This window comes from Pelobates fuscus, chromosome 11, assembly GCF_036172605.1.
Source record: "Pelobates fuscus isolate aPelFus1 chromosome 11, aPelFus1.pri, whole genome shotgun sequence".
NCBI lineage: Eukaryota > Metazoa > Chordata > Amphibia > Anura > Pelobatidae > Pelobates > Pelobates fuscus.
Window position 1 is genome coordinate 56,755,459 of NC_086327.1, and position 72,089 is coordinate 56,827,547.

Consider the following 72,089-nt stretch of genomic DNA (forward strand, 5'->3'; position numbering starts at 1 on the left):
GCTACAGAGAAACCAGATATGAGTGGCAACTGTCAAAGTACACTTGCAAGGGTCTGCAGGGCACACGCTGAAGGAAGGCCTGACACACCCACTTTAAGGACACTGACTGCTATTAGCTAACACTGGAAAACTTTTTTTCTTTGTAAAAGCACGCTGTATTGACACCAGATATGAGTGGCAACTGTCAAAGTACACTGGCAGGGGTCTGCAGGGCACACGCTGAAGGAAGGCCTGACACACCCGCTTTAAGGTCACTGACTGCTATTAGCTTACACTGGAAAACTTTTTTTCTTTGTAAAAGCACGCTACAGAGACACCAGATATGAGTGGCAACTGTCAAAGTACACTGGCAGGGGTCTGCAGGGCACACGCTGAAGGCCTGAAACATCCGCTTTAAGGACACTGACTGCTATTAGCTTACACTGGAAAACTTTTTTTCTTTTTAAAACACGCTACAGAGACACCAGATATGAGTGGCAACTGTCAAAGTACACTGGCAGGGGTCTGCAGGGCACACGCTGAAGGCCTGAAACACCCGCTTTAAGGACACTGACTGCTATTAGCTTACACTGGAAAACTTTTTTTTCTTTGCAAAAGCACGCTATAGATACACCAGATATGAGTGGCAACTGTCAAAGTACACTGGCAGGGGGCTGCAGGGCACACGCTGAAGGCCTGAAACACCCGCTTTAAGGACACTGACTGATATTAGCTTACACTGGAAAAAGTTTTTGCTTTGTAAAAGCACGCTACAGAGACACCAGATATGAGTGGCAACTGTCAAAGTACACTGGCAGGGGTCTGCAGGGCACACGCTGAAGGAAGGCCTGACACACCCGCTTTAAGGACACTGACTGCTATTAGCTAACACTGGAAAACTTTTTTCTTTGTAATATCACGCTACAGAGACACCAGATATGAGTGGCAACTGTCAAAGTACACTGGCAGGGGTCTGCAGGGCACACGCTGAAGGCCTGAAACACCGGCTTTAAGGACACTGACTGCTATTAGCTTACACTGGAAAACTTTTTTTCTTTGTAAAAGCACGCTACAGAGACACCAGATATGAGTGGCAACTGTCAAAGTACACTGGCCGGGGGCTGCAGGGCACACGCTGAAGGCCTGAAACACCCGCTTTAAGGACACTGACTGCTATTAGCTTACACTGGAAAACTTTTTTTCTTTGTAAAAGCACGCTACAGAGACACCAGATATGAGTGGCAACGTTCAAAGTACACTGGCAGGGGTCTGCAGGGCACACGCTGAAGGAAGGCCTGACACACCCGCTTTAAGGACACTGACTGCTATTAGCTTACACTGGAAAACTTTTTTTCTTTGTAAAAGCACGCTATAGAGACACCAGCTATGAGTGGCAACTGTCAAAGTACACTGGCAGGGGTCTGCAGGGCACACGCTGAAGGCCTGAAACACCCGCTTTAAGGACACTGACTGCTATTAGCTTACACTGGAAAACTTTTTTGCTTTGTAAAAGCACGCTACAAAGACACCAGATATGAGTGGCAACGTTCAAAGTACACTGGCAGGGGTCTGCAGAGCAGACGCTGAAGGAAGGCCTGACACACCCGCTTTAAGGACACTGACTGCTATTAGCTTACACTGGAAAACTTTTTTTTCTTTGTAAAAGCACGCTACAGAGACACCAGATATGAGTGCCAACTGTCAAAGTACACTGGCAGGGGTCTGCAGGGCACACGCTGAAGGCCTGAAACACCCGCTTTAAGGACACTGACTGCTATTAGCTTACACTGGAAAACTTTTTTGCTTTGTAAAAGCACGCTACAGAGACACCAGATATGAGTGGCAACTGTCAAAGTACACTGGCAGGGGTCTGCAGGGCACACGCTGAAGGCCTGAAACAGCCGCTTTAAGGACACTGACTGCTATTAGCTTACACTGGAAAACTTTTTTTCTTTGTAAAAGCACGCTATAGAGACACCAGCTATGAGTGGCAACTGTCAAAGTACACAGGCAGGGGGCTGCAGGGCACACGCTGAAGGCCTGAAACACCCGCTTTAAGGACACTGACTGCTATTAGCTTATACTGGAAAACTTATTTTCTTTGCAAAAGCACGCTATAGAGACACCAGATATGAGTGGCAACTGTCAAAGTACACTGGCAGGGGTCTGCAGGGCACACGCTGAAGACCTGAAACACCCGCTTTAAGGACACTGACTGCTATTAGCTTACACTGGAAAACTTTTTTTCTTTGTAAAACCACGCTATAGAGACAAAAGATATGAGTGGCAACTGTCAAAGTACACTGGCAGGGGTCTGCAGGGCACACGCTGAATGCCTGAAACACCCGCTTTAAGGAAACTGACTGCTATTAGCTTACACTGGAAAACTTTTTTTCTTTGTAAAAGCACGCTACAGAGACACCAGATATGAGTGGCAACGTTCAAAGTACACTGGCAGGGGTCTGCAGGGCACACGCTGAAGGAAGGCCTGACACACCCGCTTTAAGGACACTGACTGCTATTAGCTTACACTGGAAAACTTTTTTTCTTTGTAAAAGCACGCTATAGAGACACCAGCTATGAGTGGCAACTGTCAAAGTACACTGGCAGGGGTCTGCAGGGCACACGCTGAAGGCCTGAAACACCCGCTTTAAGGACACTGACTGCTATTAGCTTACACTGGAAAAAGTTTTTTCTTTGTAAAAGCACGCTACAGAGACACCAGATATGAGTGGCAACTGTCAAAGTACACTGGCAGGGGTCTGCAGGGCACACGCTGAAGGAAGGCCTGACACACCCGCTTTAAGGACACTGACTGCTATTAGCTAACACTGGAAAACTTTTTTCTTTGTAATATCACGCTACAGAGACACCAGATATGAGTGGCAACTGTCAAAGTACACTGGCAGGGGTCTGCAGGGCACACGCTGAAGGCCTGAAACACCGGCTTTAAGGACACTGACTGCTATTAGCTTACACTGGAAAACTTTTTTTCTTTGTAAAAGCACGCTACAGAGACACCAGATATGAGTGGCAACTGTCAAAGTACACTGGCCGGGGGCTGCAGGGCACACGCTGAAGGCCTGAAACACCCGCTTTAAGGACACTGACTGCTATTAGCTTACACTGGAAAACTTTTTTTCTTTGTAAAAGCACGCTACAGAGACACCAGATATGAGTGGCAACGTTCAAAGTACACTGGCAGGGGTCTGCAGGGCACACGCTGAAGGAAGGCCTGACACACCCGCTTTAAGGACACTGACTGCTATTAGCTTACACTGGAAAACTTTTTTTCTTTGTAAAAGCACGCTACAGAGACACCAGCTATGAGTGGCAACTGTCAAAGTACACTGGCAGGGGTCTGCAGGGCACACGCTGAAGGCCTGAAACACCCGCTTTAAGGACACTGACTGCTATTAGCTTACACTGGAAAACTTTTTTGCTTTGTAAAAGCACGCTACAAAGACACCAGATATGAGTGGCAACGTTCAAAGTACACTGGCAGGGGTCTGCAGAGCAGACGCTGAAGGAAGGCCTGACACACCCGCTTTAAGGACACTGACTGCTATTAGCTTACACTGGAAAACTTTTTTTTCTTCGTAAAAGCACGCTACAGAGACACCAGATATGAGTGCCAACTGTCAAAGTACACTGGCAGGGGTCTGCAGGGCACACGCTGAAGGCCTGAAACACCCGCTTTAAGGACACTGACTGCTATTAGCTTACACTGGAAAACTTTTTTGCTTTGTAAAAGCACGCTACAGAGACACCAGATATGAGTGGCAACTGTCAAAGTACACTGGCAGGGGTCTGCAGGGCACACACTGAAGGCCTGAAACAGCCGCTTTAAGGACACTGACTGCTATTAGCTTACACTGGAAAACTTTTTTTCTTTGTAAAAGCACGCTATAGAGACACCAGATATGAGTGGCAACTGTCAAAGTACACAGGCAGGGGGCTGCAGGGCACACGCTGAAGGCCTGAAACACCCGCTTTAAGGACACTGACTGCTATTAGCTTATACTGGAAAACTTATTTTCTTTGCAAAAGCACGCTATAGAGACACCAGATATGAGTGGCAACTGTCAAAGTACACTGGCAGGGGTCTGCAGGGCACACGCTGAAGACCTGAAACACCCGCTTTAAGGACACTGACTGCTATTAGCTTACACTGGAAAACTTTTTTTCTTTGTAAAACCACGCTATAGAGACAAAAGATATGAGTGGCAACTGTCAAAGTACACTGGCAGGGGTCTGCAGGGCACACGCTGAATGCCTGAAACACCCGCTTTAAGGAAACTGACTGCTATTAGCTTACACTGGAAAACTTTTTTTCTTTGTAAAAGCACGCTACAGAGACACCAGATATGAGTGGCAACGTTCAAAGTACACTGGCAGGGGTCTGCAGGGCACACGCTGAAGGAAGGCCTGACACACCCGCTTTAAGGACACTGACTGCTATTAGCTTACACTGGAAAACTTTTTTTCTTTGTAAAAGCACGCTATAGAGACACCAGCTATGAGTGGCAACTGTCAAAGTACACTGGCAGGGGTCTGCAGGGCACACGCTGAAGGCCTGAAACACCCGCTTTAAGGACACTGACTGCTATTAGCTTACACTGGAAAAAGTTTTTTCTTTGTAAAAGCACGCTACAGAGACACCAGATATGAGTGGCAACTGTCAAAGTACACTGGCAGGGGTCTGCAGGGCACACGCTGAAGGAAGGCCTGACACACCCGCTTTAAGGACACTGACTGCTATTAGCTAACACTGGAAAACTTTTTTCTTTGTAATATCACGCTACAGAGACACCAGATATGAGTGGCAACTGTCAAAGTACACTGGCAGGGGTCTGCAGGGCACACGCTGAAGGCCTGAAACACCGGCTTTAAGGACACTGACTGCTATTAGCTTACACTGGAAAACTTTTTTTCTTTGTAAAAGCACGCTACAGAGACACCAGATATGAGTGGCAACTGTCAAAGTACACTGGCCGGGGGCTGCAGGGCACACGCTGAAGGCCTGAAACACCCGCTTTAAGGACACTGACTGCTATTAGCTTACACTGGAAAACTTTTTTTCTTTGTAAAAGCACGCTACAGAGACACCAGATATGAGTGGCAACGTTCAAAGTACACTGGCAGGGGTCTGCAGGGCACACGCTGAAGGAAGGCCTGACACACCCGCTTTAAGGACACTGACTGCTATTAGCTTACACTGGAAAACTTTTTTTCTTTGTAAAAGCACGCTACAGAGACACCAGCTATGAGTGGCAACTGTCAAAGTACACTGGCAGGGGTCTGCAGGGCACACGCTGAAGGCCTGAAACACCCGCTTTAAGGACACTGACTGCTATTAGCTTACACTGGAAAACTTTTTTGCTTTGTAAAAGCACGCTACAAAGACACCAGATATGAGTGGCAACGTTCAAAGTACACTGGCAGGGGTCTGCAGAGCAGACGCTGAAGGAAGGCCTGACACACCCGCTTTAAGGACACTGACTGCTATTAGCTTACACTGGAAAACTTTTTTTTCTTCGTAAAAGCACGCTACAGAGACACCAGATATGAGTGCCAACTGTCAAAGTACACTGGCAGGGGTCTGCAGGGCACACGCTGAAGGCCTGAAACACCCGCTTTAAGGACACTGACTGCTATTAGCTTACACTGGAAAACTTTTTTGCTTTGTAAAAGCACGCTACAGAGACACCAGATATGAGTGGCAACTGTCAAAGTACACTGGCAGGGGTCTGCAGGGCACACACTGAAGGCCTGAAACAGCCGCTTTAAGGACACTGACTGCTATTAGCTTACACTGGAAAACTTTTTTTCTTTGTAAAAGCACGCTATAGAGACACCAGATATGAGTGGCAACTGTCAAAGTACACAGGCAGGGGGCTGCAGGGCACACGCTGAAGGCCTGAAACACCCGCTTTAAGGACACTGACTGCTATTAGCTTATACTGGAAAACTTATTTTCTTTGCAAAAGCACGCTATAGAGACACCAGATATGAGTGGCAACTGTCAAAGTACACTGGCAGGGGTCTGCAGGGCACACGCTGAAGACCTGAAACACCCGCTTTAAGGACACTGACTGCTATTAGCTTACACTGGAAAACTTTTTTTCTTTGTAAAACCACGCTATAGAGACAAAAGATATGAGTGGCAACTGTCAAAGTACACTGGCAGGGGTCTGCAGGGCACACGCTGAATGCCTGAAACACCCGCTTTAAGGAAACTGACTGCTATTAGCTTACACTGGAAAACTTTTTTTCTTTGTAAAAGCACGCTACAGAGACACCAGATATGAGTGGCAACGTTCAAAGTACACTGGCAGGGGTCTGCAGGGCACACGCTGAAGGAAGGCCTGACACACCCGCTTTAAGGACACTGACTGCTATTAGCTTACACTGGAAAACTTTTTTTCTTTGTAAAAGCACGCTATAGAGACACCAGCTATGAGTGGCAACTGTCAAAGTACACTGGCAGGGGTCTGCAGGGCACACGCTGAAGGCCTGAAACACCCGCTTTAAGGACACTGACTGCTATTAGCTTACACTGGAAAAAGTTTTTTCTTTGTAAAAGCACGCTACAGAGACACCAGATATGAGTGGCAACTGTCAAAGTACACTGGCAGGGGTCTGCAGGGCACACGCTGAAGGAAGGCCTGACACACCCGCTTTAAGGACACTGACTGCTATTAGCTAACACTGGAAAACTTTTTTCTTTGTAATATCACGCTACAGAGACACCAGATATGAGTGGCAACTGTCAAAGTACACTGGCAGGGGTCTGCAGGGCACACGCTGAAGGCCTGAAACACCGGCTTTAAGGACACTGACTGCTATTAGCTTACACTGGAAAACTTTTTTTCTTTGTAAAAGCACGCTACAGAGACACCAGATATGAGTGGCAACTGTCAAAGTACACTGGCCGGGGGCTGCAGGGCACACGCTGAAGGCCTGAAACACCCGCTTTAAGGACACTGACTGCTATTAGCTTACACTGGAAAACTTTTTTTCTTTGTAAAAGCACGCTACAGAGACACCAGATATGAGTGGCAACGTTCAAAGTACACTGGCAGGGGTCTGCAGGGCACACGCTGAAGGAAGGCCTGACACACCCGCTTTAAGGACACTGACTGCTATTAGCTTACACTGGAAAACTTTTTTTCTTTGTAAAAGCACGCTACAGAGACACCAGCTATGAGTGGCAACTGTCAAAGTACACTGGCAGGGGTCTGCAGGGCACACGCTGAAGGCCTGAAACACCCGCTTTAAGTACACTGACTGCTATTAGCTTACACTGGAAAACTTTTTTGCTTTGTAAAAGCACGCTACAAAGACACCAGATATGAGTGGCAACGTTCAAAGTACACTGGCAGGGGTCTGCAGAGCAGACGCTGAAGGAAGGCCTGACACACCCGCTTTAAGGACACTGACTGCTATTAGCTTACACTGGAAAACTTTTTTTTCTTCGTAAAAGCACGCTACAGAGACACCAGATATGAGTGCCAACTGTCAAAGTACACTGGCAGGGGTCTGCAGGGCACACGCTGAAGGCCTGAAACACCCGCTTTAAGGACACTGACTGCTATTAGCTTACACTGGAAAACTTTTTTGCTTAGTAAAAGCACGCTACAGAGACACCAGATATGAGTGGCAACTGTCAAAGTACACTGGCAGGGGTCTGCAGGGCACACACTGAAGGCCTGAAACAGCCGCTTTAAGGACACTGACTGCTATTAGCTTACACTGGAAAACTTTTTTTCTTTGTAAAAGCACGCTATAGAGACACCAGATATGAGTGGCAACTGTCAAAGTACACAGGCAGGGGGCTGCAGGGCACACGCTGAAGGCCTGAAACACCCGCTTTAAGGACACTGACTGCTATTAGCTTATACTGGAAAACTTATTTTCTTTGCAAAAGCACGCTATAGAGACACCAGATATGAGTGGCAACTGTCAAAGTACACTGGCAGGGGTCTGCAGGGCACACGCTGAAGACCTGAAACACCCGCTTTAAGGACACTGACTGCTATTAGCTTACACTGGAAAACTTTTTTTCTTTGTAAAACCACGCTATAGAGACAAAAGATATGAGTGGCAACTGTCAAAGTACACTGGCAGGGGTCTGCAGGGCACACGCTGAATGCCTGAAACACCCGCTTTAAGGAAACTGACTGCTATTAGCTTACACTGGAAAACTTTTTTTCTTTGTAAAAGCACGCTACAGAGACACCAGATATGAGTGGCAACGTTCAAAGTACACTGGCAGGGGTCTGCAGGGCACACGCTGAAGGAAGGCCTGACACACCCGCTTTAAGGACACTGACTGCTATTAGCTTACACTGGAAAACTTTTTTTCTTTGTAAAAGCACGCTATAGAGACACCAGCTATGAGTGGCAACTGTCAAAGTACACTGGCAGGGGTCTGCAGGGCACACGCTGAAGGCCTGAAACACCCGCTTTAAGGACACTGACTGCTATTAGCTTACACTGGAAAACGTTTTTGCTTTGTAAAAGCACGCTACAGAGACACCAGATATGAGTGGCAACTGTCAAAGTACACTGGCAGGGGTCTGCAGGGCACACGCTGAAGGAAGGCCTGACACACCCGCTTTAAGGACACTGACTGCTATTAGCTAACACTGGAAAACTTTTTTCTTTGTAATATCACGCTACAGAGACACCAGATATGAGTGGCAACTGTCAAAGTACACTGGCAGGGGTCTGCAGGGCACACGCTGAAGGCCTGAAACACCGGCTTTAAGGACACTGACTGCTATTAGCTTACACTGGAAAACTTTTTTTCTTTGTAAAAGCACGCTACAGAGACACCAGATATGAGTGGCAACTGTCAAAGTACACTGGCCGGGGGCTGCAGGGCACACGCTGAAGGCCTGAAACACCCGCTTTAAGGACACTGACTGCTATTAGCTTACACTGGAAAACGTTTTTTCTTTGTAAAAGCACGCTACAGAGACACCAGATATGAGTGGCAACGTTCAAAGTACACTGGCAGGGGTCTGCAGGGCACACGCTGAAGGAAGGCCTGACACACCCGCTTTAAGGACACTGACTGCTATTAGCTTACACTGGAAAACTTTTTTTCTTTGTAAAAGCACGCTATAGAGACACCAGCTATGAGTGGCAACTGTCAAAGTACACTGGCAGGGGTCTGCAGGGCACACGCTGAAGGCCTGAAACACCCGCTTTAAGGACACTGACTGCTATTAGCTTACACTGGAAAACTTTTTTGCTTTGTAAAAGCACGCTACAAAGACACCAGATATGAGTGGCAACGTTCAAAGTACACTGGCAGGGGTCTGCAGAGCAGACGCTGAAGGAAGGCCTGACACACCCGCTTTAAGGACACTGACTGCTATTAGCTTACACTGGAAAACTTTTTTTTCTTTGTAAAAGCACGCTACAGAGACACCAGATATGAGTGCCAACTGTCAAAGTACACTGGCAGGGGTCTGCAGGGCACACGCTGAAGGCCTGAAACACCCGCTTTAAGGACACTGACTGCTATTAGCTTACACTGGAAAACTTTTTTGCTTCGTAAAAGCACGCTACAGAGACACCAGATATGAGTGGCAACTGTCAAAGTACACTGGCAGGGGTCTGCAGGGCACACGCTGAAGGCCTGAAACAGCCGCTTTAAGGACACGGACTGCTATTAGCTTACACTGGAAAACTTTTTTTCTTTGTAAAAGCACGCTATAGAGACACCAGATATGAGTGGCAACTGTCAAAGTACACAGGCAGGGGGCTGCAGGGCACACGCTGAAGGCCTGAAACACCCGCTTTAAGGACACTGACTGCTATTAGCTTATACTGGAAAACTTATTTTCTTTGCAAAAGCACGCTATAGAGACACCAGATATGAGTGGCAACTGTCAAAGTACACTGGCAGGGGTCTGCAGGGCACACGCTGAAGACCTGAAACACCCGCTTTAAGGACACTGACTGCTATTAGCTTACACTGGAAAACTTTTTTTCTTTGTAAAACCACGCTATAGAGACAAAAGATATGAGTGGCAACTGTCAAAGTACACTGGCAGGGGTCTGCAGGGCACACGCTGAATGCCTGAAACACCCGCTTTAAGGAAACTGACTGCTATTAGTGTTGGGGTTAAAATCAGCTATATACGAAACTCTCTTAGTTAGATGGATATTTTGCTAGAGCCACACCCTCTGTGATAGACAGGATCCCGGGAATCAGTCAAGAAGACAAGAGATGTGTTCTATAACCAATTCAAAGTTTATTATACAGTCATATGCATTTATACCCCACTCTCATGTCGGTGGGGGCCATGAGCATTAGTGACATAATTTGTTTTTCACAAGTTATAAACAGCTGTTTCTAGTTATAATCTTTCGCAATATAACGCAATACATATTTGATTAAAACCAGATATTTACAAAATACCGATATCTTGGACAATTAACAAGAACATTTCGAAATCAGTACTTTTCCCGTAACTAGGATTTTATATAAATCCTATTTCCGAGAATATGAGATAAAATGCCAAACTTAATCTTGGTTCAAATTAACCCTTATATGAACAGCTAGGATAGATATCAAAATGGATATTTGCACCTACAATTCCCCTCTTAGATCATATCATGATCTATCTTACGGTAAATATCCATGAGAGGCCTGCGGCAGAGAAACAAGAGGAGGTATATTCAGACGTGCTAATCATGTCTGCGGGACTTTTATTATTTCTTCACCTCGATTTCCCCCATTTGCTCTGTGCCATAGGTTTACCCTTAAAGAGGAGTTCTAGCTGTTGATTTCAGCTTTTTCAATTATCTGTTGAACACATCTTTTAAGTGTACATCATGTTATCTGTATCTTGAGTCTTGGGTCAATATAGGCAAAGTGTATTTGTGAAGGCAAAGTGTTATTCCCAACAACGGGAACATTATTATTATTACAATTCAAAATGTAAGCTCGTATAGTCAAAACGGGAATAAGATCCATCCCCTCTTTGGACCAGGGTCTTGGATTACCATTCCACCCCGTGGTCTGGGGACAGGTCAAAAAACCCAGTGGCAAAAACTCATATTTGAGGAAAAAAGCACATCTGGGGAAACTCTAAGTGAGGGCCATCCCCTCACGTTGACAGCATTAGTGACTTATAAAACCCTGCATTTGTAAGTAAATAGCTGGGTATCGGGATTGGGAAACATTTCTTGATTAGTTTCAAAAGGCCCATTTACATATTAAATCATGAGATAACTTATAATCAGTTTGTAATTCTAACAATAATCCCAATCATGACCTTGCATCCTATGTCTCCTAATTACATCCCTATTTCGATGGTCCAGTCATATCCATACTTAATAAATGGGAATCCATCCTTGGTACACTCAACATACATCAATGACACACATAGTACATCCATGCCTGAGTAAGTTAACACTTCCTCTCTCTCCGGCTAACTCTACAAAAATAAAAATAACAAAATAGTTCAATAGTCCAGCATAGTCCAGCATAGTCCTAAAAAATAGAATAAGTCTTTCAAGGAGAATAAAGAATGTTAGACACCATAAACTTTGTTCCATAATCTTAGACACCATAACATAGCTAAGGGTAGCAATATGGCTGACAACAAGACAATGTCAGCTTCCACATAGTTCTTAATTCTTCTGTTTGCTGGATGTTCACCACAATGCTCTGTGCAACACCCCAATTGTTGAAAGGGTTAATACAGACATAGCGGCATTAGACAGCACTGCACCTTCAGGACTTTCCAAGTTAGTTTATGTACTCATAAGTAAGCATCTTAGTTTCTTCGGCCAGCATGGATTTTGACCAAACAGATTTATTTGCAAAAAAAGGTAGGTAGGCAGGTAGGTCAGCCAGAGAGATTGGTGTGTAGTCCCAAGTATCAGGCGGCACAAATACTCCAGTATGGTCTCTATAATCATACAAACACAAGGATCAGTACGACATCAATAAATTAATTATCTAGGCTAAACTCAAATTAGAGACTAATGTTAAATCCTTAACTTGTGTAACATGTACTTCTCTCAGTGTTGCTTATATTTCATTGCATTGTCCTTTATACAATTGTAATACATTTCCCTTTAGAACGCCTTTGTATGGATGAGAGAAGCACTCATTCTATATAAATGCTTGTTGAGTACTAAAACACTAACATATACATATTGGAATAATTCCTAATAAAATACTGTTCTTAAACTTAAACCTTAATTTGATAATCCCAATTAATTACTTTAATAGAATTGGAATGCTGAATTCTGTCAAAAATGTTGTGGACCCAGGTAACATTTTTTTTTTTAACCAAAACCTTTTATAGATCCCGATGTCCAAAAAGCCACCAGTTCTGTATGTGTGTGATCATGTTTAATACATGGTGGAACCTCCATACAGTTATCCCACTTAAACAATATTTTTTTTCAGAACAACTAGGAATGAAATAGGAGAAACAAAATGAATTACTGTTGTTGCAAAGTGCTTTGTTTAATACAGAGTTGTCTTGCTTTGCTAAGGTTGCAAGTGGCCTCTGATAAGGAAGGGGCAGCAAATTGTAGACATATGTTATATTAAACTCACTTATTTCATTGCAGATGCCTCTATGATACCACGTTACAAATTGACTAAGCATACTTATTATTATCCTATTTTATTTTAGTTATTTCACATTGCGCAGCCTATGCAAACAATGTCTACATCTCAACTTCAGCTTGTACTTTCCCTAAGAGCCAGCATTAATACTGTTTTATCTATATATAAAACATTAAGAACATGAACCATCTGTGTATTAGGCTGAGGTTATTGGGTGTGGGTATAGGTTGGAAGCTGTGGTTGGTATTGAGGAACCTGCCAGGGTGGGTCCAGGAGCACCACAGGCACCAGGGAAGCCAGGGGCACCAGCAATACCAGGAGTACCAGTGGGGCCAGCTTGACCGGGTTCACCACGAGCACCTTGGGGTGAACCCCTGCTCTCCACAATTAAAACAATTAAAACAGTGCTGAAGTTGCCACCTCTACAAAAGTTAGACCCTTTGATCAAATTCTCTACCTCTGTCTCTAAAACTTTTCTGATTCAATCTCCTAACACCTCACAAATGTCCTTGTCTCGCCTGCTTAAAATCACAATCCTTTGTTACCGATACAACATACTTTTCCCTCTTTCTCTATAACAAAACAACCTGCTGTATCTTTCTCATGGAGCATAACAAAACAACCTGCCGTATCTTTCTCATGAAGCATATTCCATATGCAGGTCGAGATTACCTAACTCACCCCCCTCTTTGTGTACACTTCTTTGTGTACCACACAGATAATATTAATAATCTTTTGAAGATTTATTGTATATTTAAATTTTGTGATTTAATGCAGACATGCGGTTAGGTACTTTTCCATTGTCAGAATACATTGAAAACATATATTGCAAATATTAAAATCATATTGCAGCTATTTTCCTACACCTATAAAATATGGTTGTAATACTTCAATTGAGTTCAAATTGAGTATCAAAAGTCTAACCACAAAAACTAAACGTTATATGCTTATCAAAAATGAGTTTAACCCCTTAGAGAGTTAATAGGGTGACCTCTTCCCATAGTATGGTTCCTTTTAGAATTATTATATTATTTATTCTCTTCTAGGTCTGCAAAATGCTTTCAATATACCAATACAAATATAATACAGTAGTTTAGAATTGCCTCAAAATAAATTGTCTGATCTCTATTAAAAATACCATTTCATCATTTTGCTATAATCAATGAGGCATATAAGATTAATCTTAATCTGGGAAAAAACTTATCCTATATATCCATTAATTTTTTTTTTCTTGTTAAGTAACCATATAACATAACAATTGTTTATGTTAAAGATAACGCTAAATACTCCCCTAATAATATGAAGAATGAGAGATCCACGATTTTGAAAAGCAGATTTTTTTCCAGGGGCCCCTTTTTCGTGAGCTGATCAGCATTTAATCTGTTGTAAAAAGACACTAAAAGCTTGCGTTAATGACATGCAAATATTCTTTAAATATTCTTCATACTCATTGTAATATCACACATGTCCTCTTATAACACAGAACACAACGAATGTAGCAGATATCCAGCAGGCATCCCAACACAAAAACCCATTAATGGACAGGCAATTAACTCAATCCAAAATAAATTATTAAATGTCACACCCAAAAGAAACACAGACATAATGTAGGTTTCCCTTGTTTGTGCATTATGCAACTATGCAAGCAGTACTGCTTTAAGATCAGAAAACCTGGCAGCTGGACTGGAAAGTCGAATTTTGGCAAGAAGTCCATTATTACAACAGAATTTTGGAAAACAGCTAAAACTTATCGTGTTTTTTTTTCTTTTGCTTTAAGGATTACAACTCATATTGCTCTTGGACTAGTATTCAATAATAAATCAGTTATTTAATAGATTATTACGCTGCCACTTCCATCTGTGTCAATACTGAGACAAACATAGTTTAAATATAATTTAAAATAGCACAGCAAATTACCCATTAACATACATGACAATCAAACTGTATACTTTAAAATGAGTAACCAAAACACATTTATCACAATCACCATTTACACAGAATACACTTTTAACAGCTGTATTCAGAACATATTATTGTATATATATTTTTTTTTTTTTATTTGATTTTATTATTTAGGAGTTCTGGTACCAATGGTTTTCTTATTAAAGAAGGGATCCCGTATGGCCATATAACGCGTTTAACTTAAACATTTGTATAACACTTGCATTAACTGCATTAACCAGTTGCAACATATGTACCCTGTCAATAGAATTTCTCTCCTATACGCTTATAGAACATTTGGACCAGATTACACAGACATGGTATCACCTGCATTTGTCAGAACTCTCAAAAACTCAAAATATTTATACTACTCCATGTTAAAAGCATGGCAAAATTTTGACCGGTCAATTTGAGTTCCCAAAAGTCATAAAAACACAGGTAAAAACCTTTGTCCATGGTTTCTGATCCTACATTCTATGACCAAAATTTCAAACCCACTTCTGCACAGGGGGTCCACCATTTGGGTCACAATCAATAAAATCTCTGCATCCCCAGACAACAATTTACAGATTTGCACAATGCTACAGAATACATACAATTTAAAGCATTTACAACATGTCAGGTACCTGTAGCAAGCAAGTTAGTTTACAGCACGAAATGAAGCATGTGCTGAAAATATAAATTTCATATTAATTTATAATCATCTACATTTACAACATGAATTTGTAGACCCCCTTAATGAACCTCTATTTTTTCTTTTATTTATCATCACCTTCTCATGTACCTTTGACATTCCCTCAATTATTTTATTCCCTTACTTCTTATACCTGGTTTGGACACCCTCAGGGCTTTAGAGGAGCTGCCCAATCCTTTCTTCCTGGGGAGGGGGTAAAAGGGAACTCTATGGAGCAGTGGGTACTAACTACCACAGCAAGGATAGCACCCAATCATCATTATCTTAGGTAATCAGGAGGGGGCAGTGATTTGCAGGTATCAACAACAGTCTCTCCTCTTGGGAAACAGGGTATCAGTGAGGTGCAATCTTAAGCCAATTCTCACCCCCCTGTATCATGTATTCCTTATCCCATCCTGGATCTCCCTCATATCAAGGAAAATATTTCTTATCTCCCAAACATAATCCCTTAACCATAATCAGAAAATAATCATCATTAGCCCCGTCTTTAGGGAAGGGAGTTTCACTACCCTGTCTTTGTGTCCACCCTGACATATTATCCACCCAAGGATCCTCTGAATAATCCCCCAGCTCACCAACTCTAGCAACATACTGTTTGCAAGTCTCCCCTGGATTAGAGCGAGGGTATTTTTTAGACTGGGAAGTACCCATTTCAAACTCAATGAGAATTGGATTTGGAATAGCTGATTATTCAGTGGTTAAAGAACAGCTGTACGGAATCAAATGTTCCAACAAAACTGCTACTTCTCCACGAGCTGTATCGCTTAAAATCAGAAATTCCAATCCCTTGCAAAAAGCACAAAAGCCAACAGATATATCGCATGCAAGCAGAACAGCCAAACAGGTTGCAGGACAGCCAAATACCCATCAACAGAGTACGTAGTTTAACACAATTGCCTTTTTAATTTTTTTTTTTTTTTTTTTTCCTTTGCTAAAACATTACAGTTTGCAAAAGTTTTACCTGTACATAACTTTACCGCAGTCTGCTAAGAGACTGAATTATACACCGCAGTCTGTCTAACAGACTGAATTATACCGCAGTCTGTCTAACAGACTGAATTATACCGCAGTCTGCCAATACCTGTCAGACTGAATACCTTTTTTTACAACCTTAACAAAGGCAACCTCTTTTCTTTCAAAGAAAGAGGGGTCCTGGGACGTCTCCCACAGTTATGTACAACCTCATCTCCTACCCAAGGAGTGAAAAAAATCTCAAAAGTGAAATTCCCCTTTAAATAAAATCATAATCTAATGTGCAATGTGTAAAGGTTGGGAAAAGACAGGTAAAAGAATAAAGGTCAAAAAAGACACCGAATCCTCCTACCTGATTTCCTCCTTTAATTGACCCCACTTCTGGTACCAAGTTGTTGGGGTTAAAATCAGCTATATACGAAACTCTCTTAGTTAGATGGATATTTTGCTAGAGCCACACCCTCTGTGATAGACAGGATCCCGGGAATCAGTCAAGAAGACAAGAGATGTGTTCTATAACCAATTCAAAGTTTATTATACAGTCATATGCATTTATACCCCACTCTCATGTCGGTGGGGGCCATGAGCATTAGTGACATAATTTGTTTTTCACAAGTTATAAACAGCTGTTTCTAGTTATAATCTTTCGCAATATAACGCAATACATATTTGATTAAAACCAGATATTTACAAAATACCGATATCTTGGACAATTAACAAGAACATTTCGAAATCAGTACTTTTCCCGTAACTAGGATTTTATATAAATCCTATTTCCGAGAATATGAGATAAAATGCCAAACTTAATCTTGGTTCAAATTAACCCTTATATGAACAGCTAGGATAGATATCAAAATGGATATTTGCACCTACAATTAGCTTACACTGGAAAACTTTTTTTCTTTGTAAAAGCACGCTACAGAGACACCAGATATGAGTGGCAACGTTCAAAGTACACTGGCAGGGGTCTGCAGGGCACACGCTGAAGGAAGGCCTGACACACCCGCTTTAAGGACACTGACTGCTATTAGCTTACACTGGAAAACTTTTTTTCTTTGTAAAAGCACGCTATAGAGACACCAGCTATGAGTGGCAACTGTCAAAGTACACTGGCAGGGGTCTGCAGGGCACACGCTGAAGCCCTGAAACACCCGCTTTAAGGACACTGACTGCTATTAGCTTACACTGGAAAACGTTTTTGCTTTGTAAAAGCACGCTACAGAGACACCAGATATGAGTGGCAACGTTGAAAGTACACTGGCAGGGGTCTGCAGGGCACACGCTGAAGGAAGGCCCGACACACCCGCTTTAAGGACACTGACTGCTATTAGCTTACACTGGAAAACTTTTTTTCTTTGTAAAAGCACGCTATAGAGACACCAGATATGAGTGGTGGCCCTGACTGGGAAAATGGACACAGAAGCTGGCAGGCAACTAACTGCTATTCAATCTATTACAGTGAAAAAAAATATATTTTTAAATGTCACGCATAAGCTACTGTGAAAACAGATATGAGTGGTTGCACTGGGCAAATGGGCACAGTATCCACTAAGCCTGACACAGAAGCTGGCAGGCAACTAACTGCTATTCAATCTATTACAGTGAAAACATAATTTTTATTTTTAAATGTCAAGCATAAGCTATTGTGAAAACAGATATGAGTGTTGGCACTGGGCAAATGGGCACAGTATCCACTGAGCCTGACACAGAAGCTCAGAAGCTGGCAGACAACTAACTGCTATTCAATCTATTACAGTGAAAAAAAAATATTTTTAAATGTCAAGCATAAGCTATTGTGACACCAGTGAGTGAGTGGTGGCACTGGGCAAATGGGCACAGTATCCACTAAGCCTGACACAGAAGCTGGCAGGCAACTAACTGCTATTCAATCTATTACAGTGAAAACATAATTTTTATTTTTAAATGTCAAGCATAAGCTATTGTGAAAACAGATATGAGTGTTGGCACTGGGCAAATGGGCACAGTATCCACTGAGCCTGACACAGAAGCTCAGAAGCTGGCAGACAACTAACTGCTATTCAATGTATTACAGTGAAAAAAAAAATATTTTTAAATGTCAAGCATAAGCTATTGTGACACCAGTGAGTGAGTGGTGGCACTGGGCAAATGGGCACAGTATGCACTGTGAACCTGACACAGAAGCTGGCAGACAGGCAACTGCAATTACATTACACAAAAAAAAAAAAAAAAGCCGACTGATGTTCTAGCCCTAAAAAGGGCTTTTTGGGGTGCTGTTCTTACAGCAGAGATCAGATGAGTCCTTCAGGACTGTAGTGGACACTGAATACCCTAGCCTAGCTATCAATTTCCCTATCTAATTAGCAGCAGTGTAGCAGCAGCTACACTTTCCCTCCTCTCACTAAGCATGCTGCTTCAGAATGAATCTAAAATGGATGCTGGGAGGGAGGTGGGAGGGTGTGGAAGGGAGGGTCTGCTGCTAATTTGCTGGAATGTGTCTTCTGACCGTGAGGCACAGGGTCAAAGTTTGCTCAATGATGACGAATGGGGGCGGATTAAACCGCCCATGTGTTCGCCCGCGGCGGCGCCAGCGAACAGTTCGGTACATCACTAATTAGGAGAATACACAAGTATGTCGTCAAGGTACACCACGGCACAGACATGCAATAGATCCCTAAGGACATCATTTATGAGGTCCTGAAACACAGCAGGAGCATTACACAGTCCAAAAGGCATGACCAGATATTCGTAATGCCAACTGCGCGTATTGAACGCTGTCTTCCACTCGTCATTCTCCTTTATACGGACAAGGTTATAAGCCCCCCTGAGGTCTAATTTAGTAAAGAACTTAGAACCCTTAACACGGTCAAACAACTAAGTGATGAGGGGGATAGGGTAGGCATTTTTAATCGTTATATTGTTCAGACCCCTGTAGTCTATACATGGCCTCAAATCGCCCTCCTTCTTTGCCACAAAGAAGAAACCAGCACCAGCAGGGGAGGAGGACCTTCTAATAAAACCTTTACTTAGGGATTCCCGTATGTACTCCTCCATGATCTGGTTTCTGACCTTACCCCTAGGAGGCATAGTACCCGGTAACAGGTTTATCGCACAGTCATACTCACGATGTGGAGGTAGCTTATCTGCCTCCCTTTTTTAAAAAACCAAGGCAAGGTCTGCATATACAGAAGGGACAGAAACAGAAAGCGGTTTAGCCGTGGGCACGTTGAGTAAACAAACAGGACGTACATGAGCCATACAGTCTCGTTGACAAGATTCCCCCCAGGAGAGTATATCTAAACAACCCCAATCAAGTACAGGGTTGTGTTTAACTAACAAGGGAAAACCCAGAACGATGGAGGCAGTTGGAGGGTCAATTATTTGGAAGGTTAACCTTTCCTTGTGCAAAGCACCCACAGACATAACTATTTCCTGGGTTTCATGGGTCACCAGAGGTTTCTCAAGTGGTCTACCATCTATGGCCTCAACGGGCAAGGGTTTGGCCTTTCGGATCAAAGTCAGGGCTGTGGTTTTGGCAAAGTTCTCATCCATAAGGTTGTCTGCCGCACCTGAATCGATCAAGGCTTTAGTTGTTATAGTGGTTTTATTGACTAAAAGAGAAACGGTCTGGAGATGGACACATGAGGGGACAAAGTCATAACACCCGAGGCCGACCCCTCTCTAGGCCTTAAGGTGCTGCAGTTTCCCTGTACTCTAGGGCAGGCATTACAGTGTTGCCCCCTCTTCCCACAATAAAGGCATAACCCCTCCCTTCTACGGTACGCTCTTTCAGCCTCAGTTAGCCCCGTAGCACCCAATTGCATGGGTTCAGGGGATGGTTGCCTAGGAGTGGGTAACGCTAGTAGTGCAGTACTGGGTAGAGCTGGTAACACCCGTGTATCCAGCTGTCTTTAACTACGCCTCTCTCTAATACGGTTATCAATAAGAATCAGATAGTCTATAACATCATCTAGAAGAACAGGTAATTCCCTGGATGCTATTTCATCCAGTATGTAAGCGGCCAAACCCTCCTGAAAGGCTGTTACGAGGGCGTCATTATTCCAAACCACTTCAGCTGCTTGAGTGCGGAATTCGATAGTGTAATCCGCTACAGATCTGTTACCCTGTCGGACCCTAAGTAGAGCTTTGCCAGCAGAAGCAACCCTACCGGGTTGATCAAACGTGTGTTTGAAAGCTGTCAGAAAATCTGCAAAGGACATAGGAGACGTATTCTCCCACATGGGGTTTGCCCATGCTAAAGCTCTCCCAGACAAGTGGTTTATCAAAGAGGCAATTTTAGATCTGTCATTGGGATAGGAACGTGGATTCATCACCAAATGGAAGTCGATTTGGTTGAGGAAACCACGACACGATGCTGGGTCACCGCTGTAGCGCTGTGGCAGCGTCATATGCACTACATGAGCAGGAACGGGTACTGGAGTGGGAATGGGTTCGGGCACAGCAGCAGCAGCCTCCTGAACGGCAGGCTGCAAGTGTGCAGTACGAGCCAGTATGGTTTGCAAAGCTTGAGCAAACTGATCCATACGGTGGTCCAAGCCATCCATTCTAGCCTCCTGATTAACTAGGAGCTGTGGTATGTCAGCAGGTTCCATTATGGCCCTGTTGTAATGTCACGATTCGGGGAACCCAACACGCTAACACACACACAGAAAAGGTGCAGTACCGGACCTTAGAGTGGCTGGGCTAAGCACACAAAGAATAGTCAGGAGACAAGCCGAGTAAGGGGAATCAGAAGACAGAATAACGAGAAACAAGCCGAGGTCAAAGGGTAGGAGAAAGTCACAAAGTCAGATTAACAAGCCAGAGAGTACGTAACCAGAAACACAAGTTCAGTAGCAATACTAGCAAGCAAAGACCACAACAAGGCAGGGAGGAACAGGAAAGGTAAGTATTTATACCAAAAGGTTAATTCTGATTGGATAATATCCAGACATGCCATTACTTCCTTTTGCACAATCGAGTACAGGTTGGGGATTGCCTTTTGTGAAAAGTACCTTCCACTGCGGTGTCCCAATAGCTAAAAAAATTTTGAACGCCTCAGACTCCACCAGCTTGTATGGTAAAAGCTGGTGGGCTAATAGTTCAGACAAGCCAGCTGTCAGACGCCGGGCAAGGGGGTGACTTGCTGACATTGGCTTCTTACGCTCAAACATGTCCTTGACAGACACCTGACTGTGGGCAGATGAGCGGGAACTGCTCAAGGCGAGAGACGGAGTGGCGGATGGTTGAGAGGGGGCAAGGAGGACAGCAGTGGTTGATGTGGCTGAAGATGCTGGACCAGGAGGAGGATGGCGGCTTTTAGTTTGTGTGCTGCTTGTACTCATGTGTTGATCCCATAGGCGTTTGTGATGTGCAATCATGTGCCTTCGCAAAGCAGTTGTACCTAGGTGGGTGTTGGACTTCCCACGACTCAGTTTCTTTTGCAACAGGTTGCAAACGGCATCGATGTTGTCAGAGGCAGACACACAACAAAAATTCCACACTGCTGAGCTCTGCAATGACGGCATTCTGGTGGTGGACACAGCATGCGTTGATTGGCGTGCTGTCGGGCTGACCCCGGGTGCCGATGCATGCTGTCTGACTGTGCCACTATCTCCTTGCGATGACCTCCCCCTGCTTCCAACTCTTCTCCTCCTCCTCTCTGTCTCCCCATCTGAACTTTCGCCCTGTTCTTCTTCTTGCCGAGCGGGCACCCACGTGACATCCATGGACGCATCGTCATCATCAACTGCTTCACTTGTATCTGACAACTCAGCAAAGGAAGCAGCAGCGGGTACAACATCATCATCATCATCACACCGTACGTCCATGTGTGTAATGCTGCCTGACTGAGACATATCCCTGTTATCTACATCCTCTGGCAATAACGGTTGCGCATCACTAATTTCTTCAAACGGATGTGTAAATAACTCTTCTGACATACCAAGTGAAGCGGCAGTGGTGCTAGTGTTGGTGGTAGCGGCAGGCGGGTAAGAGGTATCTTGAGAGGTGCCCAAAGCTAAGCTGGAGGAGGATGGTGCGTCAAGGTTCCAAGCGGAAGCTGTAGAAGATTGGGTGTCCTGTATTAGCCAGTAAACTATGTCCTCAGAACTTTTCAAGTTCAGGGTACGTGGCCTCTGAAAACTGGGCATTATTCTAGGGCAAAAAGGAATCACAGCACCACGACCAAGACGGCCCCTGCGGGGTGGCCTGCCTCTGCCTGTCAATTTTTTTTTTGGATTAGTGGTACTATGCGTGCAAGCTACTGTGAGACCAGATATGAGTGGCACTGTGCAGTGGCAGAGGTTGGCAGAGTACACGCTGTAGGCCTGACACACCCGCTTGAAGACAACTAACTGCTATTAAATCTATAACAGTGAAAAACATTTTTTTGTTTTTAAATGCACGCTATTGTGACACCAGATATGAGTGGCACTGTGCACTAGCAGAGGTTGGCAGTGTACACGCTGTAGGCCTGACACCCGCTTGAAGGACACTGACTGCTATTAGATTACAGTCAAAAACTTTTTTTTTTTAAATGCACGCTATTGTGACACCAGATATGAGTGGCACTGTGCACTGGCAGAGGCTGGCAGAGTAGACGCTGTAGGCCTGACACACCCGCTTAAAGACAACTAACTGCTATTCAATCTATAACAGTGAAAGAAAAATTGTTTTGTTTTTAAATGCACACTATTGTGACACCAGATATGAGTGGCACTGTGCACTGGCAGAGGTTGGCAGAGTACACGCTGTAGGCCTGACACACAGACGCTTGCAGACAACTAACTGCTATTCAATCTATTACAGTGAAAAAAACTTGTTTTGTTTTTAAATGCAATCTATTGTGACATCAGATATGAGTGGCACTGTGCACTGGCAGAGGTTGGCAGAGTACACACTGAAGGCCTGACACACAGACGGTTGCAGACAAATAACTTCTATTCAATCTATTACAGTGAAAACATTTTTTTGGTTTTTAAATGCAATCTATTGCGACACCAGATAAGAGTGGCACTGTGCACTGGCAAAGGTTGGCAGAGTACACGCTGTAGGCCTGACACACACTTATGAAGGACACTGACTACTATTATATTACAGTCAAAAACTTTTTTGTTTTTAAATGCAAGCTATTGTGACACCAGGTATGAGTGGCACTGTGCACTGGCAGAGGTTGGCAGAGTACACGCTGTAGGCCTGACACCCGCTTGAAGGACACTGACTGCTATTATATTACAGTCAAAAACTTTTTTTGTTTTTAAATGCAAGCTATTGTGACACCAGATATGAGTGGCACTGTGCACTGGCAGAGGTTGGCAGAGTACACGCTGTAGGCCTGACACACACTTATGAAGGACACTGACTGCTATTATATTACAGTCAAAAACTTGTTTTGTTTTTAAATGCAAGCTATTGTGACACCAGATATGAGTGGCACTGTGCACTGGCAGAGGTTGGCAGAGTACACGCTGTAGGCCTGACACCCGCTTGAAGGACACTGACTGCTATTAGATTACAGTCAAAAACTGTTTTTGTTTTTAAATGCACGCTATTGTGACACCAGATATGAGTGGCACTGTGCACTGGCAGAGGTTGGCAGAGTACACGCTGTAGGCCTGACACACACTTATGAAGGACACTGACTGCTAATATATTAAAGTCAAAAACTTTTTGTTTTTAAATGCAAGCTATTGTGACACCAGATATGAGTGGCACTGTGCACTGGCAGAGGTTCGCAGAGTACACGCTGTAGGCCTGACACCCGCTTGAAGGACACTGACTGCTATTAGATTACAGTCAAAAACTTTTTTTGTTTTTAAATGCACGCTATTGTGACACCAGATATGAGTGGCACTGTGCACTGGCAGAGGTTGGCAGAGTAGACGCTGTAGGCCTGACACACAGACACTTGCAGACAACTAACTGCTATTCAATCTATTACAGTAACAAAACTTCTTTTGTTTTTAAATGCAATCTATTGTGACACCAGATATGAGTGGCACTGTGCACTGGCAGAGGTTGGCAGAGTACACACTGAAGGTCTGACACACAGACGGTTGCAGACAAATAACTGCTATTCAATCTATTAGAGTGAAAACCTTTTTTTTTTTTTTTAAATGCAAGCTATTGTGACACCAGATATGAGTGGTGGCACTGGGCAAGTGGGCACAGTATCCACTGTGAGCCTGACACAGAAGCTGGCAGGCAGGCAACTGCAATTAGATTATACATTAAAAAAAAGCAGACTGATGTTCTAGCCCTAAAAATGGCTTTTTGGGGTGCTGTCCTTACAGCAGAGATCAGATGAGTCATTCAGGACTGCAGTGGACACTGAATACACTAGCCTAGCTATCAATTTCCCTATCAAATCAGCAGCAGCTACACTGTCCCTCCTCTCACTAAGAATGCAGCTTCACAATGAATGTAAAATGGATGCTGTACAGGAGTTGGGAGGGTCTGGAAGGGAGGGTCTGCTGCTGATTGGCTGGAATGTGTCTGCTGACTGTGAGGCACAGGGTCAAAGTTTACTCAATGATGACTAATAGGGGGCGGATCGAACCGCACATATGTTCGCCCAACCGTGGCGAACGCAAACACGCTATGTTCGCCAGGAGCTATTCGCCAGCGAACCATTCGGTACATCACTACTAATGACATATAAAAGTAAGAAAGTATAAAGTCCCACTTAGGGAGACTGAAAGGGAGCTTCGACCAACACAGAAGAGGGAAGCAGACCCTACCTTTAATAAATCTAAGGATTTGTGTAAATACTAGCAGTAAAAGAACGCAGTAAAAGGAAGACAAGAGGGAGATATACTAAATGGTGCTAAGGGCGTAATGCAATCTAAATTCCAGAAATAGCAGAACAGATGAGAGACACAAAGAACCTTCAGAATGTAATATAATTATGTTATTATTATAATTTTTAAAAGCCCCTAATTCCCCCTACCCTTAGCTCCCTAGAGGTAAAGGGAGGTAATTGAAAAAAGGGTTTAAGAGGTCAGCCTCTATTAAATAAAAGCCTCAATGGTCTCTCCCTTTTGATTACCTCTGCACCGTGGGCAAGCCACTAATGCCTACCCAAACCATCTCTCCCTACTGAAACTAAACAAAAAAAGAACAAAAAACATTATTATGAAAAAATAAGCATAGTGGTAAAACTGTGCTACCAAGTGAGGTGTGAAAAAGGGACAAACAGCTTGACGCGCTTTTCAACGAGTCAAGACAATGTTGTCAGGAGCATGTGAGTGTGAACAGCTAGTCTAGCTGTTTATGTAACCCTGTTAATTGCCAAGTTCCTTCATAACGAAGCAGGGGGGAGGCATTTCGGACCAAAATGGCATGAGCCCCCTGTGGGCAGATAACGCAGAGGTCCCCACATTCAATGGTGTTGGGGATAAGAAGAATAACAGCCCAATTAGTTTGAGCAGGGCCGCCATCAGGGGGTGACAACCATGACGGTTGTCTGTCACAGGCCCAGTGGTCCTGGGGGGCCCGGCCGCCGAGGCCCCACGTAGATCAGTGGAACTGCCGCCAGTGCATCTGCACCGGGGCCAACACGCGGATGGGGCCCATCAGGTGGCCCAAGCATTTAGGGCCACCCAATGGGCCCTATTATCTTCAGGCAAGCAAGCAAGTGCTGCTGGGAGGAAGTGACGACCGGTGATTGCTACTGTTCGTTACTTGGGGAAACAAGTAACAAACTATTACATTGTATCTTTTTATCTGGTTGTTCGGTAAGAGCCCTCTTTCAGCTGACTTTCCTTAAATAGTTCGACAAACAAACTAAATACCGAACGACCAGGCCACCCATGCGAGGAGTGTGGCGCCAATTGACCTTCCTAACCTTGTTCACACGTTGTGACGAGAGCAATCTCGCCACATTGCATTGGAGAAGCCTGGTTGCCCGCCTGTTGCCTTTGGACTATGGACCAGACTTTTAACCCCTTAAGGACCAAACTTCTGGAATAAAAGGGAATCATGACATGTCACACATGGCATGTGTCCTTAAGGGGTTAAACAACTTATTTTTCCCTGCAGAAAGGCTTATTCGTGCCTTTCTGCCGGGGTGTTCGGTAGATTTTTTATCTACCGAACAAACTACCGAAGGGGCGACCACCCGGGAGCTGGAGTGTGCCGCCAATTGACCACCCTGAAGCTGCGGTTAACCGCAGCTTAATTGACGAATGCAGGGTGGTCTTTGTTCATTTACCGAACACATGGCGGCGGCCATTTTAAAAGTCCCGTACGGCCAGCGGTGTTCGGCACTTAAACTATGGAACTAAAAACGGACACTTATTTGCGCGAACACTGCTGAGCCATCCGCCGCCTGGTTCCTGTTCGTACAGTTTAACGAACACATGTCTATTCGGTATGTTATTTTATGTGAATGTGTTAACCCAGATAGCTATGCCATGGAGCCCATTCGTGTAGTTAAAGACTTTGGCTCCATGGCAATTGAACTGTGTGTATAGGATCTGAGCGCTTTTGGTAGTTCTGTGCGCTCAGATCCCAGCTATCTGGGGATATGTGACATGTCTATGTTTTATGTATAAAATTGGACTTTGTGTATTTTATGGTGTTTTACTGTCTTTGTGTCCCCACGTGTATAATGGAGTTTGCCTCTGTCCTGGGAGATAATTGAATTACTTCTCAATTATCTCCAGGGCAGAGGAGAGGAAGCCAGGATGCATTGTAGGAAAGTATTCTGACTGTATGTCCTAAAATGATACATGTCTGTCTGTGTGACAGTCTCCCATCTGGTCCCCTAGGGGAGTGTCCACCAGGTGGAAGGCATGCATAAATACCGGGCAGGTAGCCCTGAATAAACAGACCACTGCTTGACCCTCAACACGGAGCCTTGTCTCGTTCTTGGGGGGATTCACTGTATGCTGATAGAGACTGATTGCCAGGAGTGTAAGCCACTTTGGAGCCTTTCCTGTTCGTCTGCTAGCAGCTATTCGTGAGGTTCCGTTTCAGGAGTTTGGAGTGCTACCTTATTCCCTTGTATGCAGTTCGGGAGTTTGGTGCATTCACTTGTATTCAATTCGGGAGTTTGGTGTTTTACTGAAGCGGCCTTTATATCTGAAAGGGGAATATCGCCTAAACGGATTTTAACCCCTTGTTTGCTGAAACGGTCCGTTACACACTTGCTTAACTACAAACACACGAACCAACTGGGTGATCCCCTGGGTGGCCGCCGTTCGAATATGCGAACACGTGGCGGTGGCCAGTTTAGAATACGAACTGCACCAGCGGGGTTTGGTCGTCGAGTGTCTGAAACCCAAATCAGACACTCATCGGCATGAACACCGCAGAGACTTCCATCTTCGTGTAAGTTCATGTAACCTCAGGGGAACAGGGCACGAACATGAGGATTCCAATGAACCAAGGCACGATGTTTATATGCACTTTCATGTATTTCAGACTCTCAAACGAAGACCGACAGCACAGCTCAAACACATGGAACTATTTTTGGCTTACACCTCATGTGTGGTCGGTAAAACTCCATAGAATTGTGGAACCCCTGAACCGATCTGGGTGATTTTTCAGTATGATGGTCCCCCAGATCGGGGCTATCAAGGGATGTCTGATTGTGGGATGTGGGAGTAGGATAGGTTTTTGGGGTACTTCTGGAAATTTATGAAAATTTTTCGTTTGGAGATAATTGAGTTGATACAGTAATTAACTCAATTATCTCCTAAGCAGAGGGGAGGGAAATGTGTTTATTGGTTGTGTACTGTTTTTACCTGTGCCCAACAAGGTCCACCTGGGTAAAACCTGCATAAAAGGCCAGCCTGGCCATTAAACGTTCAGTTCTGCTCCTAATACTGAGTTTCAAACAGTTATTGGGAAGGGTGATGGGATATTTGTGGATTATTGTATGCTCATGCCTGCCTTCTTGAAGTATCCTGTTTGTTCCAGAGTAGCTGTTGGAGCAACCAGCGGAGAAGAAGCCCTGTTATAACTAGCTCTCCACTACATGGGTGTATGGGAATATGGGGGCATTTGTTGAGGTTTAATGTACTCAAACGGTACAGAGAAGTGTCGAAATGCTGCTCATGATTGACTTACATATTAAGTATTTACATATTTACAAATTTACAATAGAAAGATAGGTGGCTCAGATCACACACATACAGTTCAATTGCCATGGAGCCAAAGTCTTGAATTACATGAATAGGCTCCATGGCATAGCTATCTGGGTTAAAACATTCACAGGGTAAAAGTCCCGATCAATCCAGCATTCAGCTAAAAAGCCACGGATAGAAGCAGGCTGGAGGCTCAGCAGTGCCTGCACGTAAAAGTGCCCGCTTTTAGTGCACTGATTCCGGGCTGAGCACCGCTGGCCGTCCGGGGAGCTCCATAACACCACCACCGTGTGGCGGCTATGTGTAACCGCGACCACCCAGTAACAGTCAATTATGCTGCAGTTAACCGCAGCTACTGGTGGTCAATTGACAGCACACGCTAGCTGCAGGGAGATCAATTGGAGGCACACGCCAGCTTCCCGGTGGTCGCGCCTTCGTGCGGCTTTCGGTAGTTTAACTGGGGAACACATACGGACTGCACAGGCAGGGAAATAAACCGAACAAGCAGACGAATGGAGGGAAAATAATTGTAATCCATATACAGACAGTTCTGTTACAGTGATGTCCCAATTTAATGAGTTTCCCTCAAGGTTATTGAGTCCATTTATAAAGAGTTTACAGAAAGGCAGAGAAAGAGAATATGAGTGAGCGCAGGACTTAACCTTTTGTTTTTGTATTCACTCTTTGTATCACACAGCTCTGTTACAATGCTGCCATTGTGTTCCCTATTAAAGGTTAATAAGGATATAGGGGTGTATATAAAAATACCCCTTTCTGTCGCATTAGAGATATCTTTGCCAGAAGCTCAAGGAAGCAAGGTGAAAGGTCAGTGTTGGTCCCGCCTAGCGGGGTCTGGCTTGGCGTTGGCAGGCGGGCATTCCTTCCAATGGCCATTGGAGTAACTAAATGTTTAAAAATACATAGGGATTCAGGAGAGAGCGCAAGTAACTTTTACTCTGGTTTTTACTGTATATATTGGGGCTGATGTATACTGTGGTCGTTGCTGCCGTCAAGGAGTGATGGGAGTGAGCGCAGGACTTATCCTTTTGTATTTGTATTCACTTTTTGTATCACACAGCTTTGTTACAATGCTGCCATTGTGTTCCCTATTAAAGGTTAATAAGGATATAGGGGTGTACAGGGCCGGACTGGTCCACCGGGATACCGGGAAATTTCTGGAGAGAGACAGGGAGCCCTTCTCCACATATTTTAATAATATCACGGCCGCCGGCGGGACACTCTGAGGTGATTACTCACCTTGCGGCCGGCGTCCCCATCTCCTGTGCTGACAGCTGTCAGTATCAGTGAGTTTGCCGGGCGGCCGCCTAAGCAATCCGGCGGCACACTCACTGATACTGACAGCAGCATAGCTGTCAGCACAGGAGTGTGGTGTATTACCAAACTCTATAAATTATTATGTACGCATACACATATAAACTCTGGTCCGTCTACTTTAACAAATATTTATTCAGAGACAAAACAACAACAACATGCAAATAATGACACACAATCTAACTAACTATACCAACAACAACAACAACAACAACAACAATAGCAACAACAACAGCAACAACAACCTAACTAACAATAACACCTAAATCTTATAAAATAACCAGATCCCACTCACAGTTCACCATGATAAAAATTAGCCCATGTCTGCTTAAGGGTCTGCTTAGTAGCACAGCCAAGAAGGAACAGAAAGGAATGGGGATAGGGGGGAGTGGTTATCTCTTTCCTGACCTGTAAAGGTATTGAATTACCATATCAAAGGTAAAGCTTATCCCACTGTGAGAAAGGCATACATGAGCTTATTAGTTTGATGACAGAATGTCACCACATTCCCTCACTTTTTTTTCTCTTATGTTGAGCACATTTAAAAGTGAGAGAAAGAATATAGTCAAACAGGGGTTGCATCACCCCACATTCCCCCAATTTCTATTGTTTTCAGTTGTTCCGTTTTTAAATTAACTACTGCCCTAGTGGGTTGGTAAGAACCCTGGTAGTTGTTCATTAATATTATATGGTAATGTGTTCATGTGAAGTAAAGTAAAATCCAGACACAATCAACCCCATACAGTAATTATCACTAGTTTATGACACAATATGATGTTTAGTTTAGCCTGGGACTGGAATCTGAAGACTGTGACTGATCTGTGTGCTTGATAGCTGTGATTTCAGAATGAATTCTCCTTGAATATTGTCTTAGCCAATCCATTACAAAGCTTGAGGTTTGTTTGTTTAATGGCACATGCAAGTTCATGAGTGTAGGGGAAACTCATTCTGTGACCACCTTGAAATGACACAAATTCCTGCTTCTTGCTGTTACTTTATCCTCATTCTGGGCTGTGTTAATAGTTTGACTTGGTAATCTCAGCACTTCTTCATCTGTATAGTATCCATTTTCAGGATAATAGTTTGACGTGTAATCCCAGCACCTCTTCATCTGAATAGTAATCATTTTCATGATAATAGTTTGTCTTGGTAATCCCAGCACTTCTTCATCTGTATAGTAAACTGTGACAGGACATGTCAGTTACCTTCACCTCTCTGGGCCTTCCAATTAAAATGTTCTTTGAATCAAACACAGACAATGAAAAATGTACAACAGTAATCAGCGTATTGTCTTGTGTCAAAGGCTTAACTAGTTTTGTCTAATAAAATCTATTTGGTTGTGGTGTCTTAAGGCTATGTTTACATTTTAGATATAGGTAAAAGACCCACAAATGTCTCCTGAAATTTTGATTAATTTAGACATTTACTCCACACCTGATGGAGAGTTGAACACAAAACCATATTAGTTATTTTATAATTTACTGGTGAATACATGCAATAATCACAAAATGTACATAGTTTTAACCGAAAATTATAATACATGAATGTGAGTGGGAAAGATGTAAGGGTGAAAAATGTATTCGCAATTGAACATAGGTGCAAATTCTCATACTCACAACTATTTAATCCCCTGCGTATAGCCAAATAGAACAAATAGCATAAATTGTCACTTCATTCTTTATGCCATCTTCACTCAAGGCAATCTAATTTCCCTATATTCTTAATGACAAAAAGCAAAAAAAAAAAAAAAAAAACAGCATCAAAGATGGAGAGAGAGAAGAAAAAAAAAATAGACTGAATGCTACCATGACACAGTTTGGTAGCGTGCAATCCAGGGCTCGAGTCCTGCAGGAACGCATGGGAACGGCGTTCCTGCACTTTTTCCAAAGCAGGAACGCCGTTCCCAGTCCTGCAGGACCTGCCCTGCTAACTGCACACAGGGGCCATCACACGCGGCGTTCTTCTCCAGCTCTCTCAGCTTCAACTCTCGCGAGACCCGCAGCTGTAAGAGCGTTGCCATGGTAACCAGGCGAGTCTCGGGAGAGTTGAAGCTGAGAGAGCTGGAGAAGAACGCCGCGTGTGATGGCCCCTGTGTGCAGCGGCTGCTACCCTCCACCGGACCACCAGGCGATCTCCCCCCTCCCTGACAAGGTAAGAAGCAGGGAGGGGGGAATAAAGTAAAAAAAAAAACATAAACACATAAAAGTTAAAAAGCAAATGCATCCCCCCATCATCCAGCACACACACACACACATAATCCAGCACACACACACATAATCCAGCACACACACACATAATCCAGCACACACACACATAATCCAGCACACACACACATAATCCAGTACACACACACACACACATAATCCAGCACACACACACACATAATCCAGCACACACATACATAATCCAGTACACACACACACACATAATCCAGCACACACACACACACATAATCCAGCACACACACACACATAATCCAGCACACACACACACACACACATAATCCAGTACACACACACACATTATCCAGCACACACACACACATAATCCAGCACACACACACACACACACATAATCCAGCACACACACACATAATCCAGCACACACACACACATAATCCAGCACACACACACACACACATTATCCAGCACACACACACACACATAATCCAGCACACACACACACATAATCCAGTACACACACACACATAATCCAGTACACACACACACATAATCCAGTACACACACACACATAATCCAGCACACACACACATAATCCAGCACACACACGCACACATAATCCAGCACACACACAAACACATAATCCAGCACACACACACATAATCCAGCACACACACACACATAATCCAGCACACACACACACACACATAATCCAGTACACACACACACACATAATCCAGTACACACACACACACACACACACACACATAATCCAGTACACACACACACACACACACATAATCCGGTACACACACACACATAATCCAGTACACACACACACATAATCCAGCACACACACACACATAATACAGTACACACACACACACAATCCAGCACACACACACACAATCCAGTACACACACACATAATCCAGTACACACACACGTAATCCAGTACACACACACACATCATCCAGCACACACACACACATAATCCAGTACACACACACACATAATCCAGCACACACACATAATCCAGCACACACACACATCATCCAACACACACACACATAATCCAGCACACACACACATAATCCAGCACACACACACATAATCCAGCGCACACACACACATCATCCAGCACACACACACATCATCCAGCACCCACACACACACACACACACACACACATAATCCAGCACACACACACATAATCCAGTACACACACACACATAATCCAGCACACACACACACATAATCCAGCACACACACACACATAATCCAGCACACACACACATAATCCAGTACACACACACACATAATCCAGCACACACACACACATAATCCAGCACACACACATAATCCAGCACACACACACATAATCCAGCACACACACACACATAATCCAGCACACACACACATAATCCAGTACACACACACACATTATCCAGCACACACACACACATAATCCAGCACACACACACACACACACACATAATCCAGCACACACACACACATAATCCAGCACACACACACACACATAATCCAGCACACACACACATAATCCAGCACACACACACACATAATCCAGCACACACACACACATAATCCAGCACACACACACACACATTATCCAGCACACACACACACACACATAATCCAGCACACACACACACACATAATCCAGCACACACACACACATAATCCAGTACACACACACACATAATCCAGTACACACACACACATAATCCAGCACACACACACATAATCCAACACACACACACACATAATCCAGCACACACACAAACACATAATCCAGCACACACACACATAATCCAGCACACACACACACATAATCCAGCACACACACACACACACACACACATAATCCAGTACACACACACACACACATAATCCAGTACACACACACACACACACACACACACATACACACATAATCCAGTACACACAGACACACACATAATCCAGTACACACACACACATAATCCAGTACACACACACACACATAATCCAGCACACACACACACATAATCCAGTACACACACACACACAATCCAGCACACACACACACATAATCCAGTACACACACACATAATCCAGTACACACACACGTAATCCAGTACACACACACACATCATCCAGCACACACACACACACATAATCCAGTACACACACACACACACATCATCCAGTACACACACACATAATCCAGCACACACACACACACATCATCCAGCACACACACACATCATCCAGCGCACACACACATGATCCAGCGCACACACACACATCATCCAGCGCACACACACACATAATCCAGCGCACACACACACATAATCCAGCACACACACACATAATCCAGCACACACACACACATAATCCAGCACACACACACATAATCCAGCACACACACATAATCCAGCACACACACACAATCCAGCACACACACACATCATCCAACACACACACATAATCCAGCACACACACACATAATCCAGCACACACACACATAATCCAGCACACACACACATAATCCAGCACACACACACATAATCCAGCACACACACACATCATCCAGCACACACACACATCATCCAGCACCCACACACACACACACACATAATCCAGCACACACACAAACACATAATCCAGCACACACACACATAATCCAGCACACACACACACACATAATCCAGCACACACACAAACACATAATCCAGCACACACACACATAATCCAGCACACACACACATAATCCAGTACACACACACACACATAATCCAGTACACACACACACACACACACACACATAATCCAGTACACACAGACACACACATAATCCAGTACACACACACACATAATCCAGTACACACACACACACATAATCCAGCACACACACACACATATAATCCAGTACACACACACACACAATCCAGCACACACACACACATAATCCAGTACACACACACATAATCCAGTACACACACACGTAATCCAGTACACACACACACATCATCCAGCACACACACACACATAATCCAGTACACACACACACACACACACACACATCATCCAGTACACACACACATAATCCAGCACACACACATCATCCAGCACACACACACATCATCCAGCGCACACACACATCATCCAGCGCACACACACACATCATCCAGCGCACACACACACATAATCCAGCACACACACACATAATCCAGCACACACACACACACACATAATCCAGCACACACACACATAATCCAGCACACACACATAATCCAGCACACACACATAATCCAGCACACACACACATCATCCAACACACACACATAATCCAGCACACACACACATAATCCAGCACACACACACATAATCCAGCACACACACACATAATCCAGCACACACACACATAATCCAGCACACACACACATCATCCAGCACACACACACATCATCCAGCACCCACACACACACACACACACACACATAATCCAGCACACACACACTGCATTCATTATACACAATCTGCACTTACTACAAACACACTACATTCATTATACACACTCTGCACTCATTACAAACACACTAAATTCACTGTACACACTGCACTCACTACACACACTACATTCACTATACACACTCTGCATTCATTATACACACTCTGCATTCACTACACACACACTACATACACTGCATTCACTATACACACTGCATTCATTATACACACTCTGCACTCACTACAAACACACTACATTCACTATACACACTCTGCATTCATTATATAGACTCTGCATTCATTATACACACTCTGCACTCACTACACACTACATTCACTATACACACTCTGCATTCACTACAAACACACTACATACACTGCATTCATTATACACACTCTGCACTCACTACAAACACACTACATTCATTATACACACTCTGCACTCACTACAAACACACTACATTCATTATACACACTCTGCACTCACTACAAACACACTACATTCACTATACACACTTTGCACTCACTACACACTATATTCATTATACACACTGCACTCACTACACACACACTACATTCATTATACACATTCTGCACTCACTACAAACACACTACATTTATTATACACACTGCACTCACTACAAACACTTCATTATACACACTCTGCTCTCACCACAAACACACTACATTTATTATACACAATCCGCACTCACTACAAACACACTGCATTCATTATACACACTCTACACTTACTACAAACACACTACATTCATTATACACACACTGCACTCACAGCAAACACACTACATTCATTATACACACTCTGCACTCACTACAAACACTAAATGTATTATACACACTGCACTCACTACAAACACACTACATTCATTATACACACTGCACTCACTACAAACACACTACATTCATTATCCATACTCTGCATTCACTACAAACACACTACATTCATTATACACACCCTGCACTGCACTATATGCATAGGAGTGTAATTTTTTTTTAAGGGGGGGGGGGCGGAATCTATATATATATAACAATACATACTAAGGTCCTATTTAAACTGGAGTGTTACGAGATAATGGTGAGACAGATAAAATATAGAAACAAAAGAAAAACAAACATACATACATACAGATGTAGAGGACAACAAACATTATGGGAGTTATTAATTACTGGGGAACCCCAATTGATCAGTATTTCCCTCCCTCATCTGTTCCCTAAGTGCTTTCATGTCTGCCTCCAATCTCTCAGTCTATCTCTTTAGGTCCCAGTAGTCTCTATTCCCTTCTTTATTCCTCCAATTATCCCAATTCCGTCTATTAGTCTGATGCTCATCCCATCTATGGTTCCTTCTCCAATTATTCTCCCAATAACTGTTCCTGTTGTTTCTCTGTTTTTCTTGCCAACTGTGATTTTTGCAGTTACTCTCTCTCCTTTTTAGCCTCTCCCATGTATTATTATTATTCCAATTATTATTGATTACCTTAGGCCCCTCCCATCTATTTTTCCAATTATCTCCCATTACATTGCTTCTTTTAGCACTGTCCCTATTCCTATGGTCCCTCTGTGGATCTCTCCATCTTTTGTCAAAGTCCTGTTTTGGTCTCCAGTTCTCATTATCCCTCTTGTTCTGGGGTACATCCCACCTCTGGCTTCTCCATTTACCATCTAAATCTCTACCAGAGTCAACCTTGAATGTTCTTATGGCTGAAACGGAGAAGGCCTGTTCTGAGGAAGGATGCATAATCCACCAATTGTCAGCTCTAGTTAGTACAATCTCTAAGTCTGCTGGTGTTGGATCAAAAAGCCTGACAAATTCTTGACACTCCCAGGGAAGGGCTTCCATTACTTTAGCAATGTGTTCTGGTGAGCCCAAGACCAGAGGCTGTTGAGGTTGGCGTAGTGTATACCAGAACAATATCCTTTGAGCTACCTCTCTAGGACCATCTGCTGGCCTCATCATAATATTAGCTATTTCTTTCTCTATGCTGACTAGATAGAAATTTGTTGCAGCAATTCTTCCTGCCTGATCAGACACACTGTTATTAAATCCAAATAGTCTGCTAGCCAAAGGACCCATAGCATATTCTAACAGTTCTGTCCATTCTTCTAAGTTAAGACCTCCTCTTTTTGCTCTATTTGCTCCCCTCATAAACCAATGTGTAAAGGTGTTAAAGTCGTCAGTTGGCATACTTCCCCACCATTTCTGGAAATTATCTTTGTCTGTGATTGACATAGTCCTTGTCTGTCTAGAGAAGCTAGTAGGCATTTCTCTTACATTAAAATGTTCAGTTATTATTATAGGGGCTTGTGGGACTCCATTTACAATTGGCACATTTCCCTTGTGTTTTGTTCCCAGCACTGGTTCTTTACTTTCAGATATATAATACGACTGGTCTGGGCATACTCTAGGAATCTCCTTATCAAATTTATTTCTGTTTTCTTTAATTTTCATTTTATATTCCATGACTAGGTCTTGGAGTTCAGTGATCTTAGCACTATATGCATCTCTCTGTTGTTCTATTTCCTTTAATTCCTTCTCCAACCCCTCGATCATTTTGTTTGTTCTTAGGGCAGCTATTTTAAAACAATCTCTTTCATCAAGAGCATCTTCCATTTTATTAGTGGTTACTAAATTAGCTTGCTGCAATTCGACTACCATGCTTGCCAAACCCCTTATTGCAGCAACAACCGCTTGTGCCACCAAGCTTTTCCTTTTCTTAATATGGCACTTTTTATTAGCAACAATCTGTGTCAAAACATCCATGAAACCTTCATATTTTCCACAATTGGGGCCTGCTGGTTCTGGAAGCTCATATGGTCCATCATGTTTGTCAATGTCATTCTTGAAGTACTCTAGTACTTCTACAGAAAAATACTTAGTACCTAGAAATGACATTTTAAAACTGAGCTCTCCCTGAGTCTTTAATCGAAATAGACTAGCAGACTAAGAAAAAAACAACAACAAGCTTTTAACAATGGGATTAATTTAAAAAAAAAACAACTGAAACTGGCTCCAAAGAGATTGAACCATTTGAGAAACTTAATTACATTAACCTATTCAAACAAACTCTTGTCTTTTAAGAAAAAAACTTCACAGTCTCAATACAAGAAATGCCCACAGATAGCAAAACACAAAACCACCCTTCTGCCTTTGTTTAAGGGGAGGGGGTGGGGGATTTACAAATAAATAATGATTTAAAGGAAGATATGGGAACTGGAAAATACCTGACTGTAACTTCAGCTCAATGATAATTCCCAACCATATAACAATCTAACATAGGCACCTTTACTTCATAATATTTACCTCAAATACAAACTTTTCATTTTCTATTAAACACACTCCAGTGTAAAAATGGAAATGGTAACCTGGCTAAACAATAGCCACCACACTGTATTAGCCCCAATACCTTTATCATGTAAACACAATGCTCCTACCCAGAATTCAATGGTTCAAACAGACAAAAGAGAACCAAAAAAAACAAAAAAACAGATTGCTATTTAAACTTAGAATGCAATGAAAGCCACAAAATGTAACATCTAAAAACAATTACAATATATTCAGTTTAGTTCTAGTTAGTTGCAACAAGAGAGAGACAATACAGCACATGGGCTATTAAAATGGCCAAAACATCAAAGGTTCCAATGCAGTGAAACTATTCAATTTTCCCTTTTTATCCCCAATACTTTAAAACTGTACAGAAACAAAGTTAAACCTATAAATGCTACAATTTGCAACAAAATATGTCAGTCACAATACACAAATTTAAAACAGTCAACAAAACACATATGTATATTTGTTTCAACAACGAATCCTATGCTATAAAGTCTCTTGCTCTTAGATTATGTATCAATATGGTAGTTATTGCGCCTCACAAACATTTGTTGTAGAAGTCTAAAATTCATGGTCGCCACATGTGGTGTATTACCAAACTCTATAAATTATTATGTACGCATACACATATAAACTCTGGTCCGTCTACTTTAACAAATATTTATTCAGAGACAAAACAACAACAACATGCAAATAATGACACACAATCTAACTAACTATACCAACAACAACAACAACAACAACAACAATAGCAACAACAACAGCAACAACAACCTAACTAACAATAACACCTAAATCTTATAAAATAACCAGATCCCACTCACAGTTCACCATGATAAAAATTAGCCCATGTCTGCTTAAGGGTCTGCTTAGTAGCACAGCCAAGAAGGAACAGAAAGGAATGGGGATAGGGGGGAGTGGTTATCTCTTTCCTGACCTGTAAAGGTATTGAATTACCATATCAAAGGTAAAGCTTATCCCACTGTGAGAAAGGCATACATGAGCTTGGTCACATGACCCCTGGTCACCATATTAGTTTGATGACAGAATGTCACCACAAGGAGGACTGAGGGAGGGGGCGGAGCTAACTACCGTGCTCCCTCGCGGTTCCCATAATTCCCAGCATATACACATCATAGAGTAGGGATTACTCTATGATGTGTAGATGCTGGGAATTATGGGAACCGCAAGGGAGCACGGTAGTTAGCTCCGCCCCCTCCCTCAGTCCTCCTGTAACAGCAGGCACACAGAAAAATAGGGGAAGGGGACAAAAAGAGTGGAAGGGGGAGACAAAAAGAGGGGAAGGGAGGACAAAAGAGGGGAAGGGGACAAAAAGAGGGGAAGGTGGGACAAAAAGAGGGGAAGGGGGGACAAAAAGAAACACAGGGGAAGGGGGACAGAGAGGCTGAGGTTAATAGAGAGACATAGGGCATGGAGGGACACAGACAGATGGGGTAATAGAGAGACAGGGGATGGGGGGGCAAAGAGATGGGGTAATAGAGAGACACCAGGGAAGGGGGGGCAAAGAGATGGAGGGGTAATAGAGAGACAGGGATGGGGGGACAAAGAGAGGGGTAATAGAGACACCAGGGAAGGGGGGACAAAGAGACAGAGGGGTAATATAGAGACATAGGGGTTGCGGGGACAAAGAGATGGGTAATGGAGAGACACAGGAGAAGAGGTGACACAGAGACAAGTGGGGTAATAGAGAGACACCAGGGAAGGGGGGACAAAGAGACAGAGGGGCAATAGAGAGACACAGGGGATGGGGGTAGAAAGAGACAGAGGGGTAAGAGAGAGACACAGGGAGGAGATGGGGAAGAGCGACACAGGGAGGAGAGGGGGAAGAGAGACAAGGAGGAGAGGGGAGAAAGAGACACAGAAGGTTTGTTGGCTGGTGCTAAGAACAACACAAAAGGGGCTGGGGGAAAGAGAAATACAGAGGCTGGAGAATGGTAAAAAGAAACACACAGGGACTGGGATGAAGTAAAAGATGCACAAGGGTCGCTGTAAGAGAAAAAAGAGACAATTGGAGACAAGATACACTAAACGAGGTAAAGGTAATAGACGTAAATTGATGTGATCCTTACAGTAATACACACAGATACATATATATATATATATATATATATATATATATATATATATGTATATATATTTATATATATATATATATATATATATATATATGTATATATATATATATTGATGTGTGTATTAGTAACATATAATTACCGTAAATACTCGAGTATAAGCCGACCCGAATATAAGCCGAGGCCCCTAATTTTACCCAAAAAACTGGGAAAACTTATTGACTCGAGTATAAGACTAGGGTGGGAAATGCAGCAGCTACTGGTAAATTTCTAAATAAAATTAGATCCTAAAAAAATTATATTAATTGATTATTTATTTACCGTGTGTGTATATAATGAATGCAGTGTGTGTGTATGAATGCAGTTTGTGTATGAATGCAGTGTGTGTATGAATGCAGTGTGTGTGTATGAGGGCAGTGTGTGTGTATGAGTGCAGTGTGTGTGTATGAGTGCAGTGTGTGTATGTATGAGTGCAGTGTGTGTATGAATGCAGTGTGTATGTATGAGTGCAGTGTGTGTATGTATGAGTGCAGTGTGTGTATGAATGCAGTGTGTATGTATGAATGCAGTGTGTGTGTATGAGTGCAGTGTGTGTATGAATGCAGTGTGTGTGTATGAGTTCAGTGTGTGTGTATGAGTGCAGTGTGTGTGTATGAGTGCAGTGTGTGTATGAGTGCAGTGTGTGTATGAGTCCAGTGTGTGTGTATGAATGCAGTGTGTGTATGAGTGCAGTGTGTGTGTATGAATGCAGTGTGTGTGTATGAGTGCAGTGTGTGTATGAGTGCAGTGTGAGTGTGTGTTATGCAGTGTGTGTTTGTGTATGTGTTGCAGAGCCTTGGTGGGGGTGGGCATTTTCATTATAATTTTTTTTAATTATTATTTAAATATTTTTTTTGTTATATTATTTTTTTTTAATTACCGTATATACTCGAGTATAAGCCGACCCGAATATAAGCCGAGGCCCCTAATTTTATCCCAAAAAACTGGGAAAACTTATTGACTCGAGTATAAGACTAGGGTGGGAAATGCAGCAGCTACTGGTAAATTTCTAAATAAACTTAGATCCTAAAAAAAATATATTAATTGAATATTTATTTACAGTGTGTGTATAATGAATGCAGTGTGTGCGTATGTGTATGAGTGCAGCGTGTGTGTATGAGTGCAGTGTGTGTGTGCATGAATGCAGTGTGTGTGTGCATGAATGCAGTGTGTGTGTGTATGAATGCAGTGTGTGAATGCAGTGTGTGCAGGGCCGGTGCAAGGATATTTGCCGCCGTAGGCAAAAAAATTTTTGCCGCCCCCTCCCCCCCCCATATGTCCTGACTTCCCCTCCTCCTCCCTCAGTGGTCCTTACCTCCCCACCCCCGTGTTCCTTCACCCCCCCCCAGTGGTCCTGACTCACCCCTCCCCTAGTGGTCCTTACCCTCCCCTCCCCTAGTGGTCCTTACTTCCCCCTCCCCTCCCATAGTGGTCCTTATCCCACCCCCTCCCTCTCATAGTGGTCCTTATCCCCCTTCTCCCTCCCATAGTGTTCCTTATCCCGCACCATCCCTCCCATAGTGGTCCATATACCCCCCCCTCCCTCCCATAGTGGTCCTTATACCCCCCCTCCCTCCCATAGTGGTCCTTATCCCACCCCCTCCCTCCCATAGTGGTCCTTATCCCACCCCCTCCCTCCCATAGTGGTCCTTATCCCCCCCCTCCCTCCCATAGTGGTCCTTATCCCCCCCCTCCCTCCCATAGTGGTCCTTATCCCCCCCTCCCTCCCATAGTGGTCCTTATACCCCCCTCCCTCCCATAGTGGTCCTTATACCCCCCTCCCTCCCATAGTGGTCCTTAACCCACCCCCACCCTCCCATAGTGGTCCTTATACCCCCCCCCCCCTCCCATAGTGGTCCTTATACCCCCCCCTCCCATAATGGTCCTTATACCCCCCTCCCTCCCATAGTGGTCCTTATACCCCCCCTCCCTCCCATAGCGGTCCTTATACCCCCCCCCCTCCCATTATGGTCCTTATACCCCTTTTTTTTGTTATTATTAATTTTTTTTTATTATTTATTTCTTCTTATTTTATTTATATATTTTTTTTTCGTCCCCCCTCCCTGCTTGATATATGGCAGGGAGGGGGGCTCTCCTTCCCTGGTGGTCCAGTGGCAGTTCAGTGGGGGGGAGAGGGGGGCTGGCAGAGCTGTAACTTACCTGTTCTGCAGCTCCTGTCAGCTCTCTCCTCCTCTGCGCCGTCCGTTCTGCTCTTCTGTCAGCTCCCAGTGTAAGTCTCGTGAGAGCCGCGGCTCTCGCGAGACTTACACTGGGAGCTGACCGAGGTGCTGAACGGACGGCGCAGAGGAGGAGAGAGCTGACAGGAGCTGCAGAACAGGTAAGTTACAGCTCTGCCAGCCCCCCTCTCCCCCGGTCTGTATTATGGCAATGCAAATTGCCATAATACAGACTCTGACTCGAGTATAAGCCGAGTTGGGGTTTTTCAGCCCAAAAAATGGGCTGAAAAACTCGGCTTATACTCGAGTATATACGGTATTAATATTTTATTTTATTATTTATATTTTATTTTTTTCGTCCCCCCTTCCAGCTTGATACATGTCAGGGAGGGGGCTCTCACTCCCTGGTGGTCCAGTGGCATTGGCAGTTCAGTGGAGGGGGACTGGCAGAGAGCGCTTACCTCTCCTGCAGCTCCTGTCAGCTACCTCCTCCTCCACGCCGGTCCGGTCAGCTCCCAGTGTAAGTCTCGCGAGAGCCGCGCTATGACCCCGTGGCTCTCGCAAGACTTACACTGGGACTTGCAGAGGGAGCTGACCGGACCGGTACGGAGGAGGAGCGAGCTGACAGGAGCTGCAGGAGAGGTAAGTAAATGCTCTCTGCAGCCCCCACAGCCCAATTGTCTGTATTATGGCAATGTAAATTGCCATAATACAGACATTGACACAAAAAGGTGCCGAAAAACTCTACTTATACTCGAGTATGTGTGTATGCCTATAATATTTACACATATAGTAATATACATTTATATTTGCATAATACACATAAATGTCATAAATATATATATAAATATATATATATATATATATATATATATACACATATATATATAATGAGCACGTATTGGCCCAGTCTTGTTGCTAGTTGCATACTCATGCACCATAACATATTCAAAGTGAAGAGCGCACCCATAGAACTTCAAAATAAACAAGCTAACTTAATTTTTGTTTAGTTGTGCAACTGCAGACATTCAGCATTTCAGTATCATTACTAAAACGCCCTTAATAGGCCAAAGTAGTTGTACTTGTATGTACGTAGTGGGGAATCGCGATGCAGCCTAGAACAGAAACTAACCCCATTCAACCCCCCAATAAAGACAGACCACTTAGTATGGATGAACAGGCCACAGCATTTATTATCACAAACTAAATTACTGCATAACACATCCATAACTTTATTTATAAAATGTCTTCTTTTTCTGTAACCAAAACGTTATACATAAATAAGCATAAATTAACAAATATACATATATAACTCCACACATAGTGTTATACAGTGACCCAATCGTCCTTGCCAATAAACATCCAGTGGTTCCTAATCACCACTTCCTCTCACCTCCCCCCTCATCATAAAAATCATATCTTTCCAATGCCCGCCATCAGCCGACCTTATCCACGCTCGATGGGCACGAGACCTCAGGCAACCTAATGTTAACCTTTGAAGCAGGGGAGGTTGAGACCTTAAAAACTTGTTCATCTCATTCCATATACTTAAACGTCTCATTCCATATACTTAAACGCTCACATTATTTGGAAGCAGACTCTATTAAGTAGACTCTTTCAAGTAGGAGTTAGAAAACCAGGAGTTGCTTGGAGTGGTTTGTATACTGTGGAGAGTGGTTTGTATTTTATTTTTGTTTAATTGGTTCAGTCTGTAAAGTTTAAAAAAAAAAAAAGTTTTTTTTTGTTTTGTTTTTTTCCCTGGTGTTCTGGTTTTTCCCCCTCTTTTGTGCTGCTGCTGCTTGATTGATTGGGGTGAGTGTTCATTAATTGCACCTGTGTGGGATTTGTATCCCTATAAAGGCACACCCCTAACTCACTGAGCTTGCTCACATTATTTGGAAGCAGACTCTATTAAGTAGACTCTTTCAAGTAGGAGTTAGAAAACCAGGAGTTGCTTGGAGTGGTTTGTATTTTATTTTTGTTTAATTGGTTCAGTCTGTAAAGTTTAAAAAAAAAAGGAGGGGCGGGGCCGGGCCGCCAAGATGGTCGGTCGCAGGAAAGCTCGGCTCCTGCAAATCACATTGACTAAGCTAGCAATTTCAGCTTTACAGCGCTCACAGCTACCTACCACTGCAACCCAAGACGCACCAAGGCTACCGGATCCGAGGAGAGGCTGGCTCCTGGAGTTTCAGTCCCTCGGAGGTGAGATCTCCGCGACTCACAGCGGGAACTTCGCCGGCGGTGAGCGGGGTGGACGGCCGCCACCCCACTGTCCTGCCTAACGGAGCCTGAACGGCACTTCGAATCACAGCGGACCCGGCCCTGTTTCCCCCCCCCCCTCTGGACCGGGGGGGTGATCCCGGTCCTCGCCCCATGACCGCACTCACAGCGCGGTAGCAAAGATCCGGAACCGACGCCCAGCCCTCACACAGGCCCAGGGCCCAATCCAAGATGGCGGAGACCATGCGCGGCATCACTGTTGCAGATGGAGACGGAGGAGGGGAAACGCCAAGTAAGCGGCGACACCACAGCACCTGTTACCAGCGACCACCCGACATTGTATGCTCATACAAAGACCCAGGGAGCTGACACCCAGACCAAAAAGGCACCCTCTCCTCATCCACCGTAAAGAGCCTCCCGCCCAGCAACCCTGGATATGGACTGTGCCCAGATTCCTGACCCGATGTACACTAACCCCCTGCTTCACCAACATAGCAGGGCAGGTATCGGCTAACCATAAGACCATTGATCCCTTCTGTGCGGTTCCAAGACCACCATGGTGCCGGTCCCTTCCTTCAGGGACATCGCCAGTAGTCTCGATCAACCATGGTGATATCCTCCTGGAAGCAACATGCCTAGATCCAGCATGTACCTTACCCTATAATGTACTCTCCTGGTCATTAATATTGTACAGCACTCAGTAGGCATACATGCAAAAAGTCAGCGATAGTGCTGTTCCACTCATATTTTTTGTTTAAATATACATATGCGAGAATAGTCATGCTAAATATTAAGTACATACTATTATCCCACTAAGCACATACTATTATCCCACTAAGTACATAATATTATCCAACTTAGCGTAACTCATTGCAAACCAGTAGCGGGAACAAGACCTAAACTCTGTGCATACATATGTGTAGTCAGATACCAGGAGAGGAATGTGTAGCTTAGTTGGGAAATGCAAGGTCCTAGCCAGCTGCAACTTTTCACTGTGACCACTAGGGAGAACGTATATGCAAGCTGGGATTCTGTCTTTCATTGTCTAGCATAATGTATATGAAGCTACAGCCAAAACCCTGTGTACTTATCGATCAAAAAAAAAAAGTGCAATGTTTTCTCTTTAATGCCATATGTTTAAACGTGAATACAAACCTGGTTGCATCAGCCGTTGTGGCAGTGCAATTTCACATGTTCAACTCATGCACGAACAAAATAAAGAATTAAAAAAAAAAAAGTTTTTTTTTTTTTTTTCCCTGGTGTTCTGGTTTTTCCCCCTCTTTTGTGCTGCTGCTGCTTGATTGATTGGGGGGAGTGTTCATTAATTGCACCTGTGTGGGATTTGTATCCCTATAAAAGGCACACCCCTAACTCACTGAGCTTGCTCACATTATTTGGAAGCAGACTCTATTAAGTAGACTCTTTCAAGTAGGAGTTAGAAAACCAGGAGGTCAAACTAACTAGGGGTTTAAACTATCAAGGTCATTTTAAATTTTTTATTTTATTTATATATATATATATTTATTTATTTATTTATTTTTTATCTGTATCTGGGGAAATGAGTGTTAGCAAGATTGTTAGTTTAACTCAATGCACATCTTGTTGCATGTATGGATGCCTGGATGTACCCGTCCATGGTCCATACCTCTGTGATGGTTGTGTGCGAGTGGCTTCTCTGGAAGCTCAGATTGGAGATCTTGAGAAGCAAATCGCAACTTTGAGGGAGATCGACAATCTTGAGAGGAGTCTGCTGCTGACTGAGCAGAGTTTAGTGGGGACAGGTAGTGGAGAGGGAGGAGATATGACAGATGGGGAACAGGCATGTAGCTGGGTGACAGTGGGGCGAGGAAGCAGGGGGGGAGGGAAGAGGAAAGGGCCAGCTAGTCCTGATTTGGTGCAACCTAGCAGATTTGCCCGTTTGAGGGAAGATGTTGGGAGCATCAGCTCAGGAGTAGCTGTATTAGAGGAAGCTGTTACTTCTAACAGCCCCTCTTTGGGGATCAAAATGTAAGGAAGGCAAGACAGGTTGTGGTGGTAGGGGACTCTATCATTAGGAGAGCAGATAGGGCAATCTGCCACTCTGATCGGCTCAACCGGACAGTTTGCTGTCTCCCGGGTGCTCGGGTCCGGCATGTTGCTGACAGAGTGGATGGATTATTGGGAGGGGCTGGGGATGACCCAGCGGTCATGGTCCATGTTGGTACCAATGACAAAGTAAGAGGAAGATGGAAGGTCCTAAAGAATGATTTCAGGGAATTAGGTAGCAAACTCAAGAAAAGGACCTCCAAGGTGGTATTCTCTGAGATATTACCTGTGCCACATGCTACAGTGGAAAGGCAGCGGGAGATTAGAGAGGTTAATGCGTGGCTGAAGTCTTGGTGCAGGAAGGAGGGTTTGGGGTTTTTAGAGCACTGGGCCGACTTTGCGATTGGGTACAACCTATATAGTAGTGATGGATTGCACCTAAACGGAAGGGGGTCTGCAGTGCTGGGGGATAGGATGGCTAGAAGGTTGGAGGAGATTTTAAACTAGTAGTAGGGGGGGGAGGGTCATAGCAATCTACAAAATGGAGATAGGACAGAAAGGAGATGGGCTTTAGAACAGTATAAGGAGGGTGGAGACGGGGGAGGGGCAAGCTCAGAACAGAGAAGCTATGTAATGTTGGTAATTCACAAAATAAACAAGAGACGCATGATATTAAATGTATGCTTACTAATGCAAGGAGCCTAAATAACAAAATGGGGGAACTAGAGGCATTAGCATACACTAAACAATATGATATAATAGGCATAACTGAAACATGGTGGGATGAGACACATGACTGGGCAGTTAACTTAAATGGGTACACATTATTTAGGAAGGATAGGAAAAACAAGAAGGGTGGTGGGGTATGTTTGTATGTCAACCATGATTTAAAGCCAAATCTTAAGCAAATTGAATGCGATGAGGAAAATGTGGAAGCTTTATGGGTAAATATCTGCTTGGGGGAAAAGAAGGGAAACCAACTATTGGTTGGGATATATTATAAACCACCTAATGTTAATATTGACGAGGAACAACAGCTGTTTGAGCAAATTGAGAAAGCTGCAAATCTTGGTAACACTTTAATTATTGGAGATTTTAATTACCCAGACATAAATTGGGACATAGGGACTAGTAGCTCAGCAAAGGGAATTAGGCTTTTAAACTTGTTAAATGACAACTTCATGTCACAACTTGTACAAGCACCAACTAGAATGGACGCTTGTCTGGACCTGGTTTTAACAAACAACGTTGATCTTTTGACCAACATTCAAGTAGGTGAGCACTTGGGAAATAGTGATCACAATATAGGGTCCTTTGAAATAAACTCAAAAAAACAAAAGCACATGGGGTATACTAAAACATATAATCTTAAAAAGGCCAATTTCAATAAGATAAGGGAAGCTTTACAATATATTGACTGGCATAAACTCTTTAGTGAAAAGAACACTGAGGATAAATGGATCATCTTCCAACAAATATTAGAAAGGTACATTTCTCAGTATGTACCATTGGGAAATAAGTATAAAAGAAACAAATTAAAACCAATGTGGCTTAGTAGAGAAGTCATTTAGGGCATTTAAAGCATTTAAATCAGACAAATCAGATGCATCTTATAAAAGATATAAGAAAGCAAATAATGCGTGCAAAAAGGCAATTAAACTTGCTAAACTTCAAAATGAAAAAATGATAGCTAAAGAGAGCAAAACCAAAGCCAAAGCATTTTTTAAGTACATAAATTCCAAAAAAAACAAAAATGAAAGTATAGGTACACTTAAAACTGAAACGGGGGTGTTGGTTAATGAAGACCAAGAAAAGGCAGGAATTCTAAATAACTTTCTCCTCCGTATATATTAAAGAAGAACCCATGGCAATAGATGTGCAAATGATTGCTACTAAAAACTTGCAGAATAATTGTAATTGGTTAACTCAAGACAATGTGCTGCAGCAACTAAAGAAAGTTAATATAAACAAAGAAAGAAATAGGGCTACTGGTCGGCAACTCGAAAACGGATTGCCCTCCAAATAGACCTTATATCCTTATATGACAAAAAAGGCTTGTACTGCAGGTACCCACTGAAGGGAGTCTTTTCATGCAGTGAGCCAAAACAAAAAACTCTTTAATAATCCCTCTTGAGGAAAAGAAAGCAAAAACTGTGTTATATGTACAAGTGTAAGTTTAAAAATGAGGACCTAGTGGGGTAAGGATCATAGCTACGCCTGGCTTTACTGTAATGAACACATAAACTATGGAGATATAAGTGTGGCTTCAAACATATGCCGAATACTCCACTAGAATAGTTGTGTCAAAAAGACCAAGGGTACAGAGTATGCAGCAACAGTTGCTAAAACATCCGGTTATATTTTGTATCAACTAGTAGAGGCTACAATATGTGCACCCAGAATTTCAAAATGCAAATACAATAGTACCTAATACATGTTTAAATGTATTCCAGATTAAATATCCCTTATTGTGTGAGAGAAGCAGGTGCAATTGCAGGGAGTATAAACCTGGAGATAGCTTAAAGGCTCTTTAGCTATCTCCAGGTATCCTCACATAAAAAGTGATATGTACTTTGAATATACTTAAAGATGCACTAGATACTATTGAAAAATTCGTTTTATGCACTGGATATAAGTTTATAGCTTTCAAAGGTATATCTCTATACTGCATTGCAGCCTACAGCCTTTAAGCTATCTCCAGGTTTATACTCCCTGCAATTGCACCTGCTTCTCTCACACAATAAGGGATATTTAATCTGGAATACATTTAAACATGTATTAGGTACTATTGTATTTGCATTTTGAAATTCTGGGTGCACATATTGTAGCCTCTACTAGTTGATACAAAATATAACCGGATGTTTTAGCAACTGTTGCTGCATACTCTGTACCCTTGGTCTTTTTGACACAACTATTCTAGTGGAGTATTCGGCATATGTTTGAAGCCACACTTATATCTCCATAGTTTATGTGTTCATTACAGTAAAGCCAGGCGTAGCTATGATCCTTACCCCACTAGGTCCTCATTTTTAAACTTACACTTGTACATATAACACAGTTTTTGCTTTCTTTTCCTCAAGAGGGATTATTAAAGAGTTTTTTGTTTTGGCTCACTGCATGAAAAGACTCCCTTCAGTGGGTACCTGCAGTACAAGCCTTTTTTGTAATATAAGGATATAAGGTCTATTTGGAGGGCAATCCGTTTTCGAGTTGCCGACCAGTAGCCCTATTTCTTTCTATATATCTCCAGGGGTTAAGCCCCACTATATCCTATAACCACCACAACACTGGCGGATGGATTTAATCCATTTCCTTCCAGTGGTTGTTCTTTAATATAAACAAAGCTCCAGGGCCTGACGGTATCCATCCACGTGTACTTAAGGAACTAAGTGTAGAAATAAGTGAACCTCTGTTTTTAATCTTTCAAGATTCTTTTCTTTCAGGAAGTGTTCCGGAGGATTGGAGGAAGGCAGATGTGGTTCCTATATTCAAAAAGGTTCAAAATCCTTGCCTGGAAATTATAGACCTGTGAGCTTAACTTCTGTGGCTGGTAAAATATTTTAAGGTTATTAAGGGATAATATTCAAGAATTCCTTGAGAAGAATATGGTTATCAGCAAAAATCAGCACGGTTTTATGAAGCACAGGTCATGTCAAACTAACTTGATTGCGTTCTACGAAGAAGTAAGTAGAAGTATAGATCAGGGTGTTGCAGTGGATGTGATCTATTTTGATTTTGCCAAGGCATTTGATACAGTTCCACACAAAAGATTAGTGTTCAAACTCAAGGAAATCGGTCTCGATGAAAATGCTTGTTCTTGGGTAGAGCATTGGCTTAAAAACAGAATACAAAGAGTTGTCGTTAATGGTAAATTTTCAAGCTGGACAGAGGTGGCAAGTGGTGTCCCTCAGAGGTCTGTTCTGGGACCCCTTCTATTTAACATTTTTATAAATGATCTTGAAGACAGCATTGAAAGTCATGTTTCAGTGTTTGCAGATGACACAAAACTTTGTAAAATAATACAATGTGAGCAAGATATTACTTTGCTGCAGAAGGATTTAGATAGACTGGAGGACTGGGCACTCAAATGGCAGATGAAATTTAATGTTGAAAAATGCAAAGTTATGCACTTCGGCGTAAAGAATACACAAGCAACGTATACCCTTAATGGAAGTGAATTAGGGATAACAACACACGAAAAGGACTTGGGAATTGTTATAGACAACAAACTATGCAACAATGTGCAATGTCAATCAGCAGTGGCCAAGGCCAGTAAGGTATTGTCATGCATGAAAAAGGGCATTCATTCTCGGGACGAGAATATCATTTTGCCTCTCTATAAACCACTGGTAAGACCACATATTGAATATGCTGTGCAATTTTGGGCACCTGTTCTAAAGAAAGATATCATGGCACTAGAAAAAGTGCATAGGCGGGCTACAAAATTAATAAAAGGAATGGAACATATCAGCTATGAAGAAAGGTTAACAAATGTAAACCTATTTAGTTTAGAAAAACGTCGCCTGAGAGGGGATATGATAACATTATACAAATATATTCGGGGCCAATACAAACCATTGTGTGGAAATCTATTCACAAACCGGACTTTACATAGGACACGAGGCCATGCGTTTAGACTGGAAGAAAGAAGATTTCGTCTAAGGCAAAGGAAAGGTTTTTTTACTGTAAGAACAATCAGGATGTGGAATTCTCTGCCTGAAGAAGTGGTTTTATCAGAGTCCATACAGATGTTCAAACAGCTACTAGATGCATACTTGCAAAGACAGAATATTCAAGGATATAATCTTTCAATGTAGGGTAATAACTGCTTGATTCAAGGATAAATCTGACTGCCATTCTGGGGTCAAGAAGGAGTTTTTTGTCCTAGCTTGTTGCAAAATTGTGCTTCAAACTGGGGTTTTTTTTTTTTTTTTTGCCTTTTGGATCAACAGCAAAAAACAGGTGTGAGGAAGGCTGAACTTGATGGCCGCAAGTCTCTTTTCAGCTATCTAACTATGTAACTATGTAACCCCTCAAACTCAATTGGCAAGGACATACCGCCGCCACAACCCCGCTGTTTTACAGCTAAAATCAGTGTAAGACCACACCACAACCAGCCATGGCCTGTTCCACCACTTCTTACAGCGCTAGATTATGTCAGGGTATTTATATCGGCAGACATTTTGTGCTATGATAGAAATCCAAAGTGTATACTCTGAAGTCATTGTTGAACAGACCAGACTCCATTTTGTATCTTCAAGCTAACAAAAGAGACACAAAAGTTCTATCCTTTCTCTAAAACTGACTGCTTTGCCCGAGCAAATAGATAAGACATTGAGAATGGGGGTGGACAGACTGTCTAATTGCAAATGGAATATAATAAATTCTAAAAACCCAGACCTGGTTGACAGAGGATTAAATAATTAAATTTTACTTTCTATACCAACAGATTCTCATTGTATTTTGAGTTCATCTATAGTGTTATAAGCTGTCATATTAGGAATTATAGCAGAATTTGCAGACGCATAGTCTGGACAAAACTGAGAAAGACCCTGTGATCTGACAGATAAAATAAGTTATTGGCTACATAAAGATAACGTAAATGACGTCAAAAATAGCCACCAGGAAAAGTTAACTCTTTCCTGGATAGGTATGTGTAGTGGAACAAGGCTGCCCTCTTGAGTTCGAATATTAAAATGATTACCTAGAAGGCAACCACACCCCACATTTGTGATTGGCTATCACCTAAGGAATTTTTCCCTTTAAAAAGTTAAGACAAGGGAAGAGAGGGAATTCGGAAATTCAAAGATTGAAGAGAGAGACATTACAACACTCTCGGGAGATTCAGGGAGATCCAGGCAGAATCGGGCGATCAGAGTAACCAAGAAACTCTTACACTCCATGCAGAGCAAGAGAGAGAAACATTCCTTGACACTTAGCTACCTGAGGATATCTGATGAGAAAATATCTATGTAACTGGTAAATATACAGGCATTTAATTAATTAATTTAAATTAATTAAAATTAATAGCATGATATATGACTGGATAAATCGTGATTAGATTTCATATTTAGGAATCTTAATTATTAAAGAATATATATATGGTTATAGCATCCCATCTGCAGCTGGGATTAATGTAGCCATTAATGTATTTGTGTGATTAATATCACGTTAGCATATCATGACCATTTATCCAGCTATATTGATTGGCTCTAAAATAAGATAAAATATCTGTTAGACAAATTTTGCTTATATAACATAGTAGATTTCTCTCATTGGATAAAATCAAGGAAATGGTTGATGACTGGTTAAATGTTATTTATTAAAATTACATAGGAGTAGATCTTAACTACTTAGGAGGTCTAACCAGCATTGAAAGGGTTACTTCTGCCAGAAAGTTTTACTGCAGCTCTAAGGAATGCTCTGTCTCCGTAAAACTTTGTTTCCTTCGCTGTAAAGAAAGGGTCGTAAATCAGTCTTGACAGCTAATGGAGTCTATGCTGTACTAACCAGGAAGTAAATTGCCTATTGTATTGCATATTGTTTTTATACTGCATATTAATTATTATTGCCATATTGTATTACATATTCATGTTATACTCGAATTCCATTGATTATTATCATGCATATTACTCATCATTATTATTTCAATTGTTAAGAAATAAATATATATTTTTATAACAATTTGTGATTTTAATTACCGGTATATGGTTTACCTTTCACTTATAACGATAACGATTAGGGATCTGAGAATTGAAATAGTGGGCAATTTCTCTCTGTTTACATTATTATCCCATAAATATCCCCACAAATTGGAGGCACTGTCGCTGAGATCGTTTAAGTTGAAATTATATTCCATATAAAATAATATTTGTGTAATTCATGCAATTAATCTTAATATAGAAAAGAGTTTTGCATTGAGATTAAATCACTGTATAAAATATGGCCAGCGGCAGCGATACATCTGTAACAGATAATACTGAAATAATTGAAGACCTAAGAAAACATGCTTTAATCAATATTCATACACATATGAAAAATGATTTAAGCTATGACGTTTGGTTAAAGAGCGTAGAATGGGATGCTAAACGGACGCTTATGACTGATGAACACATACTAAGAAACCTTAAAGTAATTGCTGAACAAAAGAACATAGAGAAAAAGATGGGGTACATAATACACTCCTGGCTTTTCTTTATGACAGCACTTCTTAAGGCGTTAGATGAAAACAAGGTATTGAATACCAAACTGGACATGTACAGTGAACAATTTGGCATTCAAGATGGGAAATACCAAGATTTACTTGCTGAGCATAAAACTCGTCAGGCTGATCATGAAAAAGAAATGGCAGCTTTGATGGATAAATATGCACAGGAAATAAATCAGCTCAAAATGCAATTGGATAAATATGAAAAGGATAGCCAGGAATCAGGCAGTGAGGTTGATAGCCATCATTCTGTGCCAAAAAGTTGCACAAAAATGAAAGAAAAGACTATCTATAAATCCCCTCCTTGTCATGATTTTCCCACACCAGACCAGGTTTTCATAAAACAGTCTGTAAGAAATGAGGTGAGTAATTCAGGAATATCACCTGTGAAACAGAATTCTCCATCTCCTGGCATTGCCAAACAAGCTTGGCAATCTTGGGCAGCACAGTTTGAAAAAGCTGTCTTGGCCAAACTTGAGAGGGAGAGTCCAGTTCAAGGTGATAGGAATGAAAACAGACATGATTCTGTACACTGGCAAGATTCTGATGCTAATCAGAATTATGACAGTGAACGAGAAGCTCAGAGTGATGGGAGTGAAAGTGATTGCACTGTCCACTCTGAAGGCCATGTGACTGATATGCCATCTGCACTGTTGTACGGATCTAATTCCTCTTCGGCAGACAGATCGCATAGACGCTCAAACAGAAACAGAAGTCGTAAATCAACGACGCCTGTTTATGAATCACCAAAGGTTGTTAAGTTCCTTAGAGAGACTGTCCCACAATTTTCTAGAGGTTCAGGAAATATATCTGAACATCTGGAAAATTATGATAGAGCAATGAATTCATTGGGCATGTAAAAGAAATGGTTCATTACATGGACCTTTGATTCAATGTGCCGTGTTTATCTAGAGAGTCTTCAAGCTATGCAATTAATGTCCTGGTCCAAGATGAAATATGAAATAATCATGGAATACGGTAAGTATAAAACCGTTGCTTCTGCAAAGAAGGCGCTTTATAACTTAAAGTGCCGTCCAGATCAAAGCCCCAGAGAATTTTTAATAATTCTTAAAAATGCATACTCCGTGGCCCAAAGAAAACCCAGGTATGAAAGCACAGATTTCAAAGATCTGTATTTTCATGCCATGCCAGTAAGTATACAAATGAATCTTGCAAGAGATTATGATTGTAAATTACCATTAGAATGGCTAGTCAGTCAGTGCATGAAATTGTATACCATACACCATGCACATGACGAAAATCAGCCAAAGGTTAAGAAACCTGGTGATAAAATGGTGTCAGAGACTAAAATACAGTTAGGTTTAGAAACCCAACAGAAAAAGAGGACCTATTCTGAGGTTTTGAAAACACCAAAGCCTCAGAAACAGGAAAATACCAGAAACAATTCTGCAAACTCCTCTGACAATAACTCTGAAAAATCCAATACCAATGGGAATAAACGCCCCTGGGTTAATAAAAACCAAGGCAATTCCCAATGGAGAAGGAATCCTCAGGGAAATAGGAGATATGGAAACAGAAACAACCAATCTTCTTCCAATAACTCCCAACAGTCTCAGCCATCCCAGCCAAATTCTAATGGGCAAAGACAAAACGGCAATGGGGGAAATAATTTGCGTCGTCAGGTTGGTCAATTGACAGATCAGATGGGCAAATTAATGGAGCAAATGACAAAGATCAACCAAGTCTTTGAAAATAATCCTTTTTTAGGAACAGCTACCAGGATAGAGCCACCTGTGCAACTGCAGCAAGTGCCGCAGCAAATATAGCTACAGTGACTAAACAGGATAGGTTGTCAGTAGATGTAATGCCTAACCCTGTTTCCTTTCCAGGTACTAACAGTCAAATAAACAATAGTTGTGTTAGGAAACCTATTGCCAATCCCGTCACTTCACTTCCGGGTGAAGGAGGTGCAACGTGTTCCTCTGTTTTTTCATTTCAGCCAAAGGCTAAAATAGCCCCAGCAACCACTAGTTTCCAGGATCCAGACCTGAAAGGATTAACTGATGAGATGCCGACCACTAGTTCCCGCTTGACAGTTCAAGAAATTCCTAAAAGGGATGGGCCTGTGGGTAAGACTGAGCATTCCTCAGTACAGGTAGAAACTACTGCTGTGACCGATAATGTATGGAAAACAAGTAATATGTTGACACATTCTAAATTCTTATGTGAATTAGAAGAACATGAAGGAAGGTACTACATGTCTGTAGAAATACAGGATTCGCTACCCCAGCCTTTCAAAGGGTTAATAGATACTGGTTCACAAGCCACGATCTTATCCAATACCTACTTCCAGCAGGTAAGGGACTTAGCAACGGATAAGCCGAAGCTAAGAAATTTCCCCAATGCTCTGTTGAGTGTTGGAGGAAATGCACTTCATGTTATTGGCAATACTTGGTTAAAGTTTAAAATAGGTAACAAAACCTTTAGACACCCGGTGATAGTGGTAGATCTCCCCTATAACCGACTAATTCTGGGTATAGATATACTCAGAAGACTTAACACAATTATTGACTGTGTGAATGGAATTGTATGGTCGCAAGCTAAGGTTCCTATAACCTATGAGAAATCACATGTACAATCTGATCGTAACTGCCATGTAATAGAGGAAAGACCTGACTCGATTGAGGTACATTTTAGGAATAGTCAGTCACCTGACGTGACTATCCTGCAGGTGAATGACGCAATCGCACCTGTAGATGAGCATTCCGTAAGAATTGCTCCAGAGAGGATCCAGAATGTCTCTCTGGAAGGTGATGTTTTAACCCTTTCTCTCCACAGGGACTATGTTGACTCTGTAGATCTGGCAGCTCATGCTCAATTCCTTGCCAGAATTGAAAGGGTTAATAACAACTTATTCTTTCCTATTCAAATAAATGACTTAGGAAGAAGTAGGAATGTAAAGCTGGTCTTACAGAGTGAGAACAGCTATATTAGCAGAAGTCTGTTAAAGCAGATCGCTAATCCTAAAATGATCAGGTACGCTTCCCCACATGACAGGTGGATCCAGAACCTGGATGGCGAATCAGAGAGTCACAATGTGATAGCAAAATGTTTACTATCTATTTCCATCGGAAATAAGACAGTTAAACATTTATTCCTAGTGATAGACGAACCTCGCTATCAGGTTTACATTGGCAATAATGTCATACATCGCTTTGCCATACACCTTGATCTGATTAATTCCAACTTATGGACAAGGTTAAAAGGTAATCCTTGTGGATACCTACACGAGGAAAACGCCCTGAAATCAGGACAAATACTCCCATATGCGGTAAGTATCCAAGTTCCTGGTGACATAACCATTCCACAAGGGACAAGTAATTTTCTTTTACCCCTACAGGTCAAGGAGGGTCAGAGATTAGAAAACTCTGACGCCCTAATCTGTTTATCCAACAGGATACAACAATTAGGGATGGTGGTAACACAAACACCAATGGTAAGTATTGGTAAGAATTCCACCTATATAATGGTCAACAATGTTACACCCAATAGTGTTACTTTACCAAAAGGAACATTATTAGGTTTAGCATTGGATGCTGAGTACTATACATTTGGTTTCCAAAACCAAATTATAGGCCTCATCCCTGAAGAATACTTAACGGAGGACGAAATTGTCGATCAAATATTCCATTCCTCCCCAGAAGGATTATTCACTATCCTATCTGTGTATCCCTTTAACGTCAAAGACGGCTCGTGTAAAATCGAAGAAGCATCAATCACCTTCGATCATCCGCTCAATGAGCAGGAATCACAAGAGTATCATGACCAAAGAGAAAAGGTAAGTCAACACCGAACTGACCTAACTTCTAGGCTTGAAGAAGCTTATGAGATAGGCCAGCCTGAAATCTTTCCAGGATTTCAGGAAAGGCTAGAAGAGCAAATATCTTTAGCTGACGGTTGCTCCAACGATGCTGAGCGACAGCAGCTAAAGGAAATCCTTTTGGAATTCCAAGATATTTTTGCCAAAGATTCCTACGACTGTGGGTTAACTAACCTCCACGTAGCCAGAATACAAACTGATCCAAATTTACCACCTGTATTTATCAAACAATTTAGACTCCCATTAGCGTCATATGATGGTCTACAAGACATCATTCAGAATTTAAAGGAAAGGGGTATTATACGTCCAGTGCACAGTTCGTATAATAATCCGATCTTGGGAATTCTGAAACCTAATGGACAATGGCGTTTATGCGCTGACTTACGACAGCTAAATAAACGCGTCTATATGTCTGGTTGGCCAGTGCCATACATAGACCAATGTTTGGTACAAATGCAGGGATCCAAAATATTCACTGCCATTGACTGTGCGCAGGGATATTGGACTGTACCAGTCCATAATGAAGACCAATACAAATTGGCCTTCACATTTGGAAAGCAGCAGTATACCTGGACCCGCATGCCTTTCGGTTACATAAACTCTGGTCATGAATTCGCTGTGTTCATGCATAAAGCTATGCCTGACGCACTCAAGAGAGGAACGTTATCATATGTCGACGATGTCTTGCTGAAAAGCACTTCCTTTGATAAGCATATCATAGAGATTAGACATGTTCTCACTCAGTTAAGAGAGGCAGGGATTAAACTGTCTTTACACAAGGCGCAATGGTGTCGCACCCATGTCAATTTCCTCGGACATGAGGTAACCTCTGAAGGATTAAATCCCCAGAGGAAGAAGGTTGAAGCCATACTAAAGGCTAAAACACCTTCAAACATCAGGGAATTAAGATCATTCCTTGGTATGACTAACTACTCCCGTAAGTTTATAGATAACTATGCAGAAATAACGAAACCACTCTTACACCTGCTTAAAAAGGAAACTACCTGGAACTGGGGGGAGCCTCAGGACCTAGCGGTAAGTGAACTGAGGAGGAAGCTCACTCAGGCACCCTGTTTAGCATACCCAGAGGGGGGTAAACCCTTCTATCTGGAGACAGGTTATACCGATTTAAGCATAAGTGCTGTACTGTATCAGAAGCAGGACAGTTTAAACAAAGTTATTGCATATGCTAGCAAGACTTTGTCACCTGTTGAAGTTAAATTCAACACGTGTGAGAAGGCGTTATTGTCGACTGTCTGGGCACTACAAAATTTTCGTAGCTATATCCAAGGTGAGAAAATAATTGTAGAAACAGCTCACCAACCTCTACAGTATCTGCAGAGTGAAATAATTAGAGACGGTAATCTCTCTAACAGTCGGATTACTGCATGGACTCTATCCTTACAAGGATGGCCGTTAGAAGTCCGTTACAAACATAATAAGAGAAGCCCAGTTGCCCAAGGTTTAGCAGAATTACATGACTGTACTGCTCCATCTCTGGAGGATAATGACACCGGAGATGACTTCCTAGAAGAGCAATTGCTATCCCCTTATAAAGTTTATGACGAGGAATACTGTCGACCACTACCGTGGGTATACATTGATGGTTGTTCATATCACCACGTCGCTGGTGCTGAACGGAAGTTAGTTGCAGGTATCGGAATTGCCTGGATAGGTGATTATCCCAATGTATCTATAGGATACAGTATTGGTCCTAAAAGCAGTCAGATAGCCGAACTCTGTGCAGTTTATAAGACCATTCAAATGGCAATAGAATATAGTATCAAAGAATTTGTTATCATAACTGATTCCAACTATGTTCGTAACAGTTTCGTCGAATATCTGCCTAGCTGGAAACGTAACCAAATGCTGAAAAGCAATAACAAACCTGTTAAACATGGGAAATTGTTTTGTAAAATCGATGAGTTGGTTAAGGAACATGGTTTAACCATATATTGGAAGAAAACCAAAGGCCATTCTAAGATAGAAGGTATTGATAAGGATGGTAATGACTTAGCCGATTCACTGGCAAAACAAGCAGCCATCAATGGTGAAACCCTAAACATTGATGATCTTATGGGTTCAATTCACGTTGAAGCCATAACTAGACGACAGGCTAGAGATAATGCCGACTTAAATGTTGTGCAATGGAGTCAAGAAGCTCCTAGTGAGGACCTGATTACCAGTCAGAAGAACGATCCTGTCATTGGTATATTCTATAGACATATAGAAGACCCTACTGTCAATCCCATTACAGATGAGGATTGCAAAGATAATGAAGATTTACGAATCTTAATGAGATATAAAGTCCAATTTAGTATCATGGATGGGTTGCTGGTCAGAACTTCTAAACATGGTATTCAACAATGGGTAGTCCCAACTGTATACCGAGGGTTAATGCTCCAACACGCACATGATGCACCTACATCTGGGCATCGTGGTGATAAGATCACATATGAGATATTGCGTGATTATGCATATTGGCCACACATGTTAAGAAATGTTAAGACATACTGTCAGGGATGCTTGATTTGTCCGCAATATCAACCCCATGGTCCAACCCATCGTGCACCACTTCAGAAGAGGGGGGTGTCATTACCCTGGTCTGATATTCAAATTGACTTTATAGGTCCTGTAACAAGATCTTCAAGAGGTAACAAATACATGTTAACCGTTACATGTATGTACACAAAGTGGATAGCATGTTTGCCTTGTAAAGAGAACACGAGTACCGTGTGCGCCACTTTGTTGATTAACCATGTCTTTTCCAGGTTCGGTCTGCCTCAAAGAATTGAGTCAGACAGAGGTAGTCATTTTACCAGCGAAGTAATGGCTAAGATGTGGAACATTCTAGGTGTTAAACGAAAGCTACATATTGCATACCGCGCTGCGTCTAGCAGGGGGGGTAGAGCGATATTACCAGTCTATCGTTAATATTCTGAAAAAGTACGTTAAGGAGTCTGGTAAAGACTGGGACATTAAATTGCCCCTAGTTTTAATGGCGATTAGAGCTACACCTAGCACTGCTACCAAATTGTCACCTTTTGAATTGATGACAGGAAGAAAGATGGTTTTACCACAGCATTTACTATATCGTACTTCGGATCATAATTTGATCAATGCTGCCACTACGCATCAGTATATCGAAGATTTGCGCAAGCATTTACAGCATGCGTTTGCTTTTGCCCAAAAGAATCTAGAAAAAGCAGCGACAGGGGTTAAGACCTATTACGATTTAAAAACCACGAAAAAGGAATATGAGATAACAGATCAAGTCTATCTGTATAATTTTGCGTGAAATCAAGTCAAGGAAAATACATTTTTACCTTCTTGGAAAGGGCCATATTTCATCATTGACAAAATTTCCCCAGTAGCGTACAAGTTAAAAATTCCTAAGGATGGTGATTTTATTGAAAAGTGGGTTCACATTAACCAGTTGCGTGCTTGTCATCCTAAATCTCAATTAAGGATTATAGGTGTGGATTCGGATGCAGAAGGGTGAACGACTAACCTGGATGAATGCTTGATTCACGTGGTATAGTATGATGTGAAATGTTGTGATGTGTCATGATCTCATGTACGTTCATGTCATTAACCATTTCCTTGCCATCCAATAACTACATTTTCTAAGCAGGTTACTAGCTAGTGTAACTGCTATAGGCATATTGCTGAGGAGTCAGTAATAAATGTAGTAAAGGATGAAGTTATAAAAATAGAATAAGAAAGAATACATATGTTGATGAATCGTAATAATGTGTTGTCCTAGGCCAAGTGATGTCATACTGTTATAAGTTTGTATACTTATCAAACCTTGAATCATTAGTAGATAAGTCTGAAACGAGTTCCTGATCCGTGACTGTCGAAAGATGTCCAAGAAGGATGTGGCGTGTTTCTGGATCGTACTGCTCCTGTGCCAAGAGCTACGGACCGACCCGATCGCAGAGATGGGACCATCCTCCGGCATCCTGATTCAAGAGACACCAGGGTTCATCTTAACAGAGAAGAGGATCCTTACCCGACGTGTGTTCGTCAGCTTGGACCCCAAGATTTCCATCGAGAAGGCGTACAACATTTCATCGATGCAGCTTCCTGAGTTACAGACTTGGTACCAGATGCACCTCCAAAGAGCACAGGACCGTGTGCGAAACATCTTGGAGCAAGCCCGGAAACCATTTGTATCCAGTTCTATTTCGATGAGCAACCGACCCAAAAGGTTCCTCACCGCTATAATTGTTGCATTAGTTTGTGCCACTGTTGGTGCAGTTGTCGCAACTGGAATGTCTGCAGCCAACTCTATTACTGTCCAAAAGCTGGATATGGAAATCTATGCGCTAAAGCAACACATTAACGATATTCATCAGGTGATAAAAGAGCAAAGAACACTTCTCCAAAACGTCTTAACTATTGTGAAAGACACAGTTGTTACAACAAATTTGCATTCGGAGTTAATTGCCAAATCCACTGAGTTGCACCAAAGGCATGACTTATTTAAGCGTGAACTTGTATTTCTGCATGACCCGATATTGTTCCACACACTTGCTTTTCTCGACGAAGTGCAAACTGGAATGATCGAATTGGCAGGGGGACGCATACCTCTGTATTTTGTATCCAAGGATATTGTTCATGCGATGCTTGCCAATGTGGATGGAGAAACAATTGAGCCTATGCAATTAAATCTGGCCTTTGAGATGGGGAGCGCTATACCTCTCTTAATTGACCCGGAACGTATGGAGATTTGCTTTTTATTGGCCATACCATATGTAACTCCCAAAAACATTTTTCAAATGAAAACAATTTACAATGTTGGTACATGGAAGGAAAATATCCATGTAAAAGTCCAAACCCCAGATGTTTTGGCTTTTCAACCGTGGATACCAGATTGGTATTCAATACCTATTTTGAATGACTGTGAAAAATTCAAAGACAATAATTTCCAATGTGATGGAAAACCTTTTGTGTACGATTCTACCAATGCTTTGTGTGGGATCGAGTACCTTAAACATGGCTCTGAAACATGTCAAGTGACTATGTCAAAAACCGACAGTAATGCGTTAGTGCATGCTATCTTAGTAAAAGATAAGTGGTTGGTAAGCACGTGTCTTAAAAACATGAGTGTTTTTCGCAGGGACCAGGTGACTAATAAAGTAATTGCCTTACCAGCACCTGTATCACTGATCAAGGTACCCCACGACTCTCGTATCACCATCGGTGACGTTACGCTATACCCAGTGTACACTGACGTCCTCGAAAGTGCTATTGAGATGGTGGATCCCTTCCAGAATCTAGATATCCCTCTAGATCCTAATCTTAAGTTCTTGCTGGACCATAAGCCCAACCACACTATCCAAATGTCAATCAAGAAAGATAACATTTCTGTGGACACATTTAAATACTCTGAGTTAGATACTGACCTTATTGATCGTGTTGACTGGTTCATCCATGTTAAGATTGTTATTGGGTGTGTTATGATAATGATGTTATTATGGTTGATTGTACTAAGCGTAAAGTTCAAAACACTTACAGGTACAAAAGCATATGAACATGTTCATTCCACGCATGAGCCTATGTTAGAAATGATGTGATTGCACAATATGTCTTGTGACTTCCATAGTGCCTACTCATAAGCTAAATTATTTGGCTATGATCTGCACTAAAGGGGGGTTATGTCAGGGTATTTATATCGGCAGACATTTTGTGCTATGATAGAAATCCAAAGTGTATACTCTGAAGTCATTGTTGAACAGACCAGACTCCATTTTGTATCTTCAAGCTAACAAAAGAGACACAAAAGTTCTATCCTTTCTCTAAAACTGACTGCTTTGCCCGAGCAAATAGATAAGACATTGAGAATGGGGGTGGACAGACTGTCTAATTGCAAATGGAATATAATAAATTCTAAAAACCCAGACCTGGGTGACAGAGGATTAAATAATTAAATTTTACTTTCTATACCAACAGATTCTCATTGTATTTTGAGTTCATCTATAGTGTTATAAGCTGTCATATTAGGAATTATAGCAGAATTTGCAGACGCATAGTCTGGACAAAACTGAGAAAGACCCTGTGATCTGACAGATAAAATAAGTTATTGGCTACATAAAGATAACGTAAATGACGTCAAAAATAGCCACCAGGAAAAGTTAACTCTTTCCTGGATAGGTATGTGTAGTGGAACAAGGCTGCCCTCTTGAGTTCGAATATTAAAATGATTACCTAGAAGGCAACCACACCCCACATTTGTGATTGGCTATCACCTAAGGAATTTTTCCCTTTAAAAAGTTAAGACAAGGGAAGAGAGGGAATTCGGAAATTCAAAGATTGAAGAGAGAGACATTACAACACTCTCGGGAGATTCAGGGAGATCCAGGCAGAATCGGGCGATCAGAGTAACCAAGAAACTCTTACACTCCATGCAGAGCAAGAGAGAGAAACATTCCTTGACACTTAGCTACCTGAGGATATCTGATGAGAAAATATCTACGTAACTGGTAAATATACAGGCATTTAATTAATTAATTTAAATTAATTTAAATTAATAGCATGATATATGACTGGATAAATCGTGATTAGATTTCATATTTAGGAATCTTAATTATTAAAGAATATATATATGGTTATAGCATCCCATCTGCAGCTGGGATTAATGTAGCCATTAATGTATTTGTGTGATTAATATCACGTTAGCATATCATGACCATTTATCCAGCTATATTGATTGGCTCTAATATAAGATAAAATATCTGTTAGACAAATTTTGCTTATATAACATAGTAGATTTCTCTCATTGGATAAAATCAAGGAAATGGTTGATGACTGGTTAAATGTTATTTATTAAAATTACATAGCAGTAGATCTTAACTACTTAGGAGGTCTAACCAGCATTGAAAGGGTTACTTCTGCCAGAAAGTTTTACTGCAGCTCTAAGGAATGCTCTGTCTCCGTAAAACTTTGTTTCCTTCGCTGTAAAGAAAGGGTCGTAAATCAGTCTTGACAGCTAATGGAGTCTATGCTGTACTAACCAGGAAGTAAATTGCCTATTGTATTGCATATTGTTTTTATACTGCATATTAATTATTATTGCCATATTGTATTACATATTCATGTTATACTCGAATTCCATTGATTATTATCATGCATATTACTCATCATTATTATTTCAATTGTTAAGAAATAAATATCTATTTTTATAACAATTTGTGATTTTAATTACCGGTATATGGTTTACCTTTCACTTATAACGATAACGATTAGGGATCTGAGAATTGAAATAGTGGGCAATTTCTCTCTGTTTACATTATTATCCCATAAATATCCCCACAATTAACACAGGCCAAGTCCAACCTCCAGCAAGCGCACCCATCCCCTCGAGATAACTAGGCCACATCCGGCCAAACCCTAAATGCGAACTGGAAATCCCCCAAGCCCCCACGACAAACCTAGAAACCCATCTAATCTGATTTCCGACGGCAGCGCATCAGGGCACTCACATCGCTGAGCGCACTGCCAACAGGAACGGGCGATAGCCGCAGGCCAGCCCCTGACAACCTCTGGGAAGACACGGCATGTGTAACATGACCAGATTTAAGAGCACCCAAATCCCAAACCGTAACCGAACCCAGGTCATTCCACCCAGAGATGACAAAGAACCCAAATGTACCTCCAGGAGGAGGGACAACCGACCCTGTACGAGGAGGAGCCACACCCGCATCATGTATCTGGTGCCAGACCACCGAATCGTGGAGAGAAATCCATTCGGAGACTGGCAGTGTGAACCTAAGGAACCCACCATTTGAGCCCTCTGAACCATCAGCGCAGGCACGCCGAGCCTGGCGGCGTCGGAATCCGCCCCTAACCGGAAATGAATGCCCCCTGAACTCCCCACCATCCTTATCCAGGAATTCGAGCCCCAAGTGGAATACCCCCCACGAAATGGACGCAGGAGAGAAAACCCGTCTAAGAGAACCAAACAGGGGGTGAGTAGGCCGAATAATCCAGGGGACGGAATAACACTCACCTAAGGAAAACAGGACAAAAGATGGAACCCGGCACCGCCCCTGATCGGAACGGCATAATCCAAACTATCCTGGGAACCCAGTACATCATGTTAGGAGCCCAACTATTACCCTGTGCACCCCATCTACCTCAGGAGAATGCGGAAGGGCCAGGTTATGTCAACGCCGCAACGTCCAAGAATGAACAAATTCTATTAATAAATCAGCCAACTGCTACCAATTTACCCTCCCCAAAGTCAACAGCCGTCGAGCGGTGAAAGTTGAAGGAAGTCCATTCCGACGCGCACTCAAACCACCAAAACACCCCCCCACCTGCAGACGACCGAACATGAACGGGAAGCCGAGCCCTGCAAATCGAAGAACTCACTAAGGAGCCCCCAACGCCCCTAAGGGATGGAACAAACATGTAGACGAGCAGTCCAACCCTGGAGCCCCCCCAAGGAAATGCTCCTATCTGGCCTGAGCACTCACACCTTACTGTAGCGGGCCCCACTCCGCCTCAAAGACCGACACACAGACCAGCTTCATCAGTCCGCTAGACCAAGCGACCACATCTCCACTGTCCTATATGTGGACCCACCCGAAGTACGTCCTACAGCGAACAATATAGAGCATCGGCCACTACATTGTGAAACCCCTGGGATAACCTCCACCTAACCAGACACTTCCCAGACTCAAACGGCGCCACAACCAGAGCACCACCAGGGTGGAGGACACTGTCACATGATAGACAGCCCGCACCACCCCAAGATTGTCGCAACGGAAGAACTACCCATTAGTTCGTGAGTAGGGAACCCCACAGAGGCTGCAAGAGCAACAATGCTTGCCAGCTTACTGGGCAAGAGTCAGCACACCATGGAGAGCCCAAAATGGCTCCAAGCCTGCCGCAGCGGTAAACAGGCAGAAGTCAGTGGAAGGGACCTACGGGGTCTGTCACCCAAAGCTACCAGTCAGGGCAACCGACGTTCCCTTGCCCTGGAATCGATCCCACTATCCAGGAAACTACAGCCCGTATCCCGACCCACGGAAATCCGAAACACTACCCCAAGAAAACGCCGCGGCAGCAGAGCGCGGACGTGCGACACTGACGGCCCCACACCGGAGTGACAATGGGACTGACCGTCAGAAAATACAGCCTAGAAAACAATAACCCAGCAGGCGCATCGGCAGCTGCCGGGCAGCCGATTCCATAGTTGCCGCCATCAGCGAGGCCCCCGGGCCCTGCAGCCCTAGCCCCTCGGACTGCTGCATCATGCCACAACACCCCATACCTAACCCCTTGTAGGGAACAACAAATGAGCTAAAAAGGAATCAGGTGAAATCGCCCCCCGCTCCTTCATGGGCCCCATGTCCCAAGGGGAGAGGGAGGGAGCGGATTCCGGGGGCACACCAAAACGGTCGGGAAGTAAGCTTACCAAGATTCCTGGTAAGCCGCTCCCGCACCACCCGATGGAAGTCTCATATGGACCGAAGGGCCTGCACATAGAGCACCCATGTCCCCTATCCCGACAGATCGTCCGCACGAAACCATGGGAGATGAGATGGGCCCCCCATCAACCCGAACGGCACGAGAACCCCACGTACCATGACTGTCGGTGAATTTCCAACCACCGCCCAGCCTCTGGCTGGGGCGCCAGTGAGGAGGAGGGTGTTCCCCCATCCCCCCCACCCCCGCAAAAAATATGAAAAACGCGCCGTGCTTAGGCGCCGGGCAAGACATAAAGGAAAACCATCCGGTCTCAGGCCAGAAAGGGTCGCACGCCAACCGTGGACGAAAGTGCAAGACATACCTCCACCAACCTAGCTCTCCCTAGGGACGACACGCGTCCCAGATAGTGTCCTGACAGCAGAATATCGCAAACATTCCCGGGGAGCCCTTTCCCCGACAATGCTAGCCATGCCCGGATACAATTCCTGTGCGTCATGGGGTATATCCGAGTAATGTATTTAATTCTATTTATGTTTTTCATGTCCCTCCCAGAGAAGGAAATCCATCTCCAATAAAAACCTTCCCCAATCTGCTCCCTAGTATTTCGCGACAAGACCCAGCCAAGCGGGCTATATGCGCACATCAGCAGCGCCCAGACCCACATGAAACGCCCGCCTTCTGGGAGTCATTGCCAGCGCTATTAGCTGCGCAGGATGCGGCAGGAAACTGTACTAAAGCATATAATAAATATCGAGAACGGGGGGGGGAATAACCAGAGTGGATTCCCTGGTAAGCGGTGTCCACGCACAGTTATTATTCTCATTCATCTATTAATTTTCATTTAATTCATTTATGGGTTTTTTTGTTTTTGTTTTTTTTAGTATAAAAGACTCCCATTTAGGGGAAGGAAGTGGCTTGGAGGCGAACTTGGTGCTATATAAAAGATACATCGATGACCTGTTTTTCATTTGGAAAGGAGGGGAAGATCAGTTGAAATCTTTTATTCAGTACATCAACCTGAATAAGTGGGGAATAAGTCTATCTTTTGACTATAGTACAAAGGAAGTCAATTTTCTGGATCTCACGGTAAAGATAATTTCTGAACATTGGCACTGGTTACTCAAAGATCCAATTCTGGCAAGATTCTTACCCTCCAATCCTAGAATTGTACATAGAGGAGTAAAGAACATGAAAAGAATCTTGACAGATAATATCCAAGATAAAAAACAGTTAAACCTATTTTTTTGAACCAATCAAAGGGTTTCTTTAGATGTGGCAACTGCAATGCCTGCCGTAACACAAAAAGTGATAAACAGTGCATTAAGGAGTTCACAGTAAATAGCAAGACACGTAAGGTAAAATAACTCATAATCTGTCAAACTCAAAATGTAATATACATGTTAAAGTGTCCCTGTGGTCTAAGGTACATAGGCAGAACCACTAGGCAATTGAGAATTAGAATATGTGAACACGCATATAATATTAGGAGAAAATTCCAACAACATCAAGTCTCTCTACATTTTGAAGAGTTCCATAATTCTGATCCTTCCCTTTTGGAATTTATGGGAATTCAACAGATAAATAAGAATTGGAGAGGAGGTAATCCTATTCAAAATCTAGGCCGAATGGAGATGAGGTGGATATTTGAACTTAATACCCTCATTCCTAACGGACTAAATAATGATTTCGAGATCTGTCATTTCTTAGATTCCTGAGGATTATAAATTGATATGCATCCAATTTCTAAATGTAACATAGGCTATAGTTATTTACATGTGCACTGATGAGATTCTATTATATCACTTTAAGAGTGCATGTGTATAATGGGGCTAGATCACGATATGTTAAAAGGAAGCACAATGGTGGAATATTAATGATCATTTTGAAAGTCAGATATTGCCTTTTGTTTTTCTTTCTCCTTATAGGAGATTATGTAAGAAAAAGAAAACAATTTGTCAAAAAGGAAACAGATTGAAAGTCTAATATTATTAACATATGTATTCTCATTTTCTCTTTCTCTATAAAATATGTAGTAAAAGGAAAATATGTTGTAGTAAAAATAAATTCATATAAAGAATGCTGAATTGTAAATATAATTATATTTTTATTGATTGTGTATAAATAATTTTGTTTTCATTTAATCTTGTTTTAAGTATGTGAATTAGTTTATATGTGTGATATAAGTTAAATTCCCATAAGAGACGAAGGAAAAGCAGCCTTCCATTTACAATAGGATGTGCTTGCCAATCCAATTGATCTGTCTGGGACACCATATGTATGTAAATGTGGACTGAGAGAAAAAAATGGAGCCAATTAGGTATTAGATTGACCGTATAAAAACTTGCATCAGTGAGGACTGATTCCAGCGCATTACGTCCTGACGAAGCCGTCCGAGAACAGCGAAACGCGTAGACAGCCACGTAATCACGTAAAGGAGGAGGCGGAGCCTAAACACGAGCCGGGAATACGGAAGAGGGAACAAGTATACACTTACCTGCCGACCCGAACTTTACAAAAGGAGCTCCACCCAACCCCTCTGATTCAGGAGACATCACCCAGTGTGGGATAATCTTGATGTGAGCAAACGGGAACACATACCGTTATGCTCACCACCGTTTCTAGTAAGCAGGAATTTGTTTGCACTGCTATCTAGTTGTATTTTAGTTGCTTTTTTAAAATTGTATACAATAAATTGTTATCTTTATATCAAATATACACGTATATGAATCTTTACCAATCCATGCAGATCTATACTATGATCTCTTGTTGATTTTTCTTTTTTGCATGTTTTATATGAAATTTTAGTCCTATCCAGCAAAGTATAAGTATACATTTATTTTGTTTGGTGATAGGGGCTTGTAACGGATCGCCTGGCACCCCGACTGGGTACCTCCGTTAATGGATGCTCCTAGCGTTTCCTGAGGACTCCAAGCACTGCAGCAGACACCACAACCACCGAATCAGAGAAGCGTATACATTCTCTCAAGCATATGAATGCTGTAGACAGTTGAATAGGAACCATACGAATAGGTTTGCACTCCTAGCAGTCAAACTGGAACAGCATGCAATAAATCCTCCCCCAATAATGAGACGACACTTCACTTTGAGGGTTAAACAGGAACTCTGGACTGGCTCATCCAGCCTGGCTTTTATTTCCATTTCACACATACAGGCCACACCCAGGGGGGGGCATAAAATAACCAATCCGAGATATGGTACAACCCACACATCCCCTCCCCTTAGCCTGAGAGATAATCCACTTATTATACAGTTTAAAACATAACTTTTACACAATATCTATAACTTCAAAACCATACATCACATTCACATACAAATCACATATTCAGACTCAGCATACTTTAAACATAAACACTTCCAAAATTCAGGCAAATCCCTCCAGTGGATCAAAAGTTACACGGAAGTCCTTTTATGACCGACCGCAAGCACATTTTCTTGCCCAAAACAGTTCCATGGATTTGGGCTGTGCGGTCGGTCAATTCCTGGCATAAAAATGGCTAAGTCCCATTTGAAGTGTGCCTGTACTTCGACTTTAGTCGAAGTGGAGTTGATGTTAAGGGTCGGCAGTGTTCGAAGTTAAAATGGCCGCCGCCACGTGGTCCTTTGTCCAATACCGGCTACTTCGACGACTTCGACAGCTTCGACAGCTTCGACTGTGTCCGAAGTGCCATATACAAAAGTACCAATCTGTCCCCAAAGTATTTAAAGAGCTAGGGACAGTATAATACAATCCACCTGCCCAAAAGTAGTTCTTAAAGGGTCAGTACATTATGGTAGCAGTCCATAAGCCCCAATTCAGTCACTTAAAGGGCAATATCTCCCAGGGACCATAATCACTGGGCAGGAGGCTAGCAACCAGGCTTCTCCAGTTCTCAGTGGCGAGGTTGGTTCCGCCACATTTCTCCCCTTTACCAAATAGACTAACAGGGTATCTGACCTCCTGCCGGTCAGTGCCCTGGTTAGTTTAGCAACCCACCCACAAAACAGAAACAGCAGTAAAGCCCACCCACAATAACTGGTTACTACACCTGGGTAGAGGAGAAATTGGTCCATGTCCAGGTGCCTCACCATGGCTGTGTGGGGGACTGGTAGGCTGCCTTGGTGGGTTGCTAAGTGGGCAGAAACCAGCGGTACTCTGCCCGGATGCCAGCACTACCACGGGAGTAGTCGGGTTGAAGCCTGGTTGCTGGAGAACGACTGTCTCCCCTTTAGATACACCGCTCTGCTGCTGGAGACCGACTGTCTCCCCTTTGGCTAAACAGCCCTGTTGTGGGGGGGCAGGACCGACCGTCCCTACCCCCTGTGCTGGAAGTGCAGAGACCACGGTCCCATCTGCACAGGTGTGGGGCTTACAGTCTCCCCCTGGTACATTAAGCTGCCGCTGGGGA